Source organism: Podarcis tiliguerta (genome assembly GCF_965153285.1).
Source record: "Podarcis tiliguerta genome assembly, chromosome: 4".
NCBI classification, from domain to species: Eukaryota; Metazoa; Chordata; class Lepidosauria; order Squamata; family Lacertidae; genus Podarcis; species Podarcis tiliguerta.
The window spans coordinates 46,785,315-46,857,403 of NC_139537.1; the positions used below are offsets into that span (position 1 = coordinate 46,785,315).

The window sequence follows — 72,089 nt, forward strand, 5'->3', positions numbered from 1 at the left end:
AAGACCATATAACACTGGTCCTGAAAGACCTACATTGTCTCCCAGTACATTTCTGAGCACAATTCAAAGTGTTGGTGTTGACCTTTAAAGCCCTCAATGGCCTCGGCCCAGTATACCTGAAGGAGCATCTTCACCCACATCGTTCTGCCCAGTTTACCCCAGACACTGTAGTCCAGCGCCAAGGGCCTTCTGGCGGTTCCCTCATTGCGAGAAGTGAGGTTACAAGGAACCAGGCAGAGGGCCTTCTCGGTAGTGGTGCTTGTCCTGTGGAACGCCCTCCCACCAGATGTCAAGGAAATAATCAACTATCTGCCTTTGAGAAGGCAGCCCTGTTTACGGAAGTTTTTAATGTTTGGTGTTTTGTCACTTTTTTATATATTCTGCTGGGAGCTGCCCAGAGTGGCTGAGGAAAAGCAGCCAGATGGGTGGGGTATAAATAAATTATTATTATTATTATTATTATTATTACTGCTGCTACTACAATATTTAATTAGCCATGCTTATGCGAACAGTGCTTATGCTCTGTTATGCTTATGATCGCCGAAGAATTGACGCTTTTGAATTATGGTGCTGGAGGAGACTCTTGAGAGTCCCATGGACTGCAAGAAGATCAAACGCATCCATTCTTAAGGAAATCAGCCCTGAGTGCTCACTGGAAGGACAGATCGTGAAGCTGAGGCTCCAATACTTTGGCCACCTCATGAGAAGAGAAGATTCCTTGGAAAAGACCCTGATGTTGGGAAAGATGGAGGGCACAAGGAGAAGGGGACGACAGAGGATGAGATGGTTAGACAGTGTTCTCGAAGCCACAAGCATGAATCTGACCAAACTGCGGGTGGCAGTGGAGGACAGGAGTGCCTGGCGTGCTCTGGTCCATGGGGTCACGAAGAGTCGGACACGACTGAACGACTAAACAACATGCAAACAGTTATGATTGGGCGCAGAGCTGTGAATGCGCCAGGAAAAAGCAGCAACTTCACTGTGCTCTAAAGCAGTAATCTGAATAAATCCTCAGTAGGAAAGCAGCAGAAAGGGAAGTGCAGCTTGAAGCAGAAAACAATGAAAGGAAGAGGTTGCTTAAGGATTGCTTAAGCCCTCCCCCATCCATCCATCACCTTGTAACCTCTTCCTCTTAACTAGCATTCTGAAAGTATGCTTGCTATATCATGGGGTAAAATAGTAAGAGAGGAGGTTTATTTTATTTATTTATTTTCAGAATTTATATATCACACTTGTGTACAAAAAAATGTCTTTCAGGGTTATGGACATAAACATTTGAAATCTAACATAAAATTCTTTTTAAAAAACGCAAAACCTAAAGGTTTTAATCTAGAGCCAAAATGACAGCAGCAAGGAGGGTATCAGAGCTGGGGTGCCAGCACAGAGTTGAACATCTCTTTGTACATATAACATAGTATAGGTGAAGAATTCATGCCCATTTTTTGTTGGATAAGTTACTCATTCCAATTTTGCATAAATTTACACATACGTTTACACATTACAATATTAAATGTCCACTCAGATTTATTCATGTATTATTCTGCATTTGTTTCCACTAGAGGTTTCTCAAATCTTAAAGAAAGGAAGGTATGTTTGAAATGGAGGGCCAAAGCAGGAATGGGGGGGGGGGGGGATTAGAATGGCTTTGACATTTTTTTTCCAAGAAAGAAAGATAAATGGATACAGATAATATTAACAAAAGGATTAAATTGGAAAATTAATACATGATTGTGGTTAATGCTGCCATATTTTGATGCTACAATTAAGCTTTGCTTCTTGTAAAAAGGCTGAATGTACTTGGGCAGGCTGAACAATGCAATGATAATAACAACAGCCATATAGAAGCTCCCTTCTTTGTTATGACATATAGAAATTATGTTCTAATTCTGAATTTTTAAAAAAATAAAAACATGGCATAGGACCAAAAGCCTATTTGCTCACCATGTTTGGGAATAGTTTTGCTTGCATAAAATGTAGATCATGTCCATCTTTAAAAAAATAAATAAATATGAAGGAGAACATACTTTATATTTTAGCTGTACTGATTTGCAAATATTGTTCAATTTAGAAAAAGAGAGAGGGTGTATTCAGGATTGCATCCTAATTTGCAATTTACAATGACCAGCATTATCCTTCAAGAAAGTCAGCTTTTCATATTGAAATTGTGAAATGTCAAAATGATTGAGAGCAATTGCACAACTATTAATTATGGTTATTTGGAGCTCAGTACGTGGTAGGTAATGAGGACATTGTTCGTCTATTTGATATCTTTATAGCAGTCATCTTGGACTTCACTGCTCTCTCTCTTTTTTATAAAAGTATCCACGTTTGTTTTGTTTATCAATTTCCACTTTTAAAAAATGAGTTCAAATACAAGCAGGCAAGTTGCTCCTGAAAGTAATTTCATTAAAATGGATTAGCTTTCTCTCTGCAGTAATTGGAATAGCACAATTGAGCAAATTTAGTCAGCAAGCAGCATGTGACTGCCTTCTCACAGCAATATACTAATTTTTAAGATGAAATTTTCATTTGTTCTTAATAATTTGGAGTTTGCTTTAAAGCTGCATTTTGTGGTATATTTTGTTTTGCTGTTTCTAAGGATGCCCTAACAGAAAAGCCCTGTAAAGTTACTGTGCAATGTCACAAACTGTGCTTGCCTACAACTAAGATATTTCCAACAGACAGAATATCAGCTCCATAACTGTAATTCCACCCCAGAAGAGACTTACTCTGTTTATTATCTGCCTGACACATGCCTGCTAAAGTTATGAGTGCCTGATGCCAACCCTAAACCATATGGAGAAGTCAAGTTTCATGTATTGCAGATCTTTCACCAGCTGATTTTAGGTTGCCAATGCTACATTCAGTGCAAGATGAGGGCTGGCATTTCAGTTGGAAAGGGTCAAAAGTGATTTAAGATCTACAGCAATTCTGTTCAGATGCTCCTATCTGTATAAACTCAAGTTTTAAATAGCTGAAAAGCAAACAATATATTCACTTGTTGCTGTTATTTATTAATACCTCATAACGACTACAACACACACACACACATTTTTGAGCAGAAAGGATTTGAAATCCACACTCAGACATGAAGCTCACTTGGTGCCCTTGGGCCAGTCATTGTCTCTGAGCCTCACAAGCTTGTTTCAAGGATGAAATGGGAAGTAGGAGGAGAGGTGGGAAAATATTGTTTAAAAAGGTGTAGTCATAGGTATATCAGTGTATTCAAATCTGAATTGTCAAATTGTGTTATTATTGTTGTTATGGTTTTTGTTGTATGTGTCTTTTGCGGTTGATGTTTGTATCGAAAAAATGATTAAACAATTTTATTTTATTTTTTTAAAAAGAATGAAATGGGAAAGCATCTATGTACACCACCATGATTTCTTTGAGTAACAACAACCACCCATTTAAGTGTTTATCCCAGGAGCACTGACCCATCCCCATATTTACTCCCATGGGTGGGAAAGCAACTAAGCATTTATATTGCTGTTGCAATCAACTTGTCCACCCCCCCCCCCCATTTCCCTCACTATGTCATCTATAGGTTCCTAAGCCAAAAAGCAGAATCAGCACCCTCAGCTCTTTTGTGAAGGCTCTTCCATGCTGAATGACATTGTGTACAACTCAGATTTGAAATTAAAGCAGTGCTGACACTGATGCATAAAGATTAAATGACAGTTCATTGGCACAGAGGTCCTTACTGGCGTCCTACGTACAGACCTCAAATTCACCTTAAGGAATTCTCCCATGCTTGCGATGTCTCTGCTTGTCATCTGGATGACAGTCCTCCATACCGAATTGTATTTGTTTTCTCCATAGGGAATTTCCTTGTGCATGTGTTTGTTCATTGTTCTTTCTGCTTGCTCTTCTATTCCCTGTAGAACGGACAAATAAGAAGTGCAAAGCAGCATTTAAATAGTTCCCTATAGAAACAGCTAGTTCCACCATATGCCTTTGAGATTTTAAGCATCTGTTGGAAGAAAGAAAAACGAAACGCAGCTGTGGTTCAAGGGGGCTGGGACAGAGGCAGGGACCTGTTTTTCAGCCTGAGGGCCACATTTGGTCATAGTCAATCTTTTGGAAGCCATATGTCAGTGGGTGGAGCCAGATGCAAAAGCAGAGAAACATAAATGGACCTCTTTGTGGAATCCACATAAGATCTCCTAACAATAATTTATTTGGCTTTAACTTTTCACAGTTGCCAGATGATTGACATATTGTACCATATATAAGAATGGATTTTGCGAGTGGTCAACAGTGTTGAAATAAAAATATATGTCACAGGAAACTAAATCAGGATTTGGAATCACCTATTAAAGCATTAAACTGTAAGCTCCTGCAATGGCAGGAAAGGAACATTCTCTGAAGGCCGTCTCCTTAGCTCATATGAGTGGCAATATTCCAGATTCTTTGCCTGCAAACACCTGGGCTGGCGAGGAGAGAGCAATGTATTCTTGCATACAAAGGGACACTGCCTAAAATCTGGCTTAGTCTGGTCAGTGGGTTTCTCCAGACTTAGACATACTTAGAGATGGTATATTAAAGTGCAAGGTCTGCCAACCTGTTCTTTGTGAGCTAACTTTGTGACTGCACAGTTAGGAATGGAAGAGAATTTTGCTTCATTCTCATTTTCAAGTTCCTAATTTACAGTTCCTGGACTCATATGTGGATCAGAAAAGAGTTAACAATCAGAATATATGCTTCTCTGAATTTTAGGATGGAGTTCTGTTTTTTAGAATGCATTGAAATGTTTTTTAATGGGAAAATGCATACATAATGCATATTTTAGAGGATAAACGCACACATAAACCTTATCCAAAAAAAGCTGTTTTAGGAGAAAAGAACATATAAAATTAAGTATAATTTAAATGCACAAATTTCATTCATGTTAACAAAAAATCCACAGAAAATGGAACGCAATGGGCTTAGAAATGAATACATGTGAAACAGACATGGAATGAAATAGGTTGATCCACCCATATCTATAAAAAAGGGGACGAAATGCAAATAGATATATTTATTTATAATCTGGCTGTTAATTTTTTCCATATATATATATATATATATATATATATATACACTGCCCTTCATCAAAATATCAAAGGGCAGGTCACAATATAAAAATACAAAATGAGAACACAAAATACATAACAAAACAAAAACAAACCAATAACCAATATTGAATTCATTATGTCAACATTCAAGCAGCTCTTTTCTTGCTTTTCCTTGATGCTTTCTATCTTAGGAAGAAAATGGACAAAAGATTTATGGGATGCTGAAGTCATAGTTTTCATTTCTTCTTCCCCAATGAAAACAATACATTCTGCTTGGAGGAAATCCAAAACAATAAATAAAATGTCTCTTGTCTTATGCTCCTTAATGATGAAACCCCGCCAGGAAGAGAGAGTTATAGGCTGCATGCTTACTCAGAAGTGAGTTTACACCCATGTAAATTATTCACGTGAAATATAAGGTTGCTTCAGACATTGTGTTTTTCTAGATGGATGATCAGATCCCACCCACATTCCGTGGCTGTATCTCATCCACATACTCACTGTGTCCCTGATTTTTCTCCTACTTAATTCTGATTTAACTCAGATACTTTCTACAACTCTAGAAGCATGTAAAGACATCTTTGTGTTTCTTCAGTGTGTTTGCACGTTGGATATCTATGTGCACATGCCCATTGACAAAAGACTGTAGCAAAGGTGAACTTGCTGTTGATGTGCTTACACATATGATTGCAGGGAGACTAATTCTGTGCAATTTTTAATTTTTACCAACATGTGCTTCTGCACATTGGTTAAACGCGGGTGGCACTGTGGTCTAAACCACTGAGCCTCTTGGGCTTGCCAGTCAGAAGGGTGGCAATTCGAATCCATGTGATGAGGTGAGCTCCCATTGCTCTGTCCCAGTTTCTGCCAACCTTGCAGTTTGAAAGCACATCAGTGTGAGTAGATAAATAGGTACCACTGTGGCAGGAAGGTAAGTGTACTCTGGTGTCAGGAATGATTGGTGGGTGCTAGTAGAGATAAGAGTCCAGGAATCCAGCCATATTTACAAAGATTTATTGGTTTCTTCAAGCTATATACAAGAGCTCAAAAAGGTCCGTCTCCATCATGGTGAGTCAGTTGCCTCGACTGAAGAGGCTTTCCGTTTTCCCCAGTATATCCATTTCCTGAGCCCCACCCATTTCCTTCCTCTGTTACAAAAGTGGCTGGGCCCCAGAAGTGGCTCCCCCCTCTCAGATTCATTGCCTCCTGACAGCCCTTCGTCACCTTCCTCGTCCGAGGAAGAACAGCTGCTAATTACAGGAGCCTGATCTCTGTAAGTCCCCATTCTCTCCCCCTTCTCTGCCTCCAATTCCCTGACATCTGGCTTCTGTCACAGTGTCCCGTTGCACCAGAAGCGGTTTAGTCATGACCCAGAAAGCTTTCTGCAGACAAACGCTGGCTCCCTTGGCCTGAAAATTGAGCTGAGCGCCGCACCTTTGACTGGACTTAACCATCCAGGGGACCTTTACTTCCAAACAGCAAGACCAATGGCCAGGAATGATGGTCCCTGTAGTCCAGCAATATCTGGAGAGCCATGGATTTTCCTACTCCTGGCCTAGAGCTAGAACTTGTGATTCTTAATAAGGTTTGTTTAGAACTTTTTAAAGGAAAATGTTACGCCAGTGTTGCACTTACAAAGGGTTGTTTGAAGGGTTCTTCTCTATATAGAGAGTAGCCCATCTCATTTCCTTTTGTCTGTGCTTTCCCATTTGTATTCATTATTCAGATTCCCAGCAATTTTTCTTCCTCTTTAGTAGGCACTATGTACCTTCAGCAATGATCCTGACATGCAATAAACAAAAGAACACATTCAAGGTCAGTGGACACATTGCTACATTAGTAACCTCCATTTATACTGAAAACATATAGAAAGCATTTCCATATGTTTATCCATTTACCTCACCTTGATACAAATGCTTAAAGCAATTCACAAATTAAAGAAATAGGTATTATTAGGACAATATGATATCTATACAGAAAACAAAAACAAAGACAGCAAAAAGATAAGCCACAATAAGAATAAAAAATCAGCAGTTATAATTAATCAAGATTGAATTAAAACTAAGCATGAGGAAATAAAACATTATTTTGACCTATCACCTAATGCCAAGTGAGCCAGTGTGGTGTAATGGTTATAGCAGCATTTCTCAACCTAGAGTCCCCAGTTTTGCTGGACTTCAAACCCCAGGTTCATGGGCTCCTTATATAAGACAGCCCAGGTTTTAAGATTACAGAGTAGTCTCTTCTTGTTCTATGGATAGATGTTGCCTCTGGTGTGGTAATTCAGGATGGGGATGGATTTATGAAACTCCCTCCCTCTACAGTGCAGTGCAGTGCCATTAATATATGATTCCTCCTCCCACTTAAAAATACACATTTTCGCCTAAGTCTTTTGTAGGGTTGCCATACATCTGGGAAATCCCAGACATGTCCTCTTTTGGGGGCCTACATGCACATCCGGTGTGTGTGTGTTAAATTTAGAAGCAAATGTCCAGGTTTGTGTAGGGTTTAATTTTGTGCGTGTGTGTATACTGGTTGTTCAGGTTCAGGCTCTGGTCCTGGCTTTGGTTCGCGTGCGGGCAGCTTTGTGCACACAAGCAGGAGAGTCAGGGCAGCTAGCAGAGCTCACGGCCAGGAAAGCTTCTTCCCTGCATGTCTGCTCTGCCCATCCACTGAGCTGCCCTTTCCCTCCCGCAAGCAGGAGGGGACGGGGCAGCTTGCAGAGCTTACAGGCAGGGAAATGACCATTGGGGGGAATTTTCAAAAATTGGCAAAATGTCCTGATTTTTACCTCTGGAAATATAGCAACCCTATCTTGGGGGGAAACTGATTTGCTAAGGTCTATTGGTCGGTTATATAAGGCTGATGAGGTGACTCTCTGTCTTGAATCATAGAACCAAAATATTCCAGAGATGGAAGAAACCAAGAGGGTCATCTAGTCCAAGCTCCTGCAATGCTGTATTCTGTTGAGATTAGGAGTATTGTGCTCTACCAACTGAGCTATCACATATATATTGATATTGTTTTATTTTTAATTATGTTTTTAATGCTCTTTATAATTACCTTTATGGTTATTGTGCATATGTTGTCAACCTCCCTGGTATCTATGGTGAAAGAAGGTTAAAAATAGACTTGAACAAACAAACATCTGCATAGGGTGACTGTCTGTTCTAATTAAGTTATTATGACAGTGATCTATGGCATGTAAGCATACTTAACATGTATGCATAAATGTGTAGAATTTTTTTTCCTTCCACATGATTTATGTCTTATCAAAACATTCTCCCTTTTTTCTTTTATTGTAACCTGTCTTTTGATTTCATAGTGCCTTCTGCAAATACTTATGATAATTGAGTACATTGTTCAGTACATCACAAACAATCTTTTTTGACTCCCTGCTGTCCATAGCCACTATTAATTAAAAGCATACATAAAACAGACATCTTCCCTTGTGAGCTCTCACACTGAACAAATGGTCTTAATAAAGAGAGTGTGAATAATTGTCCGGTGTTTAAAAGAAAATGAAATGAAAGGTAAAATTACTCCAGGTTGGGTAATTCCAGGTTTCACATGTGCAACAACCAGCACTAGGATGTTGCAATCTTTAGGTGAGCAATCATTAAAGGGAAAAATATCAAAATAAATGAGGGATTAAATAAGATATAATGCTTCAAGGTGGGAGATTGATTTTGTTTGTCTGATGGTCCTTGAACATTAATTCAATATGGCTGATGCTATACACCACTTACGGAGTATGCCAATCTCCATCATATTTAATCCAAATAGCAGAACAAGGATGAGAAGGATGAGCACAGGTACATATCCCAAAGACTGCAGCAGCAACAACAATTTTCCGTCTCCACTACATGCTACAATCCATTTATTGTTGTCCCCACTGCTGGTTTAATGTTGTAGCACCAAAGCAGGCATCAAGAACATGTGGTCCTCCAGATGTTTTGAGAACACAGCTTCCAATATCCATGCCCATAGGCCTGGGCTGATGGAAATTGTAGTCGAACAACATCTGGAAGGCCACAGGTCCCCCACCCATGCACTAAACCATTCCCTTGGGAAACTGGTCACTAGATTTAACGTGACTTTTAGCTATTACATTGTGGGGACACAGATGTGATTAGGGCCTGTGACTGCTTTGTGCTTTGGCCAGATTGCATGGATGCAAAGAAGCTCAGGCCAGCAGCAGGTGTATGGTCAGTGGCCCCATGCTGTCCTTGCTGCCTCACATAAAACTGAGAAGTAGCATGGAGAGGAGGCAGAGATCAGTGCTGGTGTCTGGGTACAGACAATGATGAATACAAAGCCTAAGCTGGAGGCAGAACCATTCCTGAATCTGAAAGTGGGACTTAACAACCCACTTCCTTCTGAGGGGACAGCCTACTAAATATAAACCATCTTTCTGGTAGAAGAGGACTGGGGGCAATTTCAGATGTTCAGCAACATTGGATAAAGTTGGTGTGATGCATGTTGAGGACTGCTAGTGCACTGTTGCACAAAGGAAGGTGAGGGGGAATATACTATAAAACTTAAACAAAACACATAACTTGCAGTATTAAAATTGAGAGGATCTAGACTTTCTGTGCCTAGAGCAAAATGGAACCAACCCATCCACCACCTCTCTTTGCGGTAAGAGAAGGCGAGGCTCTGGCTCTGGGGCCTTTTTAAAAAAGCAAAGTTTGAGATACACATTCCTCTGTATTGTCTTAATCAAAGTAGTGGTGGGCTGAAATAGCCATCCCCATTTCATCATCCCACTCTCTGGGGGCAAACTTGAGGCTGGCTATTTCAGTTCCATTTTCATTTTGGTTCCATTTTGTGGCCATTTCAGTTCCAAATTTGTGTGGCATGTCATGATTCAACTACCCCCCCAAAAAAAAAAAAAAAAAACCATTTCAAGAGGGTGTGACTTACCATTCTAACAGGAGTGTTTTTAAAATACCTTTTTTTCCTTCTTTTCCTTGGAACACTTTTTTGGTACCTCTTTATAAAGCCACTGGCACTAGCTTTCGTGGTGTGGAATGAAAGCAGCAGTGGGCCTCTGGCTTCCACCACTCTACTTACACGGAATGCATTTAGAAGACCAGTGCTTGTTCTCTTCAGGCTTCGCACTATCCTAGACATAGGTTGTCTGTGAATTCAATGTGAGGCTCACTAACAAGCTGTTAACAAAGCACAATCATGCCACTAAGTTTGTTATTCCATCTTCCAGGTCTTCAACTCTTCCTGCTTCAAATCCTCTAAGGAAACTAAGCTATATAATTTGAGACACAAGCTTTCCCCCAGAGTCTATTCCTTTGTACCCTCAAGATTGAACTGTGTTGGAACTCTAGTGGGGATACAAGTCAAAAGTTATAGTCAGAACCTGAACTTTACAGTGAGAGGGTTCTGGATCTTATAGCTTTCTATATTTGCCGAGTGCTTTTTAATCCAAAAGTGTCAATGCCCTGGGAGACTTCTTTCCCCAGAATGAAAAAGTACATAAAAGACAAAGGAGAGGGAAGAAGGAGACAAACTGGAAGAAACAGCAGTAGCATGTTCCAATTCTTTCTTTCAACACCCCATCTTTTTATTTTATTAAAAAAGGAAAAGGTTGTGAGGAGAATAACATTTACCATCCACATGCATTTCATATAATATACCACAAAGGATTTTTTTTTTTAAAAAAATTGTTTTTGGAGATCCAGAAGTTGATGTTATTGAACCAATGTGCTTCTCTCTCTCAGAACCATATGTGGATGACTTTTAACTCTTAACGTCTCCCAACCTTGAGCTCCCAGATGTTACTGGACTATCATGCTCATCATCTGTGACCCTCGCCCATGCTGACTGGGGATGTTACCAGTTACCAAGACTCCATTTTGAACTTAACCCTAATAGATCTTCATAATTAGTCAAATGGAGATGCCTGCTCGACATCCGAACTTGAGCCCCTCAAAATGTTGTGTCCCCATCTTACGTTCCATATTTGATTCAGGGGTTCACAATGCCCTCAACAAAAAAATACGTTTACATGTTGTAAGCATAGTACCATTGGCAGACTTGCTTTTTCAAATAGCCCCAAAAATAAGGATTGATGGGAACAGAATAGAATATAAACCAGCTGTATAAGGAAATTAACAGATCATAAGCATACTGAGGCTGCAGTCCTCCACAAGGTTACCGGGGGTTAAGTCTCATTGAACTTGATGAAGCTTACTTCCAAGTATATGAGAACTAGAGCTTATCAAAAACTGTGGCAGAGCTGGAATATGATATGTTAAGGTGAAATATTCTGAGACAGCCTGAAAATTATGCTTTTTGATGGTAGTGATGTGATGACAATGAGAAAAGGTATAGGAAAGACTAGAAGCTAGTGACAGTAGAGCAAGACAGACAGGGGAACAGATTGTGGTAGATGCAGAAAATATGCAGCATATATTCACCAGCTTTTATTTGAACTGAGTTAACTTTAGGGTTGAGCCATGTGACTATTTATGAGGTAGAAAAGTGACATTAGTTTTTGACCAGGCCTTGAGACAGTGTGAGGTTCTGTAACTGTGTAAGTGCCTTAATTTAATTTATGAGCTGTTTAATTTAAAGAGTAGTCCTTTGCTTCTGAGCAATGCTATCCCTGATTGTTTTAAATTATTGGTTTTAGTTACTTTATTGTAGTTGCAGTTTGGAGGTTCTGATTTTTTCTTATTTTAACTTATGTATGCATTCTCAGCCTGAGACCAACTGATGAAAGGAGGGATATAAATGCCAAAAATAAATAAAATAATACATCAAATGAATTTTCATACAACAATTACATATAGAATGTTAATTTTACATTGAAGGGGGCTTTTCAAAATTAATTTCCACATAATGAAGTGGTCTTGTGCAGTAATCTCCATGTGATGCAACAATAAGTTGCCACATGCTGAAATAATAAAAGCTTAAATGAAATAATAACATAATTTCACAGAATGTGGTAACAAGTAGATGCTTCTTAAGATCTGTTCTGGAAGATCATTTACTGCACAAATATTGTTGCAAAGTTAGTTCAGCATCTTATGAACTAATCCATAGCATTCAGCTTAATAATAATAATAATAATAATAATAATAATAATAATAATAATTAGACTGCTTGAGCACTTTGTAGTCTCCCTCAAAGAATTTAAAACTCATTACAATATTTTAAAGTCAGATTTAGGGAACAGATCACAATTTTTAAGCATTAGTGATTCATATAGTTAGGAATGGACAGATAATTCCAATCTATGTCAGTTTCACATGTGTTTGTTTGTAAATATATTTATTCACATTTCTGCATTACTCTTGTGAAGTTAAAAAAAAACATTTGTTAACTTATTTGGAGGAAAATCTATACTTAAATCTGTATTTTGTATTTGTGTTCACATTTCTAAAATAAATTTATCCTCAAAATTCTTATGCATTTTGTCACATTTTCCAAGCTAAGAACTATTGTAAAACCCAGAGAAGTGTCAAACTCTATGAATAACTATGTTCCAATCTTCTGTATTATTTCAGGAGGTGTAAATTAGGCTGATTCACCTAAAAATAATGATTGAATGAAAAATTGCCCTATCCCTAGATACAGTTACTTCAGCTGTAAAAAAAATACTCAGCTGACAAAAAAAGGTCTTGATATTTTGTTTTATTTCAATATGAAATCAGACCAGATGTAATTCTCCAGCCCGTGACCATTTTCCATTGGAGTCCACAATACTAGTTAAGTTCATCCAATTTATACTGCAGAATCCAAAGGGGATTCTAAACAGACATTCATAAAAGGTTTGCAAGGAGAGCTTTGTAAAAATAACAATAATAAATCAAAACGCCAACGGTTTGGATACCATGCAAAGGGTTCTTGAAGGTCCATATATTCTATTGATCCACGGTGGTGGTGGCAAAGCCTCTTTGCCTGAGATTGAAACTTCAATCTATTTGTCCAGGAGCGGCAAGTTTCTTACATCAGAGACATGGTATAATGATTACAAAGAAAAGTGGGGGGAAGGAAGAAAAAACCCACAAAAACTAAAAGACAGAATACTTGGGCTTTAGACAAAGAGGAAGACATAAAAAGTAAATGTCCTCTATCACTTTTAAAGTGTGAAATGTACATTTGTTACGTTTCTCCCCTCTGCCCCTTCTGGTTAATGGAGTAGAGAGGAAACACTTGAGGCCATGTTCCTTACAACAATCACTATATTACATTTCTGCTTGACAAAACTGCTTTCTGGAAGAATAAAAGAGATTAGAAAAGAGGACCTTTCCTACACATTTTTAGAATTTATCCCTATGTTCCACTGTCTTATACTCTCCTGGCTAAAAAAAATAAAATAATAATTGAGACAAACACTTACAGGCCTTATTTATTACAGGAAATTCCTTTTGTTAAATAAAGAACCAGCAACTGGTAAAGAGAACAGGTATGTTTCAGAACATTAGAGCCATAAAAATAGGTGGACTCTGCCTTTTCGGTTAAAAAGGGACCCTAAAGAAAACAGACACACATCAAAAGGAAAATAATGTACATAAAAGAATATGAGGAAGTAATGGCTTGCTTTGGCTGTAACACCAAACTACGGTTTAGAATCATGAGCATATGCCTTGGTCATGTGCTCTTTCCCTTCTTCCTTACTCCTTTTTGCACTGCTGCAAAAAGGAGATCAGAAGCTTTTATTTCTATTTTCAGTTAACAATATTTTGGTGTTAGATTCCTCACTCTGACCTATGATTTCAACTACAGCTTATTGAAACAACCTAGCTTCACAAGCTCTAGTATAAGATTGGCTTGTTTCATAAGAAACCAAGGTTAAGAGTGACTGACCACAGTTTGTCTGAGCTTGGACATAATGATAAACTGTGATTAGCTAACGAAGGAAGTTCAAGCTTCTTATTTCATTGTGGCAATGCAGGAGGAGGTTTGGTGAGAGGAAAGAAAGTGTTTGAATCTGAGGCTCACATAGATCTATACCATAGTTAAAAGTTAACTGTGGAAAACCACCTATCTATCTATCATCTATCTATCATCTATCATCTATCATCTATCTATCTATCTATCTATCTATCTATCTGTATCTATCATCTATCTATCTATCATCTATCTATCTATCATCTATCTATCTATCTATCTATCTATCATCTCTATCTATCATCTATCTATCTATCTATCTATCTATCTATCTATCTATCATCTATCTATCATCTATCTATCTATCATCTATCTATCTATATCTATCTATCTATCTATCTATCTATCTATCTATCTATCTATCTATCATCTATCTATGTCTCACTAACTATCTGGCAGAGTCTGATATATTTCACCTGGGGGCAATCCATTTGAAACCCCTCCCTACCTATGTTCTCACCTGCTGGTGCACGATGTATCAAAACCAATAATCTTATTTATGCAAATGAAAGCGGGGCATGGCCACCTTACAGTTTTAGAGACACAGAGGCACTTCCACTTGCAGTTAATTGTGAAATAAGACATGCCACTTACCAAGCTGTTTTGAGAATTTTGGAGCCCATGTTACTGTCTCTGTGGTAATTACAGTGGCATTTATCAACCAATCCAACAAGATGTTTTAAGACACTGGGCTTCCCTTGTGGTATCCCACTTGGAACATTACAATCAACTCTAATTTAACATAAAACTAGGCAGAACAGAACTGGTTCTGTTCTAAAATCTGGTAGGATGGGAAGAAATCCATTAACTACCTCAATCTGTTACAATGGTCCTCATTAAATTCACATTCTTACTATAGGTCAAGCACAGGAAAATGCCTCCGCCCCCAGAATAACAATATCCAATCACATTTTTCCCCTTGACACCCAGTGATGGCAGGGCCAGAGTATACAGTTTTTATATGCTTGTCAGGCAGCCAAGCTATACAGCTTAAACAGATTTTAGACATTGTTAAAATGCTTCTATCACAGAGGCCATCCTGGAACATGGCTACAAAAGATACTTGATGTTTCTTTTTCAAAGCTTGAAGTAAATAAATAACTGGAAGTACTAGAAACTGCAGAATTCTTATCTCCCCCTCCTTCTTGGTGTACATACCTATGTGTCTGTAACAGACATACAAAATTTCAACAGGATAGCATATCACTACATTGGATGGATGGAAATGCTTCAGAAACGAGGGAGTAACACGCATTCATGGCAAAAATAAGAAGACCACATCTGAAAGGGGCCCCAGAAGACTCTAATGTTCAAACTGATGGATCATTTTCTGATAATAAAATCCCTCTTGTATAACAACTTTTGATATTTTCTTATTCTTCTGCTAATGGGAGATACTTTTCCTGCTGAAAAGAGGTGACACCTCAAAACAATGCACTGAATTTTCAGGTATTGTTTTTCTAGCACTGACTGTAACACTCACACAAACCGACACATCCCACCCCCCACCCCCCATCTGCAGGCAACCACAGCATGCTGGTCAGTTTAGCAAGTGGGGAATTGATACATTAAAAACTAAGGTGGGGCGGGGCAAGATGAACCTCTTTGTTGAACATAGCCGTATCATTTCAAAAAGCCATTTCGGGTACAGGTTGCTGTGTGTTGAGGCAGTAATTAGACATAAAAGCTAAGTACTGGAGAGGAATGGGTGGCAGCGCCATAATGAATGGTATTTGTTGCTCATGCTTCATTTTTTGCGGAACATTTTGCATTTTGATGGGATAAGTATATGGGAAAATGTGCCAGATATGATTGGCCTTCCTGCATCTCCTTTGTAAATGGCTTGTTTCCTGTTATTATAGAACGGCATGTTAAACAGCCAGAAGGGGGTTTCAGGTTGTAATGGTACACTGCCCACTGCAATACAACAGGGGAAGAACTAAGAAGGATCCCATTAATCAAGCTTCAAGCCAACACATTCTTCTTTCTGCTGGTCTGCTCTTTTGTCATCTTCTAGCTTATTTCCTGTAAGCTTCATGTCTTGAATGAGACTTGAAAAGACGGCAGCTTTTCAGACTCTCATAAAAGCTTTCACTGATTTCCTGTTCCGTGCCAAAATTCTGTCAATATTAAGCAACAAGCACCTGAGCCTCCTTTATTATATAGGAGTATGTGCCCATGACTAATGCAAAGTGTTTGTTGCATCAAGCTCACATAGAAAAGAAGCCTTTGCTACACTATACTCTGTAAGGGCGTTTTAAATAAAAAAAGAATGCTAATTTCTCATTAACAACACGGGTGACTGACACAGCTGACGGCTGTCGGTGACAGCCCATCCACCACAAATTAATTGTTTCTAAGTTGGGTTTTGATGCGATCACTTAAAAATTAGTTTGAGAGCCTGCTTCCAACAAAGACATTAGCGGCAGTGTAGTTTTATGTCAGTGGTGGAGGGAGAGGGAGGGAGGGAAAGTAAATGTTGCCTGAAGTTCCAGCTTTTGCCAATGATGAAACACTTCATTTTGGGCTTGTGAAAGGCTAGGACAGTCCTACTCTTTTTATTTACAAAGGTTTAGATTAAAATTTCATGCCTAGCTACAGAAGACTAAAGTCAAGGAAGTGAAGGAACCAGCAAAGGGTGTTACATCATGATAATTATTGCATTTGTCAGTATACATAGTCCCGCCAACGACAGAAGGAGAAGTTAGGAAGGGCAAGCTATTTTGGAATGTGTGTGTTTCAGAAATCCTCAAACTGTTATGAACAAAGCCCATCGTCTTCTTAATTTCCCCTTGGCTTTTAATAGTTTAATCCCAGACCTACTTTCTTCCTTTTCCTCTTCTCACATGTTTACAAATATATTGCAAGATGTTCTAACCTTTTGTATATTTTATATTATTAATAGTAGTATTATTCTGGTATATGTTAAGGTAGAGTTGTTGTTGTTGTTGCTGCTGCTGCTATTTATTTATTTTATATAATGCCCTATACCCGGAGGTCTCAGGATGGTTCACAGAATAAAATCAAAATATAAAACCACAAAATACATAATAAAAACAAAAATGACAACCCAATAATTCCCCCAACACACACACACACTTTAAAAGGGCATAGGGTGTAAATCAAATCAATCAAAGGCCTAGTTAAAAGGGAACATTTTTGCCTGGCACCTAAAGGTGCCAAGCAAACTTCCCTGGGGAGAGCATTCCACAGATGGGGAGCCACTGCAGAGAAGGCCCATTCTTGTGTTGCCACCCTTCAGACCTCTCAAGAAAGAGGCACATGAAGAAGGACCTTAGAAGATGATCCCAGGGTCCCAGTAGGTTCATATGGAAAGGGGCAGTCCTTGAGGTACTGTGGTCCTGAGCCATTTAAGGCTTTGTAGGTGAAAACCAGCACTTTGAATTGGGCCTGGAAACTAATTGGTAGCCAGTACAGTCAGACCAGGATTGGTGTGATATGTTCAAACCAGAGCAACCCCTGTGGTTGATATGACCATGATGGTCAGAACAACAACAATAAACATAATATTGTGAAGTGAGGGGTGTGTATGTGTAACTTAAACATGAGTCTTCAGGAATCAAGCCTCCTGGAATAGACCATGCATGACTTAGTGGCAGAGTGTATAGTTTGTGTGTGGAGCATCACAGGTTTAATTTGCACCACCTCCAAGAGAAAACTCTGTCTGAAACTCCAGAGACCTGTTGCCCATCAGCATAGACAATAATGAGCTAGGCAGTCTAATGGCCTAAGTATAAGGCAGCTTCCTATGTTCCTGAGCTATCTTAAGTGCCACTTATATTCTGGTCCTTCAGCAAAACAAGTAGATAAGTCTTGTTGATTCTAATGCTCTTCCAGCCTGAATACAGTCAGCTGACTCCACAAACCAATTGAGACACACTTGGCCTGATGAATCCACATTATCTCCCCAGTCTAAACAACTTGCTTCACTAAGTGGCCAAATAAACTACCTCATCTTCCTGAGCACATACTCTGCTTTTTGCCTCCAAGTTTCAGCTGAAACTTGTATCGGAGCTTTCTCAAGGCTAAACATTTACAAAATGGAGAGAGCAGGTGCTGAGATCAAAGGCAAAGGCTGCTTCTAAGATGTAACTGAAATCTAAGCTGTTCCTGCCAAACTGGTCTAGGAAATGGAGTTTTTTATTCATCCTGAATCATTCACCAGGATTAGCAAAAATAAAAATAAATAAAAACACATTAAAACCAGATTAAAGTTGAAGCATGTTTCAAAATTCCAATCATGCTTTGGCACACACCATACTATGATCCAGATTCAAATGAAGTCACCATAAGTCTTTACATAAGGGATCTGAAAAATGATTCTTCATCATTACTTTTGCTGTGTTATAAAGCAGCAGTGGGTACTTGTGGCCCTCCAGGTATTGCTGAAATACACCTCTCATCATCCCTCACCTTTGGTCATGATGGTTAAGAGTATTAGGGATAATTTTGGAAATCTACCTGTTTGCTACCCTAGGCCCAGCTCTACCATCAGGCAGGGAATGATTTATGTATGTATTTATTTATTTTTGCATATATGCCATTGTTTTGTATAAGTTTTCATTGTGTTGTATAATCACATCAAAAGGCTTAATGGGAGGAGGTGACCCACCTCTATCATGAAACAGCAACAAATGTGTCTATAGTTTTGCATAATTGTGGTTAGTATTGCCAGGGAAGGACATGTGAAGTTATCTCTGACCAGGTTGTGAAAATCTGTTCACCTTGACACCTTAGCCAGCAAGATGTCTGGTCCTGTGGGTTACCTGGAATTGGACACCATTGTTTTTCCCCCTACAACAGGAAGTAGTACGAGGCTAGTGATGTATTGGTTCATCATTTTGTTTTATTTGTGTATCATTTGTTTATATAATTTATAAGCAGACTTTGTTAGGGTGTGAAACCTAAGACGCTGGCAAATTAGCAATGTAATGTGACTTTAAGTAGTCAAGCTCGTTAAGTCGTTAAGTTGCTCAGTATATAAAGAGTGTTTGTTTTCTTTGCCTGTTGGGGGCGTGCTGGACGTGAAGCAAAATGTGTGAAAGCTCCGGAGGTGTTTCTGTTATCTTTCTGCAATAAACCTGTCTTTGGAAAGACAGGCTTCCCTGTGTCGTTTTTTTTGCTGCTGAGACTTTGGAGCTTGTACTGCAACAAGAATCTCTGCACTGGACTTAATTAATACTCTGCAAAGATAGCTGTTGCTGGTGGCGCAGCGGAAGCGTTTACTGGACCAGTACACAGACTCTCTTAGGTTATGGATCCTGCTACGTTTCTACACCTGTATTGTGTGCAGAGAAAGTGAAAGCAGCTTTCGGATGAGAGAAGACCGGCTTGGTCGTAAATCCAGCTCTTAAAGGAACTGAAAGGCTTCAGAGGAGGCTGGAGGCGTCTGAAAAGTGAGTAAAACAAATCCCAAGGGGAAAGAGAAGCAAGGGCACACAGAGGGAGTAGCAGCAGACCCCAAGAATGGCAGTGGAAAATTTCCAGGTTCCCTTTACAAAGTTGAACTCTGCTAATTACGTGCAGTGGTCTAAGAGGGCTCAAGTCTGGTTGGAAGCCAAAGAAGTGTGGGCTGACTATGTCCAGAGGCGAAAGCCGTTTGTGGCTGTTGCAGCAGATGCCACAGCAGAGCAACAGGCTGCTGCACATGCTCAGAACAGGGAACATGATAAAATGGACACTAAAGCTAGATGCATGTTGATGGTATCGATAGACGATTCCCAATTACCTCATGTGGAAAATTTAAGGTCTGCATTTGAAATTTGGGAAGCTCTTAGGCGAATTCACCATAGAGCCACGCCCGGAGAGAAGGTGAACATTATACGTGCTTTGTATGAGTTGAAACTGAAGCCAGGGGATAGTGTGGTTGAACACACATCACAGATGACTGAGTATTTCAACCGACTGTCATCTCTAGGTGTGAATTTTCCTGAAAATATTAAAGTTTATACTCTGCTTAGCAGCCTGCATGCAGGGTTTGAAAACTTAGTACTAACTTTACAAGTTTTGCCAGAGGACCAGCTGAATATGAATTATGTGACTGGTAGATTGTGTGAGCAAGAATATCAACATCATCGAAAACGTATTGATAATTCAAATACCCCAAGGGTTGGATGTTCAGATAATTCCCAGCGTGAGGGAACTAGCAGGCAGAGCTGTAAGGAAGCCTCACAAGTGTCTGCTATGGCCAGCAAGTCATGTTTTCGATGTGGCAGCAGGTTTCATTTGATAGCAAAGTGTCCAGAAAAGCAACAGGAATTTCAACAGTCCAAGGCCAGTTTCCGGAGCTACAGGGGAAGACGACGTGAAAACTACAAGAATCAACGATCCAGAGGGGGAGCAGGTGCTGATAAGGGACTATCTGCAATGGCAGCACAACAGAGTCCTAAAAGGAGCCAACAAACCTTGAAGTGGATAATTGACAGTGGAGCAAGTCACAGTTTAATTCCAGCGACATCTAGTGGCAGCTTGATGAACTGCAAGACATTGCCAGTTGCAAAAACTGTGACTATAGCAGACAATAGTAAACGAGAAATGAACCTTAAAGGCACAATTTATGTTAACTGTTTGCAAACTAACCTTCCTGTTTTTGTTCTTCCAGGAATGAAGAATGGACTTTTGAGTGTGTCATGCCTGGTAAAAAGTGGTTTTAAGGTTGAGTTTGAAAATGATATGTGCACCATTTCGAAACAGGGGAAGGAGCTAGTTAAAATTCCCTGTGAGGATGGGCTTTTTGTTTTGGATGAAGAGCAGTTAGCAGCAGGTAGATGTTCAACAGGTGAAGCGCAAGCTAAGTATGTAAATAAGGCTCCTCATACAAGTTGTGTACATCTACTACACAGAAGGTTAGCTCATATATGCTTTAAGTATGTAAGCAAGATGCCAGATTTAGCTGAGGAGTGTAACATTAAACCCTGTCCAAATTTTCTGGATTGTTGTGCTTGTAAGCATGCTAAGGTTAAGACATGTAACTATCCTAGATCTGATAGAGTAAGCAAGAAACCCTTTGAACTTGTGCACACAGACGTGTGTGGCCCTATGCCAGTCAAATCGCTTGGAGGTGCGAGATTTATGCAAATTTTGGTGGATGATTTTTCAAGAGCTAGTTGGGTTTTCTTTCTGAAAGAAAAATCACAAGCAGCTTCCATCCTGATGGATTGGATTGAAGAAGTCGAATGTAAATTTGACACCAGAGTACGTAAAATACAATCAGATCGTGGTGGGGAATATGTGAACCACACGCTGGAGACGTGGTTAAAAAGGAAAGGTATAGTTCATAGACTTACCAATCCCTATTCACCACAGGAGAATGCAGTTGCCGAAAGAAAATTTCGAACATTACAGGAAGCCATTGCTGCTTTGCTGTTTGATTCTGGACTTCCACAGCGTTTTTGGGCTGAGGCTGCACTGTATGCGAATTATACTTTTAACAGAGTGTACAATAGCACAGTAGGCAACACTCCTTACTTCATGCTATTTGGGAAAAAACCAAAAATTGATCATCTAAGAGTTTTTGGATGTCGTGCTTATGTGCTGGTGCCTAGGGCACAACGTAGGAAAGGCGATCCTAGGTCTAAAGAAATGTTTTTCTGTGGTTATCAAGCAAACACAAAAGGTTGGAGATTTGTGAATGTAGAAGGCAATCAGGCGAAAATCACAATTAGCAGAAGTGCGGAATTTTGTGAACAGGATGGTTGGAATAAAATTCATGGAAATCCTGACATACTATTTGATGTGGTGAACAGTAACAATGAAACTCAGGCCCCAGGGCAGGTATTAGTTCCAGAACAGGCTGAGGAATTTAAGTCTGAGGACGAGAGTGAGAAATCGTCTAGTTCACCCAAGTCTGTAAAGTCAGAATCTTCTAGCTCTAAAAGTTCACCTGTACAGCAAGAGAGACGTGTAAAGTCAGAATCAGAAAGTTCTTCAACTACTAGTGACAAACAGGTGACGACTAGTGATTCTGAGTCAGAGGGGGAAACTGAAGGAACATCGCAGGAACTGCCAAGGCGTTCCAAGCGTACCAACAAAGGTAAACCTCCTGAAAGGTACCAAGCTATTAGCGTTTGGGCTGGTTTGGCAAATTGCGAACCTGAAAGTTTTGAGGAGGTTGAGCAATTACCCCAGGAAGAGGCCAGTAGGTGGCGTGAGGCCATGCAAAAGGAGTTGAATTCTATGAAAGAACTGGGTGTGTTTTCCATCACCAAACTGCCAGAAGGTGCCAAGGCAGTAAGTTGTAGGTGGGTGTACAGGATAAAGACAACAGCGATGGGGAAACCAGAGTACAAAGCAAGACTTGTAGCTCGAGGTTTTACGCAGAGAAAGGGGTTACATTATTCCGAAGTCTATGCGCCCACTTCAAGGAGTGAAACCCTACGGGCACTATTAGCAGTTGCTGCTCAGAAAGGGTTTAAAGTGAATCAATTTGATGTCTCTACAGCTTATCTTCATTCAGACTTGGCTGAAGAGCTCTATATGGAGCTACCGCCAGGATTGAAAGTTGGTAAATCAAATCAGGTATGGAAACTACATAAATCTATTTATGGACTCAAGCAATCTGCTCATAATTGGAATGAGTGTTTGAATGACGTTTTAGTAGGCATTGGTTTTAGCAGGAGCAAGGCTGACAATTGCTTATATTTCAGAGGTTCAGGAGATGCTCAAGAATCTTTGCTTGTTTATGTAGATGACCTGATTTATACTTCAAAGACACAAGAACAAGTAAAAAAACTAGCCAAAGAGTTAAATAAACACTTCAAAGTTAAGAATCTTGGTGATGTGAAGGTCTATCTTGGTGTTCAGATAGATAGGACCAAAAATGGCAGTTTTCTACTGAATCAAAAAGGCAAGATATTGCAAATGTTGAAAAAGTTTGGCATGACGGAGTGTGCAGGTGTTAGAACACCAATGGAAATGGGTTTTGTAAAAGACAATGAGTTCAAGGATAGTGCTGAATTCAAGCGTGCTGAAATCTTTCAGTCAGCACTGGGAAGCTTACTTCATCTTTCGCAATGGAGTAGACCAGACATTGCTTACGCTGTTAACTTACTCAGCAGAGAAGCTTCAAAACCTAGTGTAAATGCATGGAAAGGAATTCAAAGAGTGTTAAGATATTTACAATACACCAAAGATTTTTGCCTTGAATTATCTTCGGAAGGACAAGCACAGATTACTTGTTGGGCAGATAGTGATTGGGCAAATTTAAAGGATAGAAAATCAGTGTCTGGCTGTGTAATAAAATTTGGTAACTCTCTGATTGGGTGGAGATCCAAGAAACAGAACCTGATTGCTTTGTCGTCAACAGAAGCTGAGTTCTGTGCCTTATCTGAGTTATGTAGAGATCTAGAATTTTACAAATGCTTGGCACAAGAGATGTATGAAAAGGCCATCACTCCAATCACTGTATGGGGTGATAATCAACCGTGTCTTAAGTTAGCACAAAATGGGCAGTTTAAAGGTCGTACAAAACATTTGGATATCCGCTTTCAAAATGTTTGTCAAACGGTAAAAGCAGGAATTGTTAAATTTAATTACTGTCCCAGTCATGAAAATCAAGCTGATGGTTTTACAAAACCGCTTGGGTTTCAGCGGCATGAAAACTTTTGTGAAGAAATGGGTCTGAAGTAATTTTTTGGTTTTGTATTGCCAGCGAGAGGGGGTGTTAGGGTGTGAAACCTAAGACGCTGGCAAATTAGCAATGTAATGTGACTTTAAGTAGTCAAGCTCGTTAAGTCGTTAAGTTGCTCAGTATATAAAGAGTGTTTGTTTTCTTTGCCTGTTGGGGGCGTGCTGGACGTGAAGCAAAATGTGTGAAAGCTCTGGAGGTGTTTCTGTTATCTTTCTGCAATAAACCTGTCTTTGGAAAGACAGGCTTCCCTGTGTCGTTTTTTTTGCTGCTGAGACTTTGGAGCTTGTACTGCAACAAGAATCTCTGCACTGGACTTAATTAATACTCTGCAAAGATAGCTGTTGCTGGTGGCGCAGCGGAAGCGTTTACTGGACCAGTACACAGACTCTCTTAGACTTTGCATACAATTTTTCTAAGGTTGAGATATGAACGTTAAAAATAAAAAAGAAAAAATATCAACAAAGTCAATCAACAAAGAAAATGTTGAATAGCAGCTGGTAATCCCAAATAAATTCAAATAAGGACAAGGCAGATGGTTTGTGCCTAGGGCTATTTGGGCTACAATTTGTTAATGACAGTTCGTATAGTCAATGCAAAATATTGGAAGAAACCAATTTTTCTACTGTTGACAATTAACTTTCAAGTGGCTGGCAAACTTGGACGGTGATAATTATGCATTACAAAAGATGTAGGCAAAATAGACAGCCTATACTTATAGACAATTAGGAACCCTTTTATGCTGTACTGGAAAATAATTAAATCATATTAAGGAATTCATCACAAAATAATAAATATTATTTGCCCAGGCAGGCACATTATGTGACCCATGAAAGCAGCAAAATAACAAGCTATACAACGGTGATGGGATAAAATCAGGGCAAATCTTTATTGACAGCAGCAGCAGGCAGGGCAAGGGTTAGCATGGCATTGAGTCCCAAGATCAGTTCATCATTCCACAAGCCTCATGTTGATGGAATGGATCCACTGGGTTTGGATTGCTCCCAACCTGTACAATGGGAGTTGCCCAATGTTGAACCTTGCTGTGGTGCAAGCCAAGCAAGCAGGGGTCTCTGTTGAGGGCAGTAAAGAGTTAAGACCCAAAATTGCTCTAACCCAAGGGAGGGTGGGTGAGTGGAAAGCTCTCAAAGCAAAATGCCTGTGAGATCCATGGGAAGCAGCCTTATAAAGCATGGGAAGCAGCCTTCATGGGACAGCTTTTTCCCATGATCCCATCACACAGAGAAGATACTGGACAAAACCTTGTCCAGTATTTTGCTGCAATCTATGGGCCATAGCGCCACTGGGCAAAGGCGTCCCGTGCTTATTGGGCATGGAAAGGGTCTTAATAGATTTTCTAGTTGTAACCTCTCTGTGGGGATATTTACTATATATTTATTTTCTTTTTATGAAAACAAAAATGGTTATACGCAAAGAGAATTCATTTCTAAATAAGCAGGACTTTACAGTCCATTGAAATAGTCATGTATCTGATGACCTTCTTATGAAACTGCTTTATGCTTATCCATAGAACCATCCAGCTCATCCACTCTGACTGGTAGCAGTTCTTCAGGTTTCAGATATTCAGTACATAACTGGCTCAGTATTACTCCGAGCATATTGGGTGAGCAAGAAATTGAACCTGGGTCACTCAAGTACTAGTCCTACCTTCTAACGACTAAATCACAGTGATTCTCCTTTAGCTAAGTGAATGGGGCTCATTATGGAGATCTCACTAAAAAGTTGGTACTTTCCAATGAAAATGTAAATTCTTTATAATTTTCTGTAGCATACCTTTCCTAGTGGCAATGAGATATTTCTGCAGATCTGCTTGGCCTTTAAATACTTCAACCTCACAGAACACAATCTTTCCCCATCTTTCTAAATTGCCATAACCCTATTATATAAATGGAGGAGGTCCAGAAATTCTTAGCCAAGTGTTTATTGCAGTAGTGATGTCAGCAGATCATAGTATTTACACACATACCCCGCCACCACAAGAACTATACAAGCGGTATTAACTTATAGCTAAACTGAGCATTCAAAATGTAATTTGCTTCCAAATAATGAACAATTTTGAATTGGCTGTTCCAATTAATTTGCAGCACAGAAGGTGGAGCTGCTGACAGCATCATACTGAGTTATGAATATGGCAAGAGAAAATTAATACTCATATAAAGTGTAAAACATATAATCAAACTTACATTATCCATCCAGATCCACATATGTTGGTTCACACTGAACATGTTTAGAAACAGCAAGCAGAAATAATCAAGAAACAGCTGGTTGTGAAAGTAATAAAAATAAGAATAATTAAAGTCAATCTAAATGTGACTGAAATCTTGTTAACTGGTTCAGTGACACCACAGAAGCAAACTCATTTCCTATAGAATGCATGTGGAAACTTTTCTTCCTGAAAGCTGCTAGATTGAATGGGTTCGGTGTATATATTCCTTATAACCACATCCTTCTATATCTTTTCTGGTGACATCCCCAACAAGAATAAGGACTGGTAGCTTATAATTTAGGAATGAGCCACTGTGCAGAAACACAGGAATCTAGTTCATTGGAAAATTGTGCCTTGGAAGATCATTCCCAACATATTTAACTGATCTGTTGGCTTCCACGACACAGCCGAACTGCTCAGGTACAAGAAGAAGCACCCTATCAAAATAAAATGCAGTTGCTGTCAGTGTTATGCCAAAATTTGTCCTCTGATTTCTCAAAATAATCTTGCTCTGGTGATTACCTGCTCTGGAATCTTTCTGAAATGTGGGTCTTGCTCCTAAAATCCAGTGCCATACCAAGCTTTACAAATGCCCCATTTCATGTGCATGTCATGATATCTCATCATGTTCTATGAAAATCTCTTTGCTAGTGAGCATGGACAAGGGAACAGACTCCTGCTTTTGATAAGTTCATATGCAGAAATGTAAGGTTGCATGTGATACTTTTATATTTTGTTTGCTTGAAGGCTGCTTCTTCCTTAAATCTGTTCCTATTTCTTGATGTGCTCATTGCTGAAGTTCACTTGGAGTGTTAGACATTCCTGGGGATATAAAATTGGTTTCTTAAATGCTTTAAGAAAGGAACACTCACTTCAAGCAAACCCAAGTGTGATAAACACCATAGAAGAAGCTGCAATGAAACGACACAACAAAACAAAACTTATAAACTTAACCTACAAGGCACTGTAAGCTATTTGTGAAGCAGTTTCAAAAACCTGTGTCTTGGTGTAACACTGGTTTAATGAATGCTTGTAAACAAAAATAAATAAATCATAAGCAACTTATTAAAAACAATGCAACAGAAAACAAAACATTGTTTGTTTGTTTGTGTGTGTTTGTGTGCGTGTGCTTAGTGCAGCTCTAAATACATTGCTTTTATATCAGGATTAAGCTAATATATCTCAGGCAATATTATTACCAATTAGTACAATTCACTGTTGGAAGAGCAGATTTGTCTCTGCTGCCATAACTACTTGTGATTCAAGGACCCGATCCCCGCTTGGGGAATGAAGACACGTGGACACAGTATATTAGGTTAATGGGCAAGAAAAGGGCACAACTTTATTGATTACAGCATGTGAGAAGGTATTGGCTTAGGCATTGGACCATGGACAATTTGACTCCACCCACTCGGAGAGGGGTGAGTCTGCTGAGGGGTTAACCACCAGTAGGGGGAGACTGTTGATGCAAATACAACTATAAGCTGTCCCCTGATGTCACCGAGGGTCGTGCCATGGCCCCCCACCACACAGGGCATCGGACAGGATCCACGACTGCTGGATTCCTTTAACGGAATACCCAAAAGTGAAGGGATAGGCGATGGCCACACCTTGCCCTTCCATACACCAACAACACATTCCAATGGCAGATCAGGAGCAAATGGCAGGGAGAGCTGGCGTGGCTGCATTTGAGCGGCTAAACCATGCCCCCTCGGTGCCATCCGATTGGGTGCCCAAATGGGGGGCGTGGCACGCCAGCGATGGTGAGAGGGCAGGGGGCCGAACGTCCCCTGCATGATGCGGGAATCGTCTCCTGGTCACAACCCCTCCCCCCAGAAGGAGGAGAGGCTCTCCCAAGTCATGTCACAGTGAAAACATGACAGCTCAGGGGATAGCAAATAATAATACAACTACAGTGGTACCTTGGGTTAAGTACTTAATTCGTTCCAGAGGTCCGTTTTTAACCTGAAACTGTTCTTAACCTGAAGCACCACTTTCGCTAATGGGGCCTCCTGCTGCCACTGAGCCGCCGGAGCCTGATTTCTGTTCTTATCCTGAAGCAATGTTCTTAACCTGAAGCACTATTTCTGGGTAAGCGGAGTGTGTAACCTGAAGCGTATGTAACCTGAAGCGTATGTAACCCGAGGTACCACTGTATAGTACCATCGCACTTCTTTGACTGAAGTAAGAGATGCAACATGCCCTTATCCAGTAGCCAGGGTGGTGTAGTGGTTAGAGTGTCAGGCTATGAGCTGAGGGACCCGGGTTCAAGTTCCCACACAGTCATGAAGCTCACATAGTGACCTTGGACCAGATACTGCATCTCAGCCTAACTTAACTCACATCGTTGTTGTGGGGATTAAATGAGGAGTGGAAGAACCATATATGCAACCTGGAGCTCATTGATGGAAAGGTGGGACATAAACAAACAAGCAGATAAATAAATAAATACATAAATAAATAAAATATTTGTTAGAGCAAGACTGGGGTAAACCATAAGAACAAAATATTTTGGGCAATGGATCCAGATAGCCCCTTTTGTGATCAGGAAAAAAAATGGTTATGGAAGGAAGGGGGGGGGAACTAGCCTTTTCTTTATAACTACATTTTAGATTTATCATATTATGTTACTTTTCCTCCAAGGAGCTCCACAGGTTCATGCGGCTTCAAAACAAAATGTTGGAGAAAAAAGACACATCAGTTGGCAGACCAGTGCTAAGCAGAGTACAGGATTTATGTCTGTGTGTCAAGGGCTCTTTGGATCAGACTAGGGCCATACCCTCTGAGATGTTGCTGATTGTATTTTACCCTTTCCCCCCTGAATTTCAGGGGAACTTCTATATATCAGGTCACTTCACAATTTTTCCAACGCTGATTTGTGGTAGTCAGTGGAAGCTGGTGCCCATTGAGACTGGTAGGGTGGAAGTCAGGGAACCTGGCAGCAAGAGGTGCCAGAGTAAATCACTGATAGAGCTAAAGACAATCTTAGGTGGAGACAACTATTTCAGCTTTTCTCCCCATCCTCCTCCCTTCAAGGGCAGCACCAAGACTAAGGAGAAGGAGGCTGACAGCCAAGACCACCCCCTGGACTGGTTGTAAGTATGGAAGCAGACAGGTAGGGGCTGTTGAGGACATTCAGGAGCCAACCATACATGCTAGGAAAGGCAAACGATTTTTTACCTATTTACAATACCAGCATTAGAAGCATAAAAAGAAAGATTTTTATTTTAGATGTTATATACAGAAATAAAAACTGATTAATACGTTATTGCAAGGTCTAGGTTTAAAGGGAGTGACAAAGAAATCTCAAAGCATTTGAAGAAAGTAAAAATCTTGAAATGAATTTAATGTGAGGAAACAATACTCTCGAGTTGTTACATTTATTTCACTTCCTATGAAGGATATCAAAGCTGTTTTGCAATAAAGTATAAGGACAATAAAAACATCCACAATAAAACACATAAAACAGTTTCATATATAAACACACACTTGCAAAACATTAGTGAATATTCCTGGCATAGTCTGCAAAGTCCAAACTCTGTTTGTCTTCGTCTGGACTATAAACTCATAACTGCTCTAAACACAAGTGCAGCACAAGCCTATAAATGTCCACTGAGTTCATTGGGCTTACTCTCAGGTAAATATAGAAACACAGCCTAAAGCTTTAAAAGAGGGACAGTTTCCACTGCATTTGATCTTACCACCTCCATTACTTGAAGATATAATATTTCATTGAATCCATATCCAGTTGTAACTGTTTGGGGATTACTCTCTGAATAGAATTTTTTGATAAATGGAAGTTTTAGTCCCATTGCAACCTAATTTATCATTGGAATTGGAGGATTTAGAGGTTTTCAAACATCTAGACAGTAATGAATTCTCTCTGGTTGCTTTAGTTTCAAAGATGAGAGGTATATATTTAATATTTGACTTGCTGACAGGGAAGAGGTGGAATCAAAAGAACTGATTAGTCACACAATCTTCAGAAATTTTACAGGTGGATACAAAATAATGCTCATCTCTTGAACTCTCTGAAGCATAACTTCTACTTTGGGGAGACTGGAGACTTTGTAAAACAGAAAACTTCCAGCAAAACTCTTTATTCTGACACCCTATAGCTCCCTTAAGTCTTTGTCACGGACAAAAAGACAGCTTTTTGATTGCTACTTTTCTCACATGTTCCCTGTGTTCAGTTTTGAAGACTATATCAAAACTACTCCATGGAGATTAGGAAACTCGAAAGCTTCTAAGGAAATGAAGACATCTCTACTCTGATGTTAAGCCCAAATGACATTTTGACTATTACTGAACAGGTAAATCAACATCTTCAGGTGATATAATCCAGAAGTAATTTATACTTATTATATACTATGATTTGATTACCATTACAAATATAAGGAATGTACTACATAAATGCAACTCTTTATTTCACAATTTAAATCCCTTGACTTTGATTTGGAGTGATGCATGATTGGTTTTGTTCATTTGGTGGGCCTACTAAGTCCCCTCTTTCCCTGAATGGCCCCCTTTGCTACCTACTAGACTATCCCATGAAAACTTCAATTTGCTTTCTACTAGAAACAAAGGAAGACTCTGTATCATTGGAGAGGGGCTATAGGTCAGTGGTAGAGGACACACTATAAATGCTGAAGCTCTTAGGTTCAATCCAGGGCAAATCCAGTTTAAAAGATCAAATAGCAAGTGATGTGACGTCCGAGACCATGTCTCCACCCATCAAAGCAGGCAATGCTGGGTTAAATGGGCAAACAATTTGTCCTGGTAATGCTGTGTTCTTTCACTTTCATGTCCTTACATAACTTTCTCTTTCTGTCAATAGACATAGTGCAACAATGGGTCATATGTCAAGGATACAGAGCCTGTAGCCCTTGACCAGAGTTGGGGAGTAAAGATGGTGTAATTTGCATCTAAGGGTAAAACTGCCTAATCCTCACTTTACCAAACAACACGGGAACCAAAACTCAGCTATCATTCAAATTCTCTGAATTTTGCAATGCAGTTCACCAGTCAATTAATGTGTTCAAAAAATGTATATTATCCACAAAAAATGTATATTCTCCAGTAAAATGTGCATAAAATGTATCTGTGTGACCAGGCAGCAACCCTCCCAGCCCCCAGGAACCACCAGAAAGAAATAAAGACTTGTGACAACGTGTTATGGAATTAAAATTTGGCCACAACTTTATTAAACTTTCAAATGTAGGGAGACCTTGGCTTAGGCATTGGGCGTATATCCCCCCCCCAGGCCGCCAGCTGGGGGAACTGGGGCACATCAGGGTCAATGGGATATGAGGGTACCCTGCAAGATGCATGTGTACACAGACAGAATTATCCCCACACACAGGGTAGTTCAGTGACAACCTTTCAGTGTATGACCAGTGACACCCATACTACGACCCCTTTAAGAGGGGACCCTGGAATCACCACCACGGGAGGGGGGTGAGTCACCACCTCACACACACACCCATTATAGGGAAGAAAAGACTAAAGGATTCCACCCAAGGCCTTAAACTGCCAAAGTTGTGACGAATCGCTACGGGGAAGACAATACCTGCCAATGCAGGAAAATTTCCTCCCGGTTCTTCATCAGCAACCAGTCAAAAGACTGTAGCAGTGCCCACTAAACAGAAGAAAAGGGTTAACCTGCAAGCAAGAAACATTAAACAAAGGGATTGAAGCTCCTGAGCCGATTGTCTGGCTGCTGCTGGCTCCACCCCCTATTTATGCAACTGGCCCCACCTCCCAGCAGTGTAAATTGACTAACTGAGGCTGGGTGTGAACCTCCAAAGAATAGCACTGAGAAGCAGGTCAGCCCACACAGCCAGTAAGTTCCCTGGGGTCCGAAGTGCTGCGCACAATCCCACAAAGGACACCCACAGTGTAAAGTGTGAGTGCTCAATATAAGTGAAAAGACCATGCAGAAATGATTTATATTAGTGTACAATGCTTTGCCAAAAGGGGGAATATTAGGCAGAACTGCATACAAAAATGTGTGTATTGGAATAAATTTGTACTAAAATACTGATGAATTTTCATAAAATTGTTTAAATTTTTTTAAAAAAGCTAAGTGAAGTAGATTTGTGGAATTGGAGAAACAAGAAACTGAGAGGAACTGAAATGCACAGATTCAAATATCCCTCTGGTGATTTACAAATCCCATCAACCCCAGCCATTGGCCATGCTGGCTCAGATTGAGGGAGTTGTAGCCTAACAACATCTTAAGGGTCACACATTCCCTACCGCTTCCATATGTGAAATAGCCACCTTATTGTGCCTAATGGCTGGGAGACTGCACTTTCCTACAGATAACAAATGTTTTCCATCTTCTCCTTTCTCCCCATATTCCTGTGTATCAGTCTGTAGATAAATGACATCACCTGCAGGCAATTTTAAGAAATGATTCTGAAATAAAACATTCTCCATTTAACTTTGCTTCTGAAGTTGATCAGGTGACAGATGGGCAGACTGAGGAAATGCTGTTTTTAGCATGAGATTGGCACTGCTATGAACCCAAAGTTTCACACAGAAATCTAGGTTAAAGGCAATAAAGGTAGAGAAGCAACTTCTTTGTAGCTTTGAAGTTGAAATAGAAGTTACAGCTTCACTGTGATAGAAGTAGAAATAGTACTGGAACCAAGCATTTTGCTGAGATACTTTCCTTTTCAAAGTGAAGTTTAGAGCACATTGCATCTTATTACTATAAGCTCTGGGGTCTGGTTCCCTATTTATTCCTAACAGACAGCTACTGAAAGCACTGAAATGGTAGCAAAACCATTCTATTAGCTCTCTTTCAGTTGCTTTGGATTGGATTTTAAGGGTGTCATTTTTCAGCAGTCTTGCTTGAATTAAAAAGCCCAGACGAGATGCACTCAGAATGATATCTGGCCAAATATCATAGCACAATGGCATTTCAAATGCTTCCTGAAGGCTATTAAAAGTGATTCTGAAGGCTCATCTTCAAAACTGAATCCTTTCTCCTCCCATGAACAAATCTAGCCAAAAGGGATTTGTCCTTTCTATATCCTATTCCATCCTGCTGCACATTATGAAACAAACAGGCTGGAGGGTCAGTAACCATTATTCTCTCTCTCTCCTCCCCCCCCAATGTAAACAAAATATTATGTCCTCTTCCTTGTGTACTGATGATTGAAATCTATCCAAAAGTCAGCCTTTAATGGAATTAACCCTGGCACAGGATTCAAAGCATGGCCAATATCTCCGCCCATTATGCATGGGCAAGGAACTATGCCCTTTCACAGAGGACATATTCACAGAAAAAGTTCTATGGATGACGTATCGAATCTGCTGTGTCCTTTCCCCTAGACAGAAACTCAGATGTTATAAGAATCCTGGTTGTGGTCATTAATGAACAACTGGAGGTCATATGAATGATGTGATGCTTATTGTCTGACAGTGCAAGCCTTTTCATGCCCACTTGTGTGTAATCTCCATTGTACAATGATACTGACTCCCAAATAAATTGGATTGGACTCAATCTCCTTTCCACCAAACATGCATGGATGAAAACTGTGTAGACAGGTGTAAATGAGTCTAATCCTCAATATCTCTACATTAAAAATGGGACGGGGACACAATTTTCAGACTAAAGCTATTAAATCTATTAAAGCTATTAAGAGTGACTTGTAGTGTACAAATTGCATATAGTGGTTTTCAAACTGCTTCAGCCGTTTCAAAATCTTTCCTTTCTATAGAGGTGACCACATTTTCCTTGGAAAAGAAGTGGCTCTAATTTACAAGATTTCATTCTCCAGGAGGCATCTTGAAGGAAGGCTAAAACTTTTGATTCAAAGGACAAATGGACAAAATATATCTAAGTGCTTTTTAGAAGAAGTGTCATTTGTTTTACAGTTGTGAGGTAAGGACATGGAAACATGGCACTGTTTCCCCCCCTCCCCCCAATAAGGATGGTTTTTGTGCTAGGCTTAAGAATGTAAAGAGCACACGTACAGCATTTTTGTGTGCAGAATTATTAACATTGGATGAAAAAAGGGGCTCCACTTGCAGAAAAGGGACAGAATAAATGCAAAATACAACTAATCCAGAATGTGGCAGCTAGACTGGTGACTGGGAGTGGCTGCCGAGACCATATAACACTGGTCCTGAAAGCCTTTCACTGACTCCCAGTACGTTTCCGAGCACAATTCAAAGTGTTGGTGCTGACCTTTAAAGCTCTAAGTGCCCTCGGCCCAGTATAGCTGAAGGAGCATCTCCAACCCCATCTATCAGACCGGACACTGACGTCCTCTTCTGTGGGTCTTCTGCTGGTACCCTCACTGCGAGAAATGAAGTTACAGGGAACCAGGCAGAGTGCTATCATGGCAGTGGTGCCCTCCCTGTGGAAAACCCTCCCGTCAGATGTCAAGGAGATAAAGAAGTACAAAACTTTTAGAAGACATCTGAAGGAAGGACTGCATTGGAAAGTTGGCTGTATTGAAAAGTTTTTAATATTTGACATTTTACTATGGTTTTACATACACTGTAAGCTGCTCAGAGTAGCTGGGGAAACCCAGCTAGATGGGTGGGGAAGAAGAAGAAGAAGAAGAAGAAGAAGAAGAAGAAGAAGAAGAAGAAGAAGAAGATTGATCACAAAGTACTGCTCAGAAAAATAATAATTCAATGGTCAATTTCACCTGTCAGGGTTTAAGGTTTGGAAACAAGAACCAGGTACCTGTGATAGGCATATATGCCACCTGGAATTCTGGTATATAACGGGGGCATATGGGACACAATTGGCTTTAATTACTTGTACCATATTAAACCCAATAACGATCTTGGTCTGTATTCCTTCTACCAGGATACACAGATAAAATAATGTTATTTAGAGTTATTTCTGGTTGCCTATACACCATTCAGTTGACATGTATTGGCTGACTGATGAGTCCATGTAATCTATTTTGAATTGAACCTAATCATTTAGATGGAAAATGACCAAGTTAGTATACTCAAAAACTACATGGTTTTTTCAAAGCAAATAAAATGATGTAAATTGAATGAGATGCACAGGTTGAGCCTGAAATATCTGCCACAGGCTCCAGAAGTAGATGAGTCCTGAGTAGCCATGTGAGGAGCAAAGGAAGCAAATTTGTCAATACCAATAACAGTTTCTGAAGTCCACTGATTACAAGGGGTATGAGTATGATTTAAGGTAAAGGTAAAGGTACCCCTGCCCATACGGGCCAGTCTTGACAGACTCTAGGGTTGTGCGCCCATCTCACTCAAAGAGGCCAAGGGCCAGCGCTGTCCGAAGACACTTCCGGGTCACGTGGCCAGCGCGACATCGCTGCTCTAGCGAGCCAGAGCCGCACACGGAAACGCCGTTTACCTTCCCGCTAGTAAGCGGTCCCTATTTATCTACTTGCACCCAGGGGTGCTTTCGAACTGCTAGGTTGGCAGGCGCTGGGACCGAACAGCGGGAGCGCACCCCGCCGCGGGGATTCGAACCGCCGACCTTTTGATCGGCAAGCCCTAGGCACTGAGGCTTTAACCCACAGCGCCACCCACGTCCCTACATGGGTATGATTTAGTTTGATGCAAATCTTTATTTAGAATGTCTCCTTGAGTACCAAAGTAAACTTCATGTTAATTGTGCAAATGCAATTAATGTGCAATTTTTATTATGTAAATTGCTCACCCAAGGAGAAGACTGGCCATCCTTGGAACCACATGGGCTATTTGTAATTTAAGGGAATGCCACAGTAGTACCAACTGAAGCTTCTTATAAAATGCAAATAGTAGCTTTGGAAAGGGTACTTTTGTTGGAACCATTCAGTCCCCCCCCCCCCCACACACAGTGCTTCTGATACTGCTCAGGCTTTCCCCTGGGCTAATATTCCTTTACAATTTTTTTGCACTCACATCTAGCTAGATCCTGAGAATCTCAGGGGTCAGGAACTGGATCTGGCTGGTGAGCCAGATCATTATTTTCCCAAATCCTTTTGGACCAGATTTGAAAAGTGGTTTGTATCCACCCACCCATCAATTGCCTGATGTCAAAAGGAGGGCAGGTTGTCAGGAGTGTTAAACATGGACCACTGGTATCAAATTGTATGGGAAACAGCCTTACTAGAAAAGCTAACCAATAGACTGAAACTGGCATGGGGACAAATAAAAGAGGATGCTTTCACCCTGGTATGGATCCCCTTTATTACATACACAGCCCAACAAGACAACAACAAGAATACACTGACAGCATGCAAATCAATATGACTATCTTGACCCAAAAATACCTTCCCCACATGGAAACAAATCTCACTGCAGCCAACTAAAAGACAACCAACCACACCCTGCCCCCCCCCACTCTCACTACCAAGGAAATATAATAAGCAAATAGAAAGAGAACCTACCTAAGTGATGCTGACATGAAACACCACACATACACTAAGTAAAAGAATATAAGTTTAACCACACCACCCATTCTCCCCACTCTTTTTCTCCAACCTTATACTATATACAACACTAATGTCTCACAAGAAATGTAACTGATCTGTAATTGTAATAATAATAATAATAATAATAATAATAATAATAATAATAATAATATTTTTTAAAAAAATATTTATACCCTGCTCTCCCCAGCCAAGGCCGGGCTCAGGGCAGCTAACAAACAATAATAAAAGCAAGTTGAATGAATACAACTTAAAAACAAGATTAAAATACAACATTAAAACATTAAAATGCAGCCTCATCACAGGAGGAGAAAGGAAAAAAGAAAGAGGGGGAGGGAATCAAATTGGCTCCAAGCCAAAGGCCAGGCAGAACAACTCTGTCTTACAGGCCCTGCGGAAAGAAATCAGACCCTGCAGGGCCCTAGTCTCATGAGACAGAGCGTTCCACCAGGTCGGAGCCAGTGTTGAAAAAGCCCTGGCTCTGGTTGCAGCTAATCTAACTTCCTTAGGACCCAGGATCTCTAGGGTGTTGCTATTTATGGACCGTAAGGTCCTCCGTGGGGCATACCGGGAGAGGCGGTCCCGTAGGTATGAGGGTCCTAGGCCATGAAAGACTTTAAAGGTAAAAACCAGCACCTTAAATCTGACCCTGTACTCCACTGGGAGCCAGTGCAGCTGGAAAAGCACTGGGTGAATATGCTGCCATGGCAGAGACCCCGTGAGGAGCCTCACTGCAGCATTCTGCACCCACTGGAGTTTCTGGGACAGCTTCAATGGCAGCCCCGCATAGAGCAAATTGCACAACCTGAAAAGAGAGACAATACATGTACTTTTGTAAACCAAGAAAATCTTTGTGTGTGTCTGTGTGTGTTAAGGGAGGGGAGGTTATCTTTTTTACCAGCAGGGGTTTCCAGAAGCCCCTTTCAAAGAACCCAGCAAGACAGCACTTTGAAAGGAAATACTAAAGTCATGACAGTCAGTGGATCTGTGGCATCTATTTAGCAGGAGTAACTATATTTTAGCCTAGCCTACCTCCTTTATAAAAACTGACTGAGGACACAAACAAACAATCAGATCTGAACAGTGGCTTTGAACAGTTTCCACTCTGCTGTTCTGTACATCCCATTAATGCCAGCCTCTTTCCTCTGTGTACTTACAATACATAAGGAGCCAAGCATGCAGCAAATGGGAGGACAAAAATGCCACTTTGAGCTACTGATGCCATTTCCCCCCTTTCTGGTTACAGGGTGTGATGAAAATATTATAAATAATAATATTTCTTTACTAGCCACATTTACTATGTGATAAGTAAGTCAAAGGGCTTAAAGGGGACGAGGAGGAAAAGACTATTAGCTGATCATACATTTAAGACAGAGCATCACTGTTTAAGTACAGAATGAAAGGACTTGATTCCATTAGAACATGGCTTGTTTTGTATGTGTCTTAATTAGCGCTACTGTGCGATTTTTAATTATAGGTATATTGTTTTCCTATTGTGATCAAGAGTGCAAAGGGCTATGATGCCACAGAACTATCCTTGTATAATGATCCTCACAGGGGGAATTGCATTAGCATTGGCAGTTTATTGAAACAGCGGACTCTAGTATTAATTTTAATGGCATTCACTTTTTAAGTCAATGTGGTTAATGGCTACTATTGGACTGTTTGTTTTACAGCTTGCTTTGAAGTCTCAATTTATGCATCTATCTCATAGCGGTTGGCATGCGAGCAAGTATAGTGCTGAATGTGCATCAGCCCTCTGTAAGAGGACCTTGTGCCAGAATAGCATCACAAAATATTATGTGCTAACCTGGAACAAGGAAAATGATCGCTACAGTGGATTTTGTCAGGACCTAAATTGCCAATCCATTTATCGTAACTCAATTGTAGCTGGCTGTAAATCACACTTAGTAATAAATGTTTCATTTTTAGTGTTTTCACAGATGTACAGATTCACCTTAGTTCTATTGACTGTGGAGGAGATAATTAAAATCTATGCACATCTTTCATTACTAGCACCTTGCTTTTATACGGTACCTTTCCACAAAAGAGCCATGAATGTTTCAGATGCATATTTGCAGCTTCACTGGTGGGGAAGTGAATTCTTATCCAGGGTCAATGTCTACTTTTGAAACATCAGAATACAGAAACATAGGAAGCTGTCTTTTACTGAGTCATACTCATTTCGTTGACTTAGCCCAAAATTGCCTACTCTGATTGGCAGTGGCTATCTAGGGTTTCGGTCAAGGAATTTTTCCTAGCGCCAGCTGCAGCTGCCAGGGATTGAACCTGGGACATTCTGCATGTAAGGCAGATGCTTTGCCACTAAGCTATGGCCCTTCCACGCACATGCAGCTCATATATGCCTTCAACAAATGTTATGATTTTTAGTATTTAGTTATGATAGTGATTGGGCAAATTTTCCCCATTCCACTGAAATATGGAGAAATGAGATTGGAACTTCACTGAAAGCCTTTCACAATTCTCAGGGAGAAACACTGAAGTTTCCTTACGCACACCTGTATTGAGCGGGAGTTCTTGGCATCAGCTTCACGTGTATAAAGACCTCTGAATCAGGGGGAAATCTTCATCTCAGCATAAAGTTGTCACACACACACACACACACACACACACACACACCATATTTCCTCTGCAGGCTCAAAACTTGCAAGGATGTCCTGAATCAACTTTGCAAATGCATCCTGCCCAGAATTTGATAGGAGTGGAACTACATGCCAGTGTGGTGTAGTGGTTAAGAGCGGTAGACTCGTAATCTGGTGAATCTGGTTCGTGTCTCCACTCCTCCACATGCAGCTGCTGGGTGACCTTGGGCCAGTCACACTTCGCTGAAGTCTCTCAGCCCCACTCACCTCACAGAGTGTTTATTGTGGGGGAGGAAGGGAAAGGAGAATGTTAGCCGCTGTGAGACTCCTGAAGGGGAGTGAAAGGCAGGATATCAAATCCAAACTCTTCTTCTTCTTCCTAGCTGAGACAAAAATCTGAGCACTCCAAGGTAGCATGTGATGTTGCTCATGTCAACAGCCATAAAAGCAGGGAGGGAAGCGGACCAACACAATGCCTGAGAAGTTCCCCAATAAATCTGACGGCTTTAACATGTTATGTTTACATATTCTATGTTAGTGTATAAGATAGCTGGGCATCTAGTAACAGGTTCACCATACTTAATGTGGTGCCTTCAGAACTATGCTACAAGTGGAGTTTTAGAATAAGCCCTAAAAGCGGCTATAAATGTCTGTAACCCGCATAGTATGCTCACTTTATTTGTAGCTATAATATGACAAAGCAACTCTGATGTGAAAATTAATTCCACAAGCCTACCATTCCCATTTTTCCCCCTGTGTTGCAATGATTTATCTGAAACCACCTCATGCTTAAATTCTGTTGTGATGAAACAGCTGTGAAGACACCAGCCTGGCCTTTGGTGAAGTTCAAACAATTCCAGCAGAATGCTTTAAATCCTGTGAAACCCTTTTAATCAAAAAGAGTGCTTGAGCAGGACAAGATAGGATTAGAGCTGGATCCCCGCAGAAACTGCTGAAACATACTTATTGCCAGCCGCCAAAACGAAAAGAACAAGGTTCTGGTATTTAAAGAGTAAAAAGCAATAAGCCAGGAGTTTTCAGGGAGAAAGAAATCTTGCAAGTGTAAGTTGAGATTGTTCCTCTGAAATAGCTGTTGATTGTAATTACGTGGAGGAGCGAATACCACACTTGAGTACTTTTTGCATTCAGGAAAGTTCTTGGGAGTTTCAAAATGCTTCCTCATTCCCCAGACCCCCATTTATATGGTGAATACACCATTTTTGATGATTGATCAAACCACTACAGTTTTTCCAACTTGTGCTTGAATGGCAGCAGATTTCAAATACTGTAGGTTCACTGAGTGCATGCAATCTTGTTTAATGATCTGAGATAGAGCTCAAGAAGAATTTTCTTTTTCTTTTTTTGAAACAGATAAGTCATTTTCAGATAGCAAAGCATTCGAATGCTTTGCTTTCTTAACAAAATTTAACAGAATTGTTTGATGCAACCAGACAAACATCACCAGGGCCTGCCCTACCATTAACCACCTCTGATGGAAAGTGTGGAGCATCAGTGAGGTGTTAGAAAGCACAGCTATCTGTGTCACATGGCTTGACCTGCATAAGATAGCCAACTTTTGGGTGCAGAAGAGAAGGCTGTCCCATCACCAGTGCTGAACTAATATTTACCTATCAATCCAGTCAGGTTCTATACTTGGAGGGATGGGAAGGGACCATATTGTCCATTGGCTCAGGCAGCAAACAGTCTTGGGCTGGCCTTGCACATCACACAAAATTTCTGTAGCTGAATAATATGAGAGACTCTTATTCTATACTCAGAATTTGTCGTAAAGTTGTTACATGATTTCCTCTAAGATAGGGAGGCTCGCTGACAGGAGGAATGATGGCTTGCAAGAGGCCTCCCTTTTTTATTAGGAAGGAAAAACATCAGTACAAACCAACATCCATCTGATACTACATTGTTAGCTCTGCAGACAGAATGATGCCCTTTTAGACAGTGGCTGCGATTCACTGACATCTTGAAACACATGCTGTTGAAACTCGCATAGCATAGCTTAACCAGCAAAGAATCCCTTGGAGCTCTAAAATTCAACCATGTCCTTAAGTATACCAACACTTGGTTTTAAGTGATATGTGCCAAACTCTCTCATTTATCAGACCTGGTTATCCAGTGCACCAAGGTCATTTGCCCTAGTAATTATGTGTAATAATTTGGCATCACTTTTGTATCTTCATATTTTACAACAGCAGGTAATATATTTTAAATAACACTTCAGTGTCAAGAGGAGCATTTACGCAACCTAATGCATTAATTTGAAGACATATACCAGGCTTTTAAAATTTGCAAATATGTGAAAGGTTTCACTAAAGCATTGTGCTGTGTAGCTTTTCTTTAGTTTTTGTTTTATGTCAGACAACTATCCAAATGAGCAAGGCCTGTTGTACTTGATTAACTTACTTACTTTGATATTGCTAAATATAACCACATCATAAATAACGGTGTTTACTTTCACTGTGGACAACATTTATAGAAGCAGCTGTTTGTCATATTGAAGCAACTTCCTCCCATAATGGTGTGTCTATGAAAATCTGCCATGTTCTAGCTACTTAATGCTATTATAAAGCTATGCCATATGCTTGCCACATATGGCGATCGTTTTAGAACCCTTAGGAGAAGCCAGCAATGTTCCTTCCTGCAGAACTCCTGGAAACTTAGGGAAAGGGAAACCACTGGGAAAATATTGAGTGTGGCTCCAAAATGAAATACATATACTCTGAAGATATACTTGCTAATTTCAATCAAACTAACTCTAAATTGGATGGATGGCTCGTACACCCCAGGTAGTGTGGTTGCTGACCTTGAGCCAGACATCCTGGAGAGTGAAGTCAAATGGGCCTTAGAAAGCACTGCTAATAACAAGGCCAGTGGAAGTGATGATATTCCAGCTGAACTATTTAAAATTTTAAAAGATGATGCTGTTAAGGTGCTACACTCAATATGCCAGCAAGTTTGGAAAACTCAGCAGTGGCCAGAGGGTTGGAGAAGATCAGTCTACATCCCAATCCCAAAGAAGGGAAGTGCCAAACAATGCTCCAACTACCACACAATTGCACTCATTTCACACCCTAGCAAGGTTATACTTAAAATTCTACAAGGCAGTCTTAAGCAGTATGTGGACCGAGAACTCCCAGAAGTGCAAGCTGGATTTCAAAGGGGCAGAGGAACCAGAGACCAAATTGCAAACATGCGCTGGATTATGGAGAAAGCTAGAGAGTTCCAGAAAGACATCTACTGCTTCATTGACTATGCAAAAGCCTTTGACTGTGTCGACCACAGCAAACCATGGCAAGTTCTTAAAGAAATGGGAGTGCCTGATCACCTCATCTGTCTCCTGAGAATTCTCTATGTGGGACAAGAAGCTACAGTTAGAACTGGATATGGAACAACTGATTAGTTCAAAATTGGGAAAGGAGTACGGCAAGGCTGTATATTGTCTCCCTGCTTATTTAACTTATATGCAGAATTCATCATGTGAAAGGCTGGGCTGGATGAATCCCAAGCCGGAATTAAGATTGCCGGAAGAAATGTCAACAATCTTGACATTTCCTTGATGGCAGAAACCTTGACACAACCTTGATGGCAGAAAGTGAGGAGGAATTAAAGAACCTTTTAATGAGGGTGAAAGAGGAGAGCGCAAAATATGGTCTGAAGCTTAACATCAAAAAAAGGAAGATCATGGCCACTGGGCCCATCACATCCTGGCAAATAGAAGGGGAAGAAATGGAGGCAGTGAGAGATTTTACTTTTTTGGGCTCCATGATCACTGCAGATGGTGACAGCAGTCACGAAATTAAAAGACGCCTGCTTCTTGGGAGAAAGGTGATGGCAAACCTAGATAGCATCTTAAAAAGCAGAGACATCACCTTGCCAACAAAGGTCCGTATCGTTAAAGCCATGGTTTTCCCAGTAGTGATGTATGGAAGTGAGAGCTGGACCATAAAGAAGGCTGATTGCCGAAGAATTGATGCTTTTGAACTGTGGTGCTGGAGGAGACTCTTGAGAGTCCCATGGAGATCAAACACATCCATTCTTAAGGAAATTAGCCCTGAGTTCTCACTGGAAGGACAGATCATGAAGCTGAGGCTCCAATACTTTGGCTACCTCAGGAGAAGAGAAGACTCCCTGGAAAAGACCCTGATGTTGGGAAAGATGGATGGCACAAGAAGAAGGGGATGACAGAGGACGAGATGGTTGGACTGTGTTCTCGAAGCTACAAACATGAGTCTGACCAAACTGCGGGAGGCAGTGGAAGTCAGAAGTGCCTGGTGTGCTCTGGTCCATGGGGTCACGAAGAGTCGGACATGACTAAACGACTAAACAACAACAACAACTCTAAATTAGTTTACTTAGGATGGTAGCCTTGAGATTATACTCAAATGAGGCATGTTCTCATAGTTGCATTTGTTACTTGAAACTGGGGAAAAATACATTTTAGTCAGGCTCTGACTAAAGTGACAAGAGACTTGCAATTGTTGACCTGCAATATTTAGAGGAAGTGAATTCCCTGCATCAAGGCTAAAGCAACACACAAGTCTTCTCCAAAGGTCAGTGAGAGCAGAGCATCTTCTCCTCTGGAGCTTGTGCACAGTGACATGTGCAGACCAATGTCAACTCCTACACCCAGAGGAAACAAATATTTCCACATATTCATTTACTACTTCAGTCTCTTTTCTGTGGTCTACCTACTTAAGAATAGAGCAGAAGTCTTTGGAAAAACTGAGTAAGTACACGGCATTTACCAGCAAACAGTTCCTGAGGAAAGTGAAATTGTGGATGATGGTAAATTTACTCACCATAGTGTTGAGCATTTTTCTCAATGAGAATGGCATGCAGAATCAAACCACTGCTTCATATATGCCCCCTGCCAAAGAAAAAAATGGCATTTCTGAGAGAAAGTATCGCTCACTAATAGAAATGCCAATGAGCCTGCTGATTGATGCTGGTCTCTCTAAGAAGTCCTGGGGAAACAGCCAAATACCCACAGAACAGACTACCTTCCGAAGCAATAGACATAATACATCTTGAAAAGTGGCCTGGAAAGAAACCCTGTGCACACTACCTCGGACTTTTCGGTTGTAAAGCTTATGCCTCAATTCTGCCTGAAAAATGCAGTAAGCTGTGAAACAGAACTGTAGCAAGCTTGTTGATTAGTTACACCTAAACCTGCAAAGGCTACAGAATTCTGGAGCCAAACATGACGTGAGCAAAACAGTATACTGTGGCTTCACTGTTTTTGTAATGTGTGAGCCAGTTCTTAGGTACAGATCCCATCATTCCAGACCTATCATGGCCTCCCTCCATGGCTGCCATTTGAACCTGCAGGGGTCTCTGTTCTCTTACACAAAGCATACATAATAATAGTAACAAGAACACATCTGTTTGGAAACAGGCAACTTATTAAATAAGGAAACATATTGGCAAACCAGTGAGCCAGGATATTAAGAGCCAGTCAATATGATCAATGATGCCTTGTTATTAAACCATTACTCTCACACAGCCTTTTCATCAGGAAAGTGCTAAATTTATCCAATGTTCAAATCGATGGATAGGAGAGTCCTTTTATAAACAAGCAACTTAATGAAACTGTGGCATCAGCTATAATATGCACCAAATAATTTACCGCAAGTTTTTTTGTGACATTTTTATCATATATATTTTGACTGCACACACACACACACACACACACACACCACAAAAGAGAAAAAGGAAAGTGATGAGATTCTGTTAGATATAGTTTCTTATATACAACAGAACTTGGGAAGTTGTCTTATAGTCATACCACTGTGAGCCCACTTTTATTCGCATCCGCCTTCCCCAACCTGCTGCTCTCCAGATATTTTGGACTGGAGCTTTCATTAGTCGCCATCAGTATTGTCAGAGGCTTTATGCTGTCAAGCCGGCATAGATAAAACTCCAGGCTCACGGCCAGTTCCAATCTATTTGATTTATTGACAAAGTTCAAAAGTACATCTCCAGTGTTTCAATCAATGTCCGACTCCTTTGGCACAGTTGCCGCATCTGATTTCTTTTTCCTTTTTTTACCCAGCATGCAAGTCTGCGGAAACCTCGCCCCTGACTTCCTCTGTGTACAGAATGACTTGTTCCAGGCTCATCCTCCTCTCCCTCTACGTCAGGCCCACTGTCAGACGACAGGCTGCTAATGATCTCTTTAGGCTCTCTATAATTGCTGGTTTCTGTTCTTAAATCGTCTCCCGTTTGCCTCTCCCTGACAAGTATGGTCAATGCTCAAGAATGAACTCCAAAACATCTGGGGGGATATTTTGAAACCTGTTTCAAAGGATACACCTTTCTGTTTGCTTCATGGTTCATTCTAAACCACATAGACAGTTCTGCTAGGAATCAGATTGGGAATTTCAGAAAATACTCTTGGCACACAGTTGATCCAGTTGAATAATCAATTCCTCTCTTTTAGTTCCCATGGATGCAATTTGTAAATTTCACAACTGTAGGATTACTGCTTCATTATCATGTCCAATTTAAATAGCCAAGAAAGCTTTTGTTTTCCTCTTTCCCAGTATTAAAGTTTCTGTGAATGCTGACAGTTCTCCTATGAATATGTTTTGGGCAGACATTGTTGGTCTTGACTGAAGGTAAAATAGAAATATACATAACTAATTGCGTGCTGTGAGATATGAGCTAGTTCCCACAGAGCCCAGCAGGCAGATTTTACAGGCAGCTAATCCAGAAATGAACTTTGGGCTTGAATGCCTTGCTTTACTTCATGAACAGCATCTAGCCTGAATCAGGAAATACATGTATAATTAAATCCCATTCTAATAATCCATCCAAATTTCTTTCCCCTGCACCACCTCAGCTAGTTTATTACATGTTTGGAGTTTACTCATGTCTGTGCTTTTCTGTCCCATTTTGAGGTCAAATTCTATACAGGAGAGTAAGGTGCACAACCTTGAGACCTGACAGTGATGGATATCCAGCATTTAATGCTGTGCTTAAAATTGCAACTGGGAACAAGGGTTGTTGGGAACAGAGTGTATTCACCCTTTCAGCCTTCACGCCAACCTGTTCATATTTGAAGATCTGCTTTGAAGGCCTTTCTCCAGGTACTTGCAGTATTTGAAGTGACGGAGGTAGCAATAAGAGGAAGGGCCTTCTCAGTGGTAGTGCCTTAGCTTTTGAATCCTTTCCCCAGAAAGGTCTCCCTGATGGCTAAACAGCACAATCTTAGCCATGTTTACTTAGAAGTAAAATCCTGATGTATAATCCCAGGAAGGTGTCAGAGTGGCCGTATAATGTGTTATATTTTTGGTGTAATGCAAAACCCTTTTATTTTTCTGTGCCTTTTAAATAATGTTAGTCTTTGATGAAATTGGTTTGTGCTGCTCTTGCATGTTGTTTCTCTGTTACTTGTTTTGATACTGTTGTGCTTTTTATTGCTTCTATTATGCTTTTATATGTTGTAAAACTGCCCTGGAGGAATATTTTTGTAGGGTGTTTTACATACACACACACACGAGAAACATCTGCATGGTCGTCTTCTTCTCTGGCGATCACTCGTAGCCGAGTAAGATTGTCTTCCATAAACACGGTTTTAACAATGAATCCATAAGTGACTGCGGAGACCAATTCTGAACCCACACGTCCTTCCATAGCGGGGACATTGGTTCCCAGGTGGTATCTTCTCAGAACAACATATTATATGAAGCAAACAGGAAGTGACCCTTAACAAACTACAGTGCCCAGAATTCTTGGAGGAAAAGAATGTGCTTCAAATCTGATTAAAGCTATAGTGTGTACACAGCCTATAGCTGCAATCCAGACCTCTTTTAATTTGGGAGCAAAACCATTTACTTGAAAATGAGCAATCAGGAGTAAATGGCTTGCGGAAGGGCCATTTATACCACATGAAGAGGCAAGAATCAGTTGCAAGACTGAAATAGCCATCCTGCAATGCTTGGCTGTATTCTGTCAGAGCTGAAAGCTCCTTGGAATAATGACCATAGCTGAACATCGTGAATGAAAACTTCGTAGAGGAATGACAATCCCCTTGGTATAGTGGGTGTTTTTTTATTTTTATTTTTTAATGTTTCAGGAAGTGAAAAGTCTAATATGGAATGACTGGTATGTTTGGAAGATATCGGCGAGACGGCACCAGATCTACTTTGTGTTTAACCTTTTAATTTACTGCTGACCTCGTGCTTCCAGTGGAAAAGGAAAAAGATTAGGTGGGGGAGGGGAATCCTCCATTTTGGGAAATTGGTATTGGTTCCTGTTACAAAAGCCAATGTGTCTGTTCAGCAGCAGCATTTATTCTGACTGTGAGCCAGACAGTTGGAATGAAGAGATATATAGAACTGCATTCTCTTCCCTGAAATAGGAGATAGCAGTGATAAAAAGACTTTATACATTTGATGTGTTCACCTCAATGATTTGATAGATTTGTGGGGTGGTGTCACATTAATAGGCAAATTTTCTTCATTTCCTCATTGGAGTTGATTACACAACATTTTTCAGACTTCCTGAAAGTATACATTTAAGTATTGTGGCTCAAAAGCTAATTGCTGCTGCTCGTTCTTAAACCTGAGAAATAAGTACATTGCCAGTTTTGTTTGTGCTTCTGGATTGTATCCAATGGTGTCGCTCAGCTGATAGTAAGACTTCCATTAGTGGAATGGAGAAGAAGTAATTTTCACGATTTCCCTTCTTCATGAAACTCCTTCCGCAGCCTCCCTAAATCTGCTCTGGAGGATATTTGGAATAGCTGCAGTGTGAGGAAGAAAAGCCAACAATTGATTCTGTCTCCAGTCTGCTGATATAAGCCTTACTGTCAGCTGAGTAAAATGTTGAATATGACACTCTGTTCCCAATAGACTTCCATGCATATTGGGTGAGGCCTTTTCATATTGTCACCCTTCATCCTATAAAGCTTGGAATGGTTTTGGCCAGACTATGAACCACATCCTTCCATGTATCACATCAGAAGCAAAGATCCACATGTTCCTTTGAAAAATAGGCATCTGCATGCAGAGCAGCTATTTTCCTTAAGCAAGCAGCTTGCCTGAATAAAATCATTCCCCAATCAAATCCTTTGTACAAGATGTCTGTATGATGAAGCAATTTGTGCAAACAGCTTACACAAGTGCAAGAAGAACAGTGTAAGTGGTCCTTATAATCCCCTCGCACAATCCACTATGGTTAAACCACAGTGGTTGTGTTCTGATGGCAAGCTTAATGCAAATGTGCTGCCTCCCAGCAAAGCAATCATAGCTGCTTTGCTCCTTCCTAATCCTCTTAGCTCAGTGCAGCATGGCAGCTAAGCCAAGGTGTACTGCCCAAATGTGGAATCGTGATGAAGTTGTCTTCTCATTAGTCACAGTTTGTTCGAGGTCACAGATTGTGGTTATCACAGAATTGTATAGTTGGAAGAGACCCCGAGGAGTCATCTAGACCAAACCCCTCCTATGCAAGAGAAGAGAGCTTTGACACGACCCCACATTTGAATGATATGTGGTATGGCTTATCATGATGTGTGAACCAGGCCAAATATCTAAACTCAGCTTTGGAATTCTGAACCTCTAGAGGTCTGTTAAAGCCTGGTTTTCCCCCCCAGCTTAAAAGCTGAATCAGTTTTGCTTTCTATTCCCATCCTCATTCTTTCCATGTATCAACCATTAATATCCTTACAAAACTCCCTGCTTTTTCTCATCTGCATGCTTCATTGCAGCCCTCTCTTCCTGATTCTGCTTGAAGACATTATTAACACCTTACCTCTTTTCTCTTCTGATCCTCACTTGACGTTCCATTTTGATTCTTTCCCCTTCAGGCTAAGTAGTCTAAAGGTCCCCTTTTAACTGCAGCTTCACACAGCAAGTGCAAGGCTTTCTTCCCCCCTCCAAGACTGCCATACATTGCCTTTACTTGGGAGTAAACTGCACTGAAATCCAAAGGATAAAGGCTACAATCCTATCCCTGCATATCTCCATCAAATTCAGTAGGATTTACTTCTGTGTAGAAACGCTCTTACTTCTGTCGGGTGATAAACATCTACAATGTTTCACTGCACATCTTCTTCCCAGTTGTTGTATGGCTTAAAAAACAACAACAACCAACAACAACTTGAAAATGTTACTCTTGAAAATGTTAAAGGACCGTCAAATATATAAATGCATATATGACATTTATAAGTTCCAACATCAACAGGAAAATGCAGCCATATTCAGCAATGACAATACAAATAAATTAGACTTGGAAGGTGAGGACTATTACTATTTTTATTTTAAATTACAGCACAATCTTGTACATGGTTACACAAATGTAAATCCGATTGAGCTAAATTAAGACTATTTCAATGTAAGTAGGTGTAGGGTTGCAGGCTTACAGTGTCTACTCTGAAGTACACCCCACCGACTTCAGTTGGGAGAATTGAATATAGGTTTGCAGCTATACGGAACGATCCTCCCCACCAGTCAGAAGCAGCAGGACAGAGCAGAGTAGCAGACCAATCTCTGCAGTTAAAACCTGTCATCCATACTTGTCAAGAGGAAGGTAGGGGCAGTTTTTCACCCTTTTTTTGCTGTGCCACTTCAAGGTATGTACACAAAGCTCCTAGTAGGCATTTCATTAATAATCACATTTTTAAATAAATTAATTAATAATTCTATTGATTTTCAATGAAACTACAAAAATAACATAAAATAAAAGGAACTTAGATGGACTAAGAATGGTAAATAAGATGCAGCAAAACATCAAGCAGAGCAGGAGCATTGCTATTACAGAGCTGTATAATAGCTGACAATGCAATGTACAGTAAGAGTGTATGTAATGCATATCTCATAATAAACAGAAGGCAATGGATTATTCATGGAGAGATTCATTTGTCCCAAATGTCTTGTGAAACTGGGGTGGGGGAAAAGATATAACTGTTCCTTTTTGATATATTCAATAAAGACCCACCAGACCACAAGAAATGATTTTGGCTCCCCTTTTCCATTCAAAAATCTGACATGCCAGCTAAGTATTTTTTTAATCAAGCTTGGCATGAGGGAGGGGGCTGGAGATGAGGATGTTATTCTTCTGATTTAGTATTTAATTTGGGGTGTGTCTTTCCTTTTTTTTGTTATTTTATTATTCATTTCCAAATGTTTTCATTTCAACCTGGCTCACCTCCAATACTTTTATCGCATTTATAACTTGGTGGAGTTGCCACACTGATGATAGCATAAGCCTTGACCATCTCAGTTCTGCCTCCAGGAGCACAGCTGAGTATAACATGGGGATGGGGAGGAACAGAGGTTGTGTAAAATAAGCATTGTAGCAGCTAAAGCAAAGTTATTTGTTTTGTTTTATTTGTTAAAAGTGTATATAAATGGGATCCTCATAATAGAGGGTCCTGGTTGTGCTCAGGACCCAAGAGCTCACCTGACAGGGTTAAAATGGGGGGGGGGAGCATGAAGTCCTGGGCATTCCCCTGGGATCATGCCAGGCTTTTTTAGCCAATAGCCAGTAGGTGGCATGATCCCAGGGGCTTTAGAAGCAGCAGTGTGATGCAAGTGGGGCACTTGCATTTGCATGGTTGAATACCCGCCTACCCTCCCTAGTTTAGGTAGAGTCGCTTGGCCTTGCTTTGGTTTGGGTCGCCTGTTTTGGAACAGGGGCTGGGTAGGAATTTTTTCCATTTGGCAGATTGGCTTTTAGCCATTTGCTTTTTGTCTACCCCTGAGCAAATCGTCACAACTTGTAAGGCGGCGGTTAGGCATTGGCTCACTTGGATTGTGGGGAGGGGAGGTGCCACCATCACCTGCCCCCCCCCCCAGGAATTGGGTATTCTGGTAAAGGAATCTGGGGGTCCTGGATCTCGTCCCAAGTCCACTTGAAGGGCTAGGACCATGCCAGGACCACAGGAACCCCGGGGTGAGCTTAGGTTGGTCCTCATCGACCTTGCTCCCTCATTTGGTTTACCCCATTGGACAATCACCCTGAGATGTGGAGTCAGTTATAGTGGAGAGTCAATGCCTAAGCCAATACCGCTCACGTGATTGTATTTCAATAAAGTTGTGGCCAAAATTTGCCAAAAACGTAAACTAATATAAGGGTCTGTGTATATTTATTTTGGGGTTGGGTCTTGGGGACTCAAGACGCAACCTGCATTCATCCCTATAGTTAACATGGTAGCACACAAAAGATATAATACATATGGCCAAAGTTTTATTTGTATGCCGCCTTTCCACAGTTCAGGGAGCAGGTCTTCCAGGACTCACAGCCATATATATATAGTGTATATAATATCAACTAAAGAATTAAATATAATAATCAACTAAAGAATTATTTGATGGGTAGGTTAAGATAAATTTTAATTGCCAGGGCTGCAAGGTAAGGGAACACGTTTTTGACATAACACTTTGTTCTGAACTGTCGCAATAAAAACAATGACTAAATATGGCTTTTCTGTACTGCAATCAGTAGCAATTTTCAAATTGCTACCATGTAATTCCTTTATAGGACAGTCCTATGCACATCTGCTTAGAAGCGAATCCCATTAACTTTATTGAGATTTACTCTGAGGTAAGTGAGTATAGGATTGCAGCTTTATTTCTCAAGGCTAATCCCACCCCACCCCTGCCCACTGCTGCTGCTGCTGGTGCAAAAAGAGCTTTTTAGCTCTCTGCCTTGCTTGTGGGACCAAGGCTCATTCAGTGCACCTACTCTGGGATTGCCGGGGCTGTTCTCTCTTCCACCTGCTAGGCTCCAAGAGTTTGACTATGCATGATTTTCACGTATGCACATAACCCTTCGAACTGAATCCGTGAGTAAAATGAGGGATTACTGTATCTTCCAAAGGTATAATTTTTAATTGATATATTATTTATGTGTGCCCATTGAACTGAATCTGTATTAGCTCCATTTCTTGCATTGCCCATTCTGACTGCAGTTTATTAATTTGTGTTAGTGGATTTATTCTGAATAGTGTTGATCTCACTGACCACCCACTTTCCTCCAGGTCACACCCCTGAGCCCTCTTCCTGACATGTAGACTCTGCTCCATCCACCTGCTCCTGCACAGAAGAATTCCTCTTTTCATTTACAAAATATTATGCTAATCATTGCCTTTGTTTTGTTTGTTTGTTTGTAAAACTGATTGAGTGCTATTTTCCCAGAAGTGTAACTGCAGAATTAAAAAGCCTCCAAGTCATTTTACCTTATGAAATGAGAATAGGGTGAAATAATTAGAAAGACTAACCAACTGTTCCCCACCCTGCTAACATTTACACTATTATATTTTAATATATGCAAGCAGTTTGTTGAGACTAGATAAGGCATGTAATACAATACATCCTAGAATTCTAAGATTGTTCTCTTTGTCTGAAGCAATGACACTAGCAGCAGAACAAGGAAGTTTTGCATAGATAATGATTTTTGAACAAATTAGGCTGAATAAAATCCCATTACTAAAGGTGCCTTTGAGATGTCAAGCTATTGTAAAGTGTGTCAGTAGATAAGGATGAATACTAAAATTTTCATTAGTGAATATTTAGTCAATAAAATTTCTGAATTTGATTCAGGCTTGGATAACTTATGAGGTCATGCAGGGCACTGAGAGACATCTGTGGCAAAAACTCAGAGGTGGCATTACAGTTACCGGCACTGTATACTTTGCACTTGTGTGAGGTAATGTTGGATTGTGTAGTCTATACCTGGGATTGTCCATTGCTTCTATTTTAGTTTCAAACTTGTGTGTGTGTGTGTGTTATATTTGTAAACTGTTTATACTTTGTTTTAGTGAGGTGGTTTGAGAGAGGTTTTCTGCCCTGAAGATGGCATTAAAATACTAACAGAAGTCAGCATTGTGGATGTATTGAGGCATTAAAGAGACTGTGTTTAAGAAAGACTCTGCCCTGAAATCTATGAATGAAGGGTGGTATACAAATGAAACAAGCCCCATGGTAAATTATATGTAGTTCCCAAACCTCAGCCAATCTAAGGTAGCAATTGGGGAGGGCGGCGTTTAATGTGAAGCTATCTAGTCTGCACTTCTCAAATAAACTTGGTTACCTGAAAAGAGCTACAGTATAAAGAGGGTGGGAATCAGAGGCCAGTCACAATTTCTAAGCTTTTGTACAAGCAGCAAATGGTATATGTGCAAGATGTTAGGATAGTTTTCAAACAGGATAATAGATTGCTGCTGTACGGTTGAGTGTCATGCATCAGAGCAACATGTCTAGCCATTAAGGGCGGGGGAATCCTTTCTTTATCATGTACCGTAATTATCTGCTCATTCAGGTGCCTCAGGTGTTGGGCAGAAACAGCTGTAGGTCAAGCATATCTGTATGACAGTCTTCTTCAACATGGTACCTACAGTTGAGACTACAACACCCATCCTCTCCAGCTAGCATGGATAACGGTAAGGGATGATGGGAGTTGAAGTAGAAAGATTTGGAAGGTATCAGGTTGAGGATGGGGTTTGGAACATGGTATGATGAGCACGTTTCATTTGAAAACCTGCACACTAACTCAGAACTTGCTCTACAGTTCTGCCTTATCGTTTCAGCTTAGCACAGCTTACACGTGTTCTTAAGAGGCAACCCACTAGTCATATAAAATGTGACACCATGTATTCCATTCAAGCAAAGAACTCCTCCAGGTCTGTGGTTGGTAGGGCACCCAAGGCATGGCCTAGCAGAACTTTCAAAGGCTTCTTTAGACGCTTTGACCATTCACAATCAAGGCTGCTCTCACCTGAAGGGTCAGCACTGAGAAGAGAGAACAATGCTTTTGGCTGGCTAGTTGAACTATCTTTTTAAAAAGTAACTTCATACGACCACAGTTGGAATTCTTCCAATTGAAATCTCTGCAGATTGTAGGATGGCGAGATGAACACGTTTCCCTACCGCTTCACAGAATCTGAAATGATTGCAGATAGTGCAAGTGATGTTTTGATTTTATTTTTTTTCAGGTGCTGCTTTTCTGGAGTATTTTAAAAATCAAAAGTGGTGCCAGCTGAGCGAGTCACAAAAGAAACATTCAGTCTAAGGTAAGGTGCAAGATGCTGTGCGTTCTCCGCTGGCTAATCCTTGAAATGGATTTATTAAAAAGGGGGGGGGGATACTTTAAAGTCTAGGTTGACTAGCAGGCTTTGCCTGCTTTGGTAAGCAGAACTTCACATTCGGACAAAATGGATAAAAGAGCACCTAGAGAAAAATGGATATGGGAAAAGGCTCTTTCACTAATACCTCATTCTGAATTCCTCTCTATATGTTCAGTCTAGCCATAAATGGTATAACGGATTTAATGGTCCATTCACTGAAGTGAATATAAAATTAATCCACCACTGACTGGAATAAAATCGGTACTATACATTGTAAGTCTAGAGAGTTAAAATATGGAGCTGTTGTTCCAGTTCTAAACCTATTTCTGTAGAGTAACCCACATTGGATTCCTAGGGCACTGAACTCCAGATTAAATGTCACTTGCGCTGAAGAAGTTCATTCTCACAGATTTCCATAGACAGATGTTAAAAATTTGTGTCTGGATCCAAAGAGTTACTTTAAGCGTTATCAAAAGTGTCACTTTTTATTTCCTTCATGTTTAACATACACACCCTTCCCATGACAAAAATAAGCTTTAAAAGTTACTTCAGATTCTAAAGTAGTTTGCCGTGTGACAGGCATAGGCAAACTCGGTCCTCCGGATGTTTTTGGACTACAACTCTCATTATCCCTAGCTAACAGGACCAGTGGTCAGGGGATGATGGGAGTTGTAGTACAAAAACATCTGGAGGGCTGAGTTTGCCTATGCCTGCCATGTGACATAGAGCAGGGAGGATTATTGTTCACAAACCTGAATGGGGAATGGAGAGAGGTGCGAGTGTAGAAACTTTGGACTTTTGTGTGACTAGTATGTCACCTTCTGTACAAAAGGAGGAGTCAATTTTGATTGTGCCACCTACTTTTTGCCTCTGGTCATGGCCAACACTGACATGCAGCCCCCAGAAAGTTGCATGCGAGGGATTGTGTGTCAATTGGGCTGAATAGGATATTGAAAAATGGGTGAAAGGAATGGTGAAATAACTAGTGCTTTATTTTGGCTAGAAGAAAACAGGTCAAGTACTCACAATGAAGTTGTTACAGTAAGTGTCACACTTTTAAACAAAAAACAAACAAAAACCGTGCCGGTACTGTGCTCCCTTGAGTACCACCTGAAGATAAAAGCACTATGAATACCCCAACCATTTACTGCTTTCTGCTTCCCCATCCATGGTTCCTGCAGTTGAAGGCAACCTGTCGAAACAACCAAGGATGCTTTAGTCGAGATTCTTGCTTTGCAGCGGGTTGGACTACATGAACCATGGGGTCCCCTCTATGATTCTGTGCTATCCTTGTCTCTGCAAAGTGACATTTCAATTGCAGGGGGTTGCAATATTGTACGGGCATAGATTTCTTTAAAATGGAAAAGGAGATGCTGGCTATATAGCTGTCACCCAACAGTTGGTTTCTGAGATGTATTTGAGATGTATTTATTTTTGTCACTGATAATGTGATGTGAAGTTGATTGTAAAAAAATCAGTAGCTATTAATAAAGATGTCACATGCACTGAAATGATTGATTTATTTTACTTCTGCATTAACCAATCTCTTTACAATAGAATATTATCTAATTTATATTTATTCAAGCATATCCAAATACCTGTATTATTCTCCTATGTGCTGTCATACGTTCCAGCAGATTATTTTGGTTTAGGTTACCTGCCATTAGTGTAGAAAAGAAAACCCCACTCATTCTCATATAAAAATTACTACTACTACTACTACTACTACTACTACTACAGTGGTGTATAGGGAAGTTTTCAATTTTTGATATTTTATTGTGTTTTAAATATTTTGTTGGGATCTTCCCAGAGTGGCAGATGGGCAGTATATAAATATAAAGAATAAAAAACCGTTCCTTATGGAATTAAGCATTGTCCAGACCCATGAAAATATTATTCAAACTTTTCTTACAAAACTCTTCAAAACTATAACAAAATAGAGTAAATGATACCTCCAAAATATCCATAAGATATATTGTGCTGTCCAGCACAGGCTCGGCTTCTTAGTAATAAAAGATAACTCCAAAAATCAAAATGGTGCCTCTCTCCCCCATTCCAGGCTGCCTTGGCCTGCCTAAGGCTGTGCAGCTTCTGGGAGAGCTTTATTTACATCCTCACTCTACAGAGAGAACAAAGAGCCAGCCCACCACCATTGCAAGATGGTGAATTTGCCACTCAGTACCTTAATTACCTGATCCAAGGTTACAACACTCACATGTTAGCTAGCAGAAAACAACAATTAGTTAATTATCGACTCATCAAAACTCTGAGAGAGCTCTTCTTGCTGTTCTTCAGCTTCAGCGGAATCTTCCCATGTCAAACTTTTTCACTAAGACACACATATCCACATTTCAGTGTCAGTTAAACCAATTGTACTTAACAGAGCAATGAACTTTGTTGGATACATCCCTAGAAACTTGGAAGAAGGCAACACAGCTGAAGAAATGCTGCCAAGTATTGGTGGGTGACTTGGATTGTATATGGCTCACCAATTCAGGCTATTAAATATTGTTGCAGGCCAGTGCTCATGGAGAAAAGACAAACATGACAACTATTTGACTTCATGGCAACGTTAAGTCATGTTTCTGTGAGGCCTAAGGGAAAAGACAAGTGAGATCCTGTGGGAGGGCTCAGTTGGTAGAGGACAAGACTCTTAATCTCAAGGTTGTGGGTTCTAGCTTCAGGCTGGGCAAAAGATTTCTGCACTGCAGGGTTTTGAGCTAGATGATACCCTATAAGTCTATGATTCTATTATTCTCCATTTGTTGTCAAGGAGAGTGCTACTTCATGTGTAGCAACTGTTGCTGACACTCAGGTGAAATCACAATTGGAACCCATTATATGTCTGAGATGCAGAGCTTTTGTGAAGCTGCAATAGTTGTAAAAGGCAAGAAAAAGAAAAGTTTTAAAGCATATTCAGAGAACAAGGGAAACAGCTGAAGAGTATTTGCTTCACAAATACATGAGAATAACACAGTCCTTTATATGACGATTGAATCCTTTAAATTCAATGGGACTTACTCCCAGGTAAGTGGATATAGGACTCAAGCCTTACTTCTGATGGTTATATCCTGGTTTTCTTGGGTTCTCTGGTCAAGTATAACAAACACTAGCATGGAGTTTAGAACAAAGACACCCTAGAATCTATATTGCTTTTCCCGCCTCCTCATTGAGATTGAGAGAATCAAATATTTTATGGCTTTTTTTTTTCTTTTTTTTTTTACAACAGCAACAACACCTTTTCTCTTATAATGCCCAATAGTGAGTATGGGTAAGATTCTTATCCTACAATAATTACCAGTGAAAGAAGACTGGCAGATGAAATTGATGGATTATGCTGAGCTGGCGAAACTAACAGGGAAAATTCGGAACCAGCAAGATCGGAGTTTTCTGAAAGATATTTGAAAGATAATTGTAAACAATTGACTTGCCTAGTAGGGTTGCAGGGAGTTTTGTAGGTTAACAGTATAAATTATTGCAAAGAATAATTTTTATTTTGTTTATTTATGATAGGGATATAACAGTAATAATTAAAATAACAAGTGCAATAATAGAGATTAAGTTAGAAAACCACTAGTCGAGGAAGAGGGAAGTCTCAGGCTGTGATAGCCAGGAGTTGATTATGTTATACAAAAGTTGGATGTTGTGTTCTAAACCATGTGTAAAAACCAATAAAAATCATTATATATATATAAAAAAGATTCTTATCCTACAGAACTTGTTTCATTTCAGGTTTTCCAGGTACCTCTGCCCCCTGGTGGTCCAGTTATGTTATTGTCCACATAGGAGAGTCAGGGAAGACAAGCAGAGGTCTCCTCTCAATTTTAATCTGCAAAGAAAGTTAAAATGAAGTAAAAGTTACAAGGGATCCAAGAGGCAAGTAACAAAAGGTACTAAGATATCGAACACTACATTTCTTTTTATTGTATTTCAAGGCTGCCTTATCAATCAAAATGCTTTTAGAAAAGGTTGGTGTCAAATTCATGTAAAACAACTTTTGACAGGTACATTTTTCATACATTAATGTGACATCCTATTCATGCACAGTCAGGTTTGCCAGGTCATTATTGGCAAAGTCTATTATCTATGTCTTTGTATTCTGCATTTAATCTATCCATGAACAAATGGATCATCAAGAAGGTATATGAGAATGGTAATTATTTCTGACACTGGTGCTTCTGTAAGGCACCCATGGTTCTGACTTTACTGCCCATTTATTTTACTTAAAACAGGCACAAACATTTATTCCTAAACTGGGTTGAAATGTTTCAGGATATCCAGTATATTTTTGTGTTCCCGTATGCTACCAAGTAAATGCTTTTAAAGCACAGAGAGAAGTGAAACAAGGTTGCATTCTGGCTCACAATCTTTTAGAGTTTTATATTAATGATTTGGTGTCATATTTAGCCATTGCAAATGCCTGACCTCCAGTAATTAGCAAGAGAATGATCTCAGTCTTGATTCATGCATATGATTTAGTGCTCCTCTCTTTTCTGACTGGGCCTCAAACATCTCTCGGACGTGTTCGGCACATACTTTCAACATGGAAGATGGAGCAAGTTTTAAATGCACTAATTGATTCCTTTCCTTTAGTGTTTTGAAAATTTATCAATAAATATTACAGTATAGTATTTATCGTAAATTCATACTAAATTTGTGAAGTCTTTAATGTGTCATAGGATGCTTTTATTGTTGTTTTCTGCTATAGCACAACACTGCTACTCTTCAGGATAATAAAACGATTGTAATAATAAGGATGGGTGCAGTGGATTGTAGCCATAAATTGCATGTTGCAGTAAGACTACAAATCAAAGCTGTGGTTCTTGCACAGCAGGGGGTTGGACCCTTGGGTTACCTTCCAAGTCTACAATTCTGTGGGGAGGCAGAACCAAGTTGTCATGCCATCTCTTGCTGTATATCCCTTTTCGTAGTTGTGTCAATTGTTTTTTTCTTTTTCTTTTATGCCCTTTGATTTTCGCCAGAAAGGAAGCCATCACAATCCAACAAGGATATTCTTCCACATTAAAGGGTGCAGGGGAGGAGGAGGAGGAGGAGGAGAAGAAGAAGAAGAAGAAGAAGAAGAAGAAGAAGAAGAAGAAGAAGAAGAAGAAGAAGAAGAAGAAGAAGAAAATTCCTAATAAACTTCGAATTCAGCTGGCATCCATGTAAGGACTTTGATGTTCAGGGCCAAACAACTGGAGGCCTGTGCTAAACGAATCCCTAGAAAGTCCTTAGGGTACAATCCTGTAGAGGATTTTATCTTGGAGTAAACCCAGATGAATTTAAATAGGCTTCCTTCTGAGAAGACATGCTGGGGTCTGTGCTATTAGCAGCAAGTAAGGACTGGTCCAGGGTCATCTGGAAACCAATGGCAGCCCCATCCAGCCAAGCTGGGCCTGCCTTGGGCTCCCAGGGCTGCACCCTTGGGAGGCGGTGGCTGGCAGAGGTGACAGTTTTGCATTGGGGTGGAGCATTTTTTACCAGAGCTGTGAAGACCAGCCTCCCACCCTTCTTATTTATTTATTTATTTGGGCGTCAATTCTTCTCCCATTGTTCTGACACCAGAGGACCTTGGAGGGGAGTTGTAGTCACATTTGTGGATGGTGCTCAGCATCTCTGCTTGTACAAACTTCCCAGGCTGATGCAAAGAGCTATGAAAGGTCTCCTCACCACCCAGCTAGGCCTCCTTTTGAGGGTTTTGTGTTTTTTTTAGGAGTGAAACATAACAGGGGGGAACACTGTTTTCTTTTCTGCCTCAGGCAGCAAAATGTATTGGGCCACACTGGCGTAAAGGTGGAATATGGCAACAAAAGCACAACGTTGAGACAATAACAATATATTCACAACTAGTTGGACAGTGGCAGAGACGACTTTGAAAATGAGAGGCCATTTTTAATACTCAGAAAAATAAATGTGAAAACAACCCTGTTCTAGTTATGATTATTCAATTTTCATAGATGCTGAACATAATATATTCAACTTAAAATATATTGAAAAGAAGAGAAGACTCTGTTGAAAGACAGTTAAAAGGAGTTTAGGTTTAATATTCTGAAGACTTGATATATGTAAATGATATGGAGAGGAAGAGGACAATTTTCAAATTGATCATTTTGGCCAGGCAAGAAGACAGGTGAAGGAAATTATGTTATTTAAGTCATTGCCACAAAAGCTTAAGAACCTCAAACTGTTCTAAAATAGCTGGATAACCTTGGGGAGAAAAGCCAAATGTTGCATAATTGTATCTAAACTGAACAGTACTTTCTTGACACTCCATGAGTTCATATTTGTAAAAGAAAAATAATATTGGAAACAAGGAAAACTCTTTTGTGTTCACAGCATATATGTTCTTGACACAAAGAAATCACTTTGGATTAAGCATTGTATACTAATATCAGTTTATATGTAGCTCTGCTTTAATACTGTTTGCCCAGGCAGGCACATTATGCGACCCATGAGAGCAGCAAAATAACCAGACTGTACCATGGTGATGGGATGAAATCAGGGCAAATCTGTATTGACAGCAGCAGCAGGCAGGGCAAGGGTTGGCATGGCATTGCGTCCCAGAATAGGTTCATCATTCCACAAACCCCAAGTTGATGGAATGGATCCACTGAGTTTGAATCGCTCCAAACCTGTACGATGGAAGCCAGCCACTTGGCCAGGCTCTAATCCCAAGATAGGTGGACAGGAAGCTCTCAAAGCAAAATGGCTGTAAGATCCAGGGAAAGCAGCCTTATATAAGCTTCCTCCTCCCCTCTTCAGCAAGGACTCATGGGACAACTTTTTCCTATGAGCCCATCACACAGAGAAGATACTGGACAAAATCTTGCCCAGTATTTTGCTGCAGTCTATGGGCCACAGCACCACCAGGCAAAGATGTCCCATGTTTATTGGGCACGGAACATGGCTTACCTTAGCTTTTGTGTGGGTGTGGGGTTTTTAAAAAATGCAAACAGCATATTCCCCTTTTCACCCACACCCAGATTTTCGATTCAGTGTTGCAAGTGTTGTATCATCCTAATTATATAGGAAAGCAGACAACTTCACAGCAGGCTTTTGTAACAAAGAAAACGGAGACCTACCCACAAAGCAAGGAAGAGCATTTCAATCAGTTGAAAATGATGTATGCTGGACTATTGCAGAGACTCTGAGCCTGAGCAATAAGGGCAGGTATGCATTTGTATTCCTCAGTGCTGTTTGCTTATTCTGTGTATGGCCCAATCTATTACCAATCTGTGTCTCCCTTGCCTTTGTTCATTCACAAATGCATTCTGTCACATTTCTGCATTTTCTTTTTTTAAAAAATAACAATACTGGAATATTCAGGAAGTGGAAAAGCCAGAGGAGTAACTTCTACTCCCCGCATTAGTCCAGGTGATGTGGATCAGGTCCATTGATATCGACGTTCACAAAGATTCTATTTCTTCATGCATCTCTGATCCTGGACTGAATGAATGCCCATTTCTAAAGATTTTAACCCATGGACTTTAAAGCTACATTTAATTTTTTTAAGCCAACTACATTATACTGTATCTATCCTATATAAATCAATCAAGGCCATGTCCTATGCAGCCTTGTTCATTATAGCATCATATCCCTGGTTCAATCCAGTTTAGCTGGCAAATCAACATTTTCTTCACTTTTTTCTTTTGGTAAATTACAGCTGGAACACAGGACTTTTTTCAATATATATTGTTCCAATGAGTTGAAAAGTCTATGTTCATTAGCACAAAGCCATAGTTTCTAGTAGTATGGGGGATAAACCCTTGTTTGTTTTCATCACAGGCAATGGGCATCCACTCTGCTCTTTATATCCTGCTCTCTTTATAGCCTTCTGCAGTCTGAAGTGCTCAAAGTCAAAGGAAAAGTTTTGACTGAGTGGATTCTGTTGAGATAAAGAGCACAGCTCTTGTGCTAGTGGTGCATTCACCAGAATTACCGTACTTTTCTGTGTATAAGACAATGTTTTTTTAACTCTAAAATAATCTTCAAAATCTGGGATCATCTTATACACGGATAGTATCTTTCCCCATTTTCTTAAATCGGAGTCTCCAAAAATAGGGGGCGTCTTATACATAGGGCGTCTTATAGATGACAAAATACGATAGCTCTTGATCCATCTTTAACAGGACAAAATAAGATGAAATGCTCATCACATATTTTTGACAAACACCTTTGTTCCATGTAGATATTCACAGCATATATGCAGGTTCAGCAGGTCTGTGACCACGTAATCAATACTTGTTTGATTGTCTATATTTGATGTATGTGTGTGTGATCAAGACTTAGTCTGTTCTATACATTCAGTCTCCACACATTGTTCAAATGTGTGCACAGTGGTCTGTGCTTGTAGGCAGGAACTACAAGGAGTAAATGGAGTGCCCCACTTATAGACAAGTCTTGTTAATTCATGTAAGCCTCTCTGGTCATTCAAAACAATGCACAGAAGTTAGGAGTATAGAGAGGATGCCCAGAAGTATGATCCCAACTCTCCTATATTCATAGAGATGTGCAATGGTGGTAACAGTCCTATGTCAAGCTGTTAATAGGGTTTTAAATGTGAGGTGTTCTTGGAAGGCATGATTTATTGATTACAGTCACATACGTAGAGTCATCCATCTCTTCAATTAAATGAATGTGTGCAAAGTGACTCATTTTATTGGAAATTAGTCACTCAGAAACATTTCCTGGAAATTTTTAAGAAGGTTTGCTGGTGATATCTGCTCTGCAGCGCTGGCCAGTCTACTCAGTGCTGCTGTACAACGTATCAAATGTCTGTGGAGGTATTTAAGCACAGTTCCAATTATCAGAAATTATTAGAACAATCCTGTACAGAAGGTAAGAATTACTAATTCTATATTATGTAGAAAAGGGACATGCTTAAGGGAACCAAGCAAATGTCTGAAATGAAATTGGAACCAGGAATTTATCAGGTGCACAGCTCGTTTTCTTACTCTCTAGACTTTGTTAGCTTTCAACTGCCATGTTGGTTTCTGTCCATATTTCTGTGGTTCAGAAGAACATATGACGAACCTCTGCACAGAGTCACCAACCTGTGCCCAAGACTGAGGGGAGCCACCGTGTGTGACACGTGTTGTGCATCTGATGTCAAGAGGAGGCCAAGTGTGGAGAGTGGCATGGCTTCTCTTTCATGCTCTGGAGGAGACAGCAACTGAAGCCACACTGTGCTAGACTTCATACTTCACCTCCTCTGCTCCCTCAATATTGAGGGGGGCTGGCCCCCTCCCAAGAGATATTTGGGGGGAGGGCAAATATACCTCGGCCCCATAGAGTTGGCACCCTTGCTGTTAGATCAGACCAATGGCCCATCTAGACCAGCATTCTGACAGCTGCCAATCAGATGCCTATGGGAAGCCCGCAAGCAGGCTTCCAGCCCAAGTGCACTCTCCCCTCTCCACAAGCGCACTCTTCATCTCAGGTGAAACCGAATACCATATGATAATCATTTCAAAAATCATACAGTATCCCCGTAAAAATAGATCTGTGGTCTCTGTGCAAAGGATATTGGAAGCTGCTCATATTGAGAACCAACTTCTTAGTCATGGGCTGCAAAGTAGACATCTGAAAGATTAGCATGGTAGCAGAAAACATCAATGTCAAAACAGTGGAGGAAAAGAAAGAGTACTTTATGGCAGATAGTAATGCTCTGTGGATCTCTGGTTCAAACATGTCTATTGAGTTCTATCTCAGATGCCACAGAGGGATGAGAATTCAATTGCCGTAGGCAGGTATTACGTTGATTTATCTTAGCTTTTTGTGTAATTAAATGAAATTACACCCTCCGTAAGGAACTGATTATAATTAATGATTATGGAATTCTGTATTTAATCTGTATGTCATTGACTGCAGTTATGAATCTTTTGTTCCTGGTAATTCCTGTCCATGACACCAAATTATTCCTCTTATGCGGGCTTGGTATATATAAAAGCCATTTGCAAGTGAAAACTCACTTCAGCAATTTCAGCGCAAGCCTGCTATTATCTTGCTCTTTAAGAGATTGTGTTTAGCATGGCATGAACTATTGGTTATTGCAAAATGGAGGATTAAAAGCAACAACAGCAGATGTGCCCATATGCCACCAATCTTTCGTATTGCTTGTCTGGTGACACTTTCTTTGGGCTTACAAATCCCATGAGAATAAAATAGCTTTGAAGCTTCATAATTGTGTTGCATTTTCAGTGGGTCAATAGAGCACACAGAGAAAGATAATGGTAGAGAGAGCCATTAAGATGAAACAGTCGCTATCACAGAGGCAGAACACAAACGGAATAGCTTATTTTTTTTATAGCTTTCTTGGGACTGCTCAAAAGCCAGGAAATTTTTTCAAAGAAGTGGAGTGCTGAATGGTTTATAGAGGTAACAGGTGAGCAAATCAACTTTAATTTTTATTCTGACCTTAAAGCAGAGACCAGAATGACAAATGGATAGATAGGATATATCTCTAAAGTTTAAGAGCCTACCTCCCACCTCAAAAAACAACAACACAGCAACCCCAGATATAATAAGCTAAGGATCTACTACTGTGTTTTCTACAAACTCTAAAGTAATATTCCAGTAAGTTTGAGCCAGTACTATATGATGAATCCCAGGGCTGACAAAAGGATTAAGGTTACATTTTCAGGTCAAGGTAAGAAAGCTTACTTGAAGCTGTGTGGAAGCAGATGGATTGATGTTGTTTCTAAAGTTGATTTTCTACAGATTTCTATGGTATATCGGACAAGGTAACTTTGTCAATAGTCAAAAGGCAAATCCACTGTCCATGCTAGTATAATGAAAACTATCCAACTGATTAGTCCATTAGCCTAATTAATGGGAAGACTTGATGGAATATATAATTAATTAATGTAAGATTATCTTTGCTCATCTTGTGGGATCTTCCTTTCAACTATGAAAAGAAAGACCCCTTTGCAGAAGCCTAGCTAGAATCCGAACCATAACAACCTTATGAAACAGATAGGTGCTTGCCTTAAGTGGTGAGTGATGATTTTATCCCGAGTCTCCCTAGTCCTACTGTGGCACCTAGTCCTATTCTGAATTTGTTTTTAAGCATTCATGATAATTCCTAAAGTTAGGGTTTTATCCAGTGGTGCCTTGGAACTGAGGGAGGAAAGAAAGATGAAATCCAGTTGAATGAGTGGAAGTTGACAAACACAATGTTGGATTTCACCCTCCATTGCGATGGGAAGATTTCTTACATTTAACAAGGTAGGTCTGAGTATCAAGCCTAACTAAAGGAAGGTCTTCCAATTAGAATACATTCCACCCTTAACCAAGCACAAGGAGGTGTGGGTGCCAAATTAGCAAGTCCCTCTCCTTTTTAGCATCTCTTTGTTGTCAGATAAACCCTGGCACAGCAAATTGTTTTTCTAGGTTTAAGGCTTCATAATGGAGGATTCTGCACAGTCAAGTTATGGCTTACTATCTCTGAATGCCCCCCCCCCCCTTCTTTTAAAAAGAAATTTAATAATTTATACCAGTGATTGCCTTCCATGAGCTGGAATGCAATAAAACTCTGACTGAGAAAGTGGATTTAGTGCTCTTATCCCTGCTGACGTCTCAAATTTACACCACCATTTTCAGAATGTCTGAAGAGGGTTTGGGTGACACTTGATAGAAGTGTTTGATGTATGAAACAAACAAACAAAAAGTGATCAAAGGCTTAGCAAAAGAGGAAAAAGGCAAACCACACTTCTTTGCCCTTTAGTTGCCTTTCTGTTTCCACCCACATTCCACATTTCCTTAATCTACTTACCCATTATATTTTAAAGCTTAATTTTCTAATGTTCTATTCTTTTGAGAAAGCACGTTTTGCACTGCGCGCATTGGGTGTACAGCTTTGAATTCTCACAATGCCATTCAAAAGGGAGTGCAGAAATTTGATTTCATTTCCTGTCATGCTCAAAAATAATCACCAATTTCCATTTCATGGTTTGCTTTCACTTTTCCTTGACTGAGAGCTACGTTTCACCACCTCCGTTTGCAAGTGCTTGCAATTTTCTTATCTTAAATTTCCCATGCTCTAATCTCCTTTGTTTGTTTCATCAATGGCATTTTACACTGTAATCTGCATAGAATCATGCAGACCTGATTCCTATTGTGTGTGGTTATATTGTAGTTAACACTTACACGATACTTCACAGCAGCTGGTTCTCATTGTGCATCCTTTTGGTGTGAATCTGAATGATCATCCACCCATTCATGCAAGTAGAAAGATGTTTGCTGTAAATGTTGTTGTTGTTGTTTTGAAGGGAGCACGCTTCTATTGCTACCATCATCATCAGACAAAAGGACAAAAGCAATTTTCTTTTGGCAGTTTTAGGATGAAAGCACTTCTGATTTCAATGTAGTACATCATAAGAAAAGGGCCGCGGGTTGGATTTGTGATAATATTGTTACATACGCAACTCTAATCTCAGAGTGGTGTGAGATTCTAGGGGTAAGGATTTGATGAGTGCCTTGGGTCTTTGAACTCCATCCCACCAATTCTGCTGACCCCAGCAGAATGTTCTAATGGCCAAATGAGCTGAGCCACAAATGCATCCTTAGAGCACCACTAAAATAGGGGGAAAGATACAAAATGATAAATAACTGACAGCTGATGAACAGTAACAGGGTCACATGTCAGGAATCAAAACTGAAAAGATAAAAAGAAAAAGGGGTTGCATTACCTACACTTTAAAATTATACATTGCGCATCAAGGCCCCGCACAATGATGAATAAAACACATGGACACCAGTATTTTAGGTTAATGGGTGAAAAAGGCCACAACTTTTCTTGGGTACAGAATGTGAATGGTATTGGCTTTAGGCATTGGGCCCGAAGTGACTAGATCTGACTCCCTCCCACCCTGCAGGAAGTCTCACAAGGGTTAACCACATGTAGGGGGAGCCCTGTTGATGTACATAAACTCGGAGCTCCCCCAGGGTCACCAGAAAGGTCGTGCCATGGCATTAGTAGCCACCACCCGGGCTTCAGACAGGAACCACAACCCCCAGATTCCTTTAATGGAATACCCTTAAAGGGGAGGGGTAGATGATGGCCACAATCTCCCCTCCAAAATTATAAATAACTGACAGCTGATGAGCAGTAACAGTGTCACGTCAGGTATCAAAACTGAAACGATAAAAAGAAAAAGAAAGGTTAAAGGGGTACATTACCTACACTTTTAAATTATACATTGTAAAACAACTCACTAGAGTCCTCTTAAATTAATAGGTGAAAAGCTGCTACAGTTCTAAGTGTCCTCCAAAGGATAAGCTTTTTTTCGTACCATGAATAAGAAAGCCAACCTCATCTCAGCAAAGAGGCCGGAAGATAATGGTAATCAGCTAAAACATCTCAAGGATTTTCTGAACTTAAGAATGATTGAGCAGTAAAAAAAGTAACAGACTTTCCAAAAAATATATATCAGGATTTACCTAATGTAATCTAAGCAAATAATTTGAATCTGTATCAGGCACACACTATTAAAGATCCATAGGGAAATTATATTGCATGTGACATTTGAGGATAAGGAGGGGAAAAAACCTGTTAATGTATTGGATATAAGGACTAGAATGCACAAAATATTAATAGAATTTGGCTTTTAGGATCACCTCCCCCCCCCCCGAAAAAAGCAGCTTTTTTTGTTTTGTTAGTGTCACCAAAGTTCTGTGCTTGATGCCTTGATGAAGAGGCTGACATCTTTCTTATCCATGCAATGTGCTTCCTTTAGAAATGGTATGCTGTGGGTTGACACAAGTAATCCCACATTAATGAAAAGGTCATTGTTCGGTTGTAGAGTCTACATGATGTGACATAACTTTTTAAAACGCTTGCAGGAATTTGGCTTTTATTCGGTTTATTTATAACATGGAACCTCCCTATTGCTTCACTAATTAAGTGTGTGTTCAGACATTCAAGATATATCACCAGTGGTCCTTTTAACATTCTAGGTTTGCAATGTGCTTTGTCACTGCTTAAAGTGCTTTTTGGGAAGATGTCAGTTTGCCAGCCTTGAAAAGTGAGGTCTTGTTTTATAGACAACTAGGATTCAAGCAACATCATTATAAAGTTCCAAAATTGCCTTGCTAGAATGCATCAGTAATAGGTGCTGGGGGAAAGTGCTGTAGAGGAAAAGAAGGTAGTTTAGATTCACAGTTTTATTCAAAGGAACTGCAGTGACACTATGATATGAATACCAAAAGCTGTGAAGGTTCTGAAAGAGCATCTATATGTAACATGGACATTTGTCAGGGTAATTGCCAGTGGCCTCCATTTGACATTTGTTTCTTAGTCCAAGAGGCAAATTCAAATATCTTATTTACGGTATTAATAAAGCTATTTTTGGTAAGCTTTCTGTTTACTATTATGCTTCAATTGTATGTCCAGGATACTGGAACATAAAGGGAATATGTTTCCCATAATGACATACTGGATAGACTGCACACCAGTTGTAATATCTACGGTTTTGTGTGTCATGAAGCCTTAAGAATAGAACTTTCATAATATCTACCAACTTTTCTGGCTCCCCTATGACAATATAATGCCAGGGTATTGGGTTTGATCCCCATATTCCTGCATTACAGCGGGTTGGACTAGATGATCCATGGGGTCCCTTGCAACTTTATGATTCTGTAAGTCTATGAAATTGTCACACATAGGGACAAGTATATTTGGCCTGGTTTGCAGCCTGAAGGCCAAAGCTTCCCTAGAAACTTCTTGGTCTTGGCTTCAAGGGGATGAAATTGTTCTGGTATAGTCAGGACCATTTTTCGATCCATTCTGGATTATACTGGATGTGTTCTGAAATATGTCCCCAAACAATTATGATTTCCTAAATCCAGGGTTGGACCCAAGTCCAGCTATATTTTATTTCGATTTGTTTATTTAAAACATTTTTACTATATATAAAATAGATTGCTCTTAAAGGATCCGGCCTGAGACCAGTACAGTTTATTGGCTGACCTCCTCCTTAAATTTATATCAGATTATCCAGATGTTACCACACACCTCTCCCCTATAACAAAGGGCGGGCTGATTTATACCTTTGTTCAGATGTTGCGCCAATGAAATAAATCACCGCTAGTTGACAGTTTTAGCATTCTGGTCAGTGCTCCAACAGCTGGACTCACCACCTACGCTTTGAAATATGGAGTGAGTCACAAGGTGGCAAGCTACTTTCTCAAGGTTTGTTTCAGTATTCACAACACGAGTCAGCATGCCAAAAAAATCCCTTCACAGTGGCTTTGTCAGTGTTCAATGATACAAACTGATGTTGCAAGCTGAAAGTGGAGGGGATTTCCGACCAGGATCATGGTGGGGACACAGAGGAGATAAAGTTGCTTCTTGCCACACCATGGTTCCAAAGTATCTCAAACCTCCTCAGGCTGGCTAGGGGTTGGTAAATCTGTCAATTTTTAGATTCTCTCCATTTTTCCAATCTTAAATCTAGGTTGCCACGTATCCAGTTTGCAATCCCCCATCCCCTGCAAAGTCCACCAGAATATTAGTGTGTATTTGCGCAGACAGGCAGAAACCCCCCCAACCCAAGGCTGGCTCCCGTGTGGAATAAAGACATGCAACACTGTGTTATGGGATTGAAATTGGCCACAACTTTATTTAAGATTCATGTGTAGGGAGACCTTGGCTTAGGCCTTGGGCCACTCTCTATTGTGTGGGTAGGGAAGTCCCACCCCCTACCTGGCCAACTCCTCTGGCAACGCCTCCCCCACCGGGATTGGTTGACTGTCCAAGGTTGGGCGGGAACCTCCAGGTATCCAGCCTGGGGGGGCAATGCCAGGCAATAATGTTAGCTGTGTAGGATCAGGCGTGCTGCGTGCTTCCATGCAAAGTACACACCCGTATTTGATGTGGGGAGCGGTTATTCTCCTAATCCAGCGGTTCTCAACCTGTGGGTTCCCAGATGTTAATGTTGTTGGACTACAACTCCCATCTTCCCTGAGCTCTGGCCTTGCTAGCTAGGGGTGATGGGACTTGTAGTTCAACAACAACATCTGGGGACCCACAGGTTGAGAACCGCTGTCCTAATTAGTAGTGGACCTGACCTGCCACCAGCTGAGTGACTGCTGTTTACTAGGGGTGAGGTGGCAGAAAGGTTGATGCAGTGGAAACAGATGGCCAAGAGCACTGGATTGGCTCCGCCTATGTGTTCACACTACTGCTCCTGCTCTACACATTGTGTATGCAATTTTACCTCATATGCACATCTCTGCAATCAAATTTCCCTAATACACTGCATTCCTGTAAGCTATTTTCCCTAATAAATGCATTTATATGCATATTTTCCTCTGATATGCACATTTTCCAGATGTGTATTTTTCAGATGGGTTTCAGAGAAGTGCTAGTTTTGAAGGGCAGCTATGCTTTGGTTTGCATGTTGTTCTGGGAAGCGCAAATTAGATGGAGCTGAACCAAATCCCTTCCCCCATCCTTAATGCTGACGATTCAATCTCTCACCACTATGACTCTTCTAAGGACATGAATACTATCACATCTAGTTTATTCCTAAGCAGTGAAGTTTACAATCTAAGACAATGAAATCTTGACCAATTTAGTTTTCAGATAAACATCTTCAGAAATTACATAATAAAATACAAGGGTGTCTTCCCAATACCACAACATAGTCCGTGAAATGAGTTTGCCATTGAAATTGAGGGAGTTTATCTTTGCCAGTAGGTCCTTGCTACAGGTGAGTCTAAACTACAGAACAACAGGGTCCTATGTAGCCTGGTCTTTGTTCACATTCCTTGTAGTACATTGCCCTTGACATCACCTGCTCTATCCCAGATTCCATCAGGTCTCTGACATGCATTTGGTTTCCTCAGTAAATCTGTATAGGCACAACATTTCTGTACTGCCCTATGTGCATGTGTATTCTAATCTGTCACAAATCAGACCTGGGAAAATGGTCTAAGAGCTGTCTTTGAAAAGGCCATACCTCACTGGTAGAGCATCTGCTTTGCATGTTCAATGTCCCATGTTCAATCTCCTGCATCTCTAGGTAGGATGGAGTGTTTTCTGTCTCAAACCCTAGCGAACCGCTGCCAGTTAGTATATGCAATATTGACCTAGATGGACCAATGGTCTGACTCAGTTTAATGCAGATTCTTATGTCTCATGTGTATATGATACTTGGAACAAGAAAACTGTGAAAAGAGCAACCAGGAAAGGTGAAACTGCTAGAGAGCAAAGCTGTGCAGGAGAGGGTGTGGAATACACCTACATTTATCACTCAGGATGGCAGTTTGTCAGGATTAATGAGGGACATCTGTCTGCATACATTACTAACTAGGCAGTACATCCAATTGAGCTCAGTGGGGCTTACTTCTGAGTAAACATGCCTAGGCCTGTGCTGTCAGAGTAATAACTTATTGGCGGAAACCCAGCTGTGCTTCATGTAGATATAACAAACAAGACAAAAACAAAGTTCTCATTAACCCAAGATAAATGCACAGCAAGGCAAGGAAATATAATTTCATGTTCTTTTGGATAACTGGCTCACCATGTATTTCTTGCTATTACCACTTCTGCTTCTGGCTGGTTTTGATAAATCATCTGTACAGTTACCTTGACTATTTATGGTTTGGGCAATTGATATATAGACATAGATTTCTATATGTATAAACTACATTACCATATTTGCGGCTTCAATTTAACTTCCATAATGTTCGATAAATGCTTCTAGAAAACACTTTACTAAACGTTGTACTTCAGAAAAGCACCCTCAGTTCAAGTCCCCAGATTAATCAGGTTCACAAGTTTCCTAAAACAAAGTATCATCATCATCATCATTTATTATTTATACCCCACCCATCTGGCTGGGTTTCTCCAGCCACTCTGGACGGCTTCCAATAAAATATTAAACTACAATAGTCTGTTAAACATTAAAAGCTTCCCTAAACAGGGCTGCCTTCAGTTGTCTTCTAAAAGTCTGGTAGTTGTTTTTCTCTTTGACATCTGGTGGGAGGGTGTTCCACAGGGCAGGTGCCACTACCGAAAAGGCCCTCTGTCTGGTTCCCTGTAACCTCACTTCTCGCAATGAGGGAACCTCCAGAAGGCTCTTGGCACTGGACCCCCAGAATGATGGGGGTGAAGACACTCCTTCAGGTAT

At 40.3% G+C, this 72,089-nt stretch overlaps 3 long non-coding RNA genes across 5 annotated transcripts; 2 read left to right on the forward strand and 1 right to left on the reverse strand.

Annotated features, from left to right (window-relative positions):
- Window positions 1-2,005: 2,005 nt before the first annotated feature.
- LOC310677031 lies at window positions 2,006-16,923 on the reverse strand. 3 transcript variants are annotated; one of them, XR_014510873.1, is made up of 4 exons: window positions 8,121-8,254; window positions 6,693-6,839; window positions 3,724-3,878; window positions 2,006-2,391 (listed from the first exon to the last, which is right to left on the reverse strand). It is a non-coding gene; the product is annotated as an uncharacterized lncRNA (long non-coding RNA). The 3 variants fall into 3 exon arrangements; XR_014510874.1 differs by lacking the exon at window positions 2,006-2,391 and adding an exon at window positions 16,852-16,923 and having other exon boundaries at window positions 3,549-3,878; window positions 8,121-8,161; XR_014510875.1 differs by lacking the exon at window positions 2,006-2,391 and having other exon boundaries at window positions 3,549-3,878.
- A 39,807-nt stretch (window positions 16,924-56,730) lies between these two features.
- Window positions 56,731-58,996, forward strand: LOC310676089. The gene is made up of 3 exons (XR_014510400.1): window positions 56,731-56,982; window positions 57,688-57,845; window positions 58,938-58,996. It is a non-coding gene; the product is annotated as an uncharacterized lncRNA (long non-coding RNA).
- A 69-nt stretch (window positions 58,997-59,065) lies between these two features.
- Window positions 59,066-59,878, forward strand: LOC310676090. Its single transcript, XR_014510401.1, has 2 exons — window positions 59,066-59,120; window positions 59,715-59,878. It is a non-coding gene; the product is annotated as an uncharacterized lncRNA (long non-coding RNA).
- The last annotated feature ends 12,211 nt before the right edge of the window (window positions 59,879-72,089 follow it).